Genomic DNA, 72,089 nt, shown 5'->3' with positions numbered 1-72,089 from the left:
AAATTTTGTGTTATGAATCAATGCTAAATATTTGTCTAAATGGATAGTCAGTTGCTCCAGTATCATATGTTTAAAAGACTATACTTGTCTTGCACCTTTGTCAAAAGTCAGTCAAATGTAAATATATGGGTCTATTTCTGGACTGTGTATTCTGTTCTGATTTTCATGTGTATTATGACGCCAATACAATACTGTCTTCGTTACTGTCACTTTGTCTTGAAAACAGTTTACTGTGTAGATTATTACAGCTTAAATCTTGGAAATAGGCAAGTCCTCTTCCATTAAGAAGTGGAGTCTGTTTATCCATCTCTTGAATTTGTGTGGACCTATGGCTGCTTTGACAAATATCATATGGCAGATATCATGTGGAAGTGTTTCTATGTGACTTCTGAGACAAGGTCAGAAGAAGTCTTGTAGCTTTTGTCTTGGTCTCTTAGAATGCTCTGGAATAACTATGGAAAGAGCCAAGATGTCCATCAACAGATGAATGGATAAAGAAGATGTGGTGTATATATATATGCAATGGAATATTATGCAGCCATCAAAAACCTGAAATCTTGCCATTTGCAAGGACGTGGATAGAACTAGAGGGTATTATGCTAAGCAAAATAAGTCAGTCAGAGAAAGACAAGTATCATATGATCTCACTGATCTGAGGAATTCTTAATCTCAGGAAACAAACTGAGGGTTGCTGGATTGGTGGGGGTGGGAGGGATGGGGTAGCTGGTGATAGACATTGGGGAGGGTATGTGCTATGGTGAGCGCTGTGAATTGTGGAAGAGTGATGAATCACAGACCTGCACCTCGGAAACAAATAATAAATTATATGTTAAAAAAAAAAGTAGGAAGGGAAAAATGAAGGGGGGAAATCAGAGGGGGAGATGAACCGTGAGAGACTATGGACTCTGAGAAACAAACTGAGGGTTCTAGAGGGGAGGGGGTTGGGGGGATGGGTTAGCCTGGTGATGGGTATTAAGGAGGGCACATATTGAATGGAGCACTGGGTGTTATATGCAAACAATGAATCATGGAACACTACATCAAAAACTAATGATATAATGTATGGTAACTAACAAAACATAATAAAATAAAAATTAAAAAAAAAAAAAAAAGAATGCTCTGGAATAAGCCAGGCCACATGCAAGCAATTGATTGTCCTGACACCAGTATGCAGTGAGCAAGCCCAAACTAGCCATGCAGAGGTTATGTGCAAGGAGAGGTGCCTGACAAGCCACAGCTACTGCAGCTGTCTCAGCCCAGACCTCACACAGGTGATTGGAGTAATCTTCAGGCAACTTTAGCCCTAGCCACACCTGACTGCAACTTCAAGAAAGATCCTGAGCAAGAACAGCTTAGTGGAGCCCACAGAGCTATGCAAGATACTAAATTGTTATTTGGATGCACCTAGGTTTGGCATAGTTTGTAAAAATAGAAATTGATACCTAGGACAGTAGAGCATTAAAAAAAGTATGGGTTCTAAGGATCAGAAAGACCTGGGGACTCACATTCTGCTTATGACTGTGTAAACACCCATTAAGTTACCAGGCTGAAGGCTAAGCAATTTATATACGATGTATTTCATCATTTAATATTTCCTTAAGCACCTACTGAAGACAGGGAGTATGCTTGGGAGATACAAATATGAATACAATGCAGCTCTTCCTCAAGGAATTTATAGAGCACAGAGGGGGGTGGGTGGGAATAGACATGTTCAATATGAAGGTAGCTGATGAAATCACTTTCTGTCAGTAGCAGTTGCTATATGGTGAATTGTAAGAAAAATAACTTTGCTAATCTGAATTCACACTAGACTGATATGCACAAAACATCAGATAATGAGTATGTCATAGCCCATCTGGCTTCCCTTTTGTACTGGCTGCTGGGAAGGTCAGAACTGAAGGTGAGATTCAATCCCAGGAGTTTCTGTTTCCTCTCTCCTCCTTCAACATGATTTCCAATTTTCTATTTCTAATTTAGAAGTGTCTCATTGTAATGTCTCAAATTCTTTTGGGGAGTGAGTTGGGGTGAAATTATGAATAAAATGAATATCAGAAAGCTAAGTGATCGATTCAAGTTGAAATCATAGCTTGGGATCCATCTGAGTTGTTCCATTTCTTGTTTTTGTTGTTGAGACAGTTCCTGCGGAACATGTTCTTACTAGGACTGTGACCACCACAACTATTGATTCTACTACTGCTAATAGCCCTAGCTGACATTTATGGAGCATGGTGTACTAGGCACTGTGCTAAGTGCTTAAATGAATCATTCCATGTCATTTTTGCAATCATCCTGTGATATAGGTGTTATTACTATCCCAGTTTTAGAGACAAGGAAACGGAGACTAGGAGAGGTCAAGTTGCTTGTCCAGGTAACGCTGATGGCCAAGTCAGAGGCAGCTCCACTCCAGAGCCCATGGGCTGCAGCATTAGGTTTTTGGTGCCCATGGGTCCATGGAAAAGGTGGCTGAATGGACTTTCATGATGACCCAATCTGGCCTAACCCTCTTCTTTATTCAAAGGCTTTACCTGGCAAGGCCCAAGGATTCTTAGAGTCCCACAAGGGATGAGTTAACCAAGATCCTCCTCATATTCACTGTTTCCTGTACATGGAATCCCATCTTCATAAACATTTATATTCCCAGACCCTGAATCCAAGTCAAGTATTCATAAAATAGATGGCATTTGTGTTCATAGTGACTAGTTCATAGGAAACTAGAGAATAGACAAAAGAGAGAAGTTAAATTCTGGCAATTATTTCAAAATGTTTGATGAGTTACAGTAATGTTCAAAGCATACATCTTTGGCATCATTAAAGCCCCCTTCCTTAAAAACTCAAAGCGATATATCTCTAGTGGAAAAAAAAAAAGGATGGTATAGTGGGAAAGAGAGAGAGAGAGAGAGAGGAGGCCCTGGAATCTGATGGCTTCTACCAATCAGTGAGGAACCTTGGCAGGTGTGAATCCTCTGTGGGCTCCGGTTTCCTCATTTGCAGACATACCGCATTTTATTGCACTTCACAGATACTGCTTTTTTTTTTTTTTTTTTTTACACAAATGGAAGGTTTATGACAACCATGCATCAAGCAAGCCTACATGCACCATTTTTCCAACAGCATTTGCTCACTTTGTGTCTCTGTGTCACATTTTGGTAATTCTTACAATATTTCAAACTTTTTCATTATTATTATATTTGTTATGGCGATTTGTGATACATGATCATGGCTAGCTGAAAGCTCAGATGATGGTTAGCCATTTTTTTTAGCAATAGAATATTTTTTAATTAAGGTATATAGGTTTTTTTAGACATAACACTTGTGTAATTAATAGACTATGGTGTAGTGTAAACATAACTTTTATATGTACTGGGAAACCAAAATATTCATTTGACTCCCTTTATTGAGATAGTCACTTTATTGTGGTGGTCTGGAACTGAACCCAAAATATCTCCAAGGTATGCCTGTATGAAATGACAGTAGAACTTGCTGATAGTGTTGCTATGAGAATTAAATAAGATAATACATATGCTGCACTTTGTCTGGATGTGATAAATATTAAGTACTATAATTATGCTGAGTGCTGAGTCTCAGCAGGGAAAACGGGGCGCACCCTTATGCTTGGTGTGGTGGACAGATGAGGGTTGGCAGGAGGGGTGAGGGGCCTGAGGGAGTGAATGCAGCTGACAGTGTTGGGCCCTGGGGGGCTGGCACCTCACAAGCGATGAGTGGGCTATCATATTCCAAATCGAAAGTGATTTTGGTAACATATAATAGTGGTTTTCTCTTTTTAAAAAGTCTATGCTTGTCAAATAAATTATATGTGTGTCAATCCTCTAGCAACTTCATCTAGAATTTGTGCTGATTTTGTCTCTGTGATTAGTTGGAATGCTATTAGTTTGATATTGTGTACCACTTCCAATTTTAGAACTTCTACAAATTTGTTACAAAGCCCCCCCCCCCTTTTTTTTTGCTCCAACTGTCATCCTGAGGCAACTGAGCTAACTCAATATTTAATTATATATCTGGCTACTAGGGTGTTTAATGGTAAAGGGGAAGAGGTATGTGGTATCTAATTTGTTATCTAGTTTTCAGGTTCTAGGACACTCCTGGGCCTCATTTCCTTGGCTCCAAGGGGAAGTAGAGATTGGCTGCCCCACCTGCACCCAGAGGGCCAGCGTGAAGGAATGGATAGTGAGCTTGCCCATGAGTGCATACATGGGTTCTGTCCTGCTTGACTCTCTCTGGCTGAATGACTTTGGGCACATCCCTTCCCTTCTCTGAGCTTCAGTTGGTCTCCCTTTCTGTAAAACAGGAAGGTTAGAATTCCTGATTTAACATATTCCCTAAACCCTACAACTTAGGGTCTTGGTGTTCATTTGTGGATGAGTCTGGCCCAGCTGGGCAAGCTGTCTGCTCCATCAGGGAGATTTGGAAACACTTCTGGAAGGAGAAAATGTGCAGCTTGAATGGTGGTGGAGAAATGTCTTGGAGAATAAGCAGGGCTTGGCATTATAGTCAGATGGCACAGGCTGGGAGTGAGTGGGAGGTGGGCCTGGGAAGGCACTCAGTAGGAAGAGCAGCTGGGGGAGGGGCAGAAGGAAGGAGGAGAATGAAATAGAGAAGATACCATAGCAGAATGCCTATAAGCAAAATGCTCCAGTGTCCTCAGAAGGTATCTTGGATTGACCCACAGCATGAGAGTAGCCCAGATACTGAGGGACATTGAGAGGGAAAGGTGATGTGGCCTTAAATCAAAGGGTGGAGGTGAGGCGGTAGGCAGTCATGAGAGGCAGGACCACAAGTGTGTTTAGCATGGCTTTGAACAAGTGGTTTCTTTCCCCCATTTGGTGTCTATACAATGAAGCAGACAATGCTCTAGGACTCCAGTGTCCACCTTGGGAGAGCTTGGGGCCATTGCCAGGAAAATGAGGTGATGCAGTGAGTGAATGGCACATTACCTGGCTTTGGAGAATTTTTAACAAATGGTCTCTATTTTTGTTATTTGGGCATAAAAAGCCCATAGTAATAAAGGAGAGAGATATTTGGAACTATGTCTGGAGTCTTAAGGACCCTAGGAGTGCAGGTTTACTGGAGTCAGGGAGTGGAACATTTTTCTACAGGTCAGAAGCACAGCCTGTGATAGGTGCTTTGGATCCTGAGGCCCCCAGGCCAGAAGAGGAACAGCGCCAATACCCGGGACTGAATGTCCTGCCTGCCAGTGTTTGGGGAGCCGGAGTAAACGCTAATTTAAAGAGAGTAAAACAGTGTGAATATGTTGCACACCTAAATGGGTGGAGTAGGATTCATACCCTTATGTCAGTTAACCCAATATATGGTGCTTCTGTGTGTAAAGAAGGAAACAGATAAATCCAGAAATGATGAACTTCAGAGAGAAAGAATAAAATTTCGATTTGAGTTTCATACAAAAAGAGATGAAAAAGGCAAATTCCTTACAAATAACTATGTGGCCCACTTAACCCTTTCTTTCATAGGTGATCCATGGGGCCTCGGATTTGGGAAGTCAGGGCCTTGGAGGAGCAGATTTTTTCCTCACTAGAGCAATAAGCTAAGCTCCAAACTGTCCCCTGTGTGTGGAATGGAACTGATGTGTCCCCAGTCTCCAGGTTCACTTGAGGTGATCTCCCTCACCCACTTGTGCTGGGCTCACCCTGCCAGTTCCCACCTTAACTACACTAAGACCTCAGGAGACAAACACACTCTGCCCAGACCCTCCAGCGCCAGGTCTGAACCTATGGATTCAAATAACAATGTATCCAGGCCCACTGGGTGGACAGAGGACAGCTGGGGACGAGGGAGAGAGCTTGAGTATAAAAGAAACTGAACATGGCAAGACTTACTCTGTAAGGAAGGAGGTAACTACAATGCGTAGGGAGAGATGAACAAACTGGGACCAAGGAAAGTTCACTTCTCACTTGGGAGGCACAGGGAGAAGGGCTATAGACAAGCATCAGAACTAACATCGAGGTCTGAGAAGCCAGAGACCACAGTGGATCTTAGTAATGGGCATGCTTCACTGAGCATCCCTTGGCTCCAGGTCCTGGGGACCACGAAGACATAGACCTTTCATCCTAGGAGGTCACCTCTGATGGTTTCGGACTGTGCTTCTTAGGGCCCTGGAGTTCCCTGGAGGTATCCTTGGATCTCTTGTGAAGGTGGGAGAGAAAGGGCAAGGGGTAAGCTTTTGGGGGAAGAGAGGCTGAAATGAAATCCAGACCCGCCTCTACCTGGATTCAGTGGAGCTGCTTCAACCTTATCTTTTTAGTATATTGTGGCTTTAGATATATTTTATTTGGGGGGAAGTTCCCCTTTTTTTCTTTTTCTTTTTTTTAAGAAAAAGATTTTAAAATTAGTCTGGCAATAGGGACATATGATAAAATCCAACAAAAGGCCTTTCACTTCATCTATTTCAAGGCAGCTGGCAAGCTGACACTCAATAGGAAAAATGACCCATCAGCTAAGGCACAGAGCACCCCTGGCTGATGCATTTAGCTAGAGAACACCACTGAGGACCATGATGATGCTGTGTGGTTGGAAGGGACTCTGGGGTCATTGGCTGTTCTCCAAAGCAGGTCTAGGTTTCCTGCCAGTCAGAAGGAAAGGAAGAATGCTAGAGAGGGGGCATGCTTTCCCATTGTTGAACCTTTACTGCAACCTGAGAAATTCCCAACACTCTTACCTGTTCCACATACTTCATCAAGGGCCTTGTGCTAATTTCTCCAGGTTCATTTTCTACTTGACTCCTTGCATTTGACACTCTAACACCACCAAACTGAGTTTCTCACCCACAGTATGCCATTTTTAAATTACTTACTTAATTAACTTACTTGTTGTCTATTCTTAATACCTGGAATTCCCTTTACTACTCTCTGTTCTGGTAATTTATTCCAGCTCAGACATTGCCTCTTCCAAGAAGTTTTCCATTTTCGTTTATATAAAGTTCTTTGGGTTCTACTTCTTTGCCTTGAGTTAATTTGAATTTATTACCCACCTATCAACTGGAATCTCTTTACCCCTTAAAAATTGAAGTGAAATTAATTTGTCCTTACATTCCATGACCTGTAGGAAGTTAAAGCCATTCCCAAGATGTTTGCCAATTCTTGGGAGAGTAGGAGAGAAGTGAGTTGTGATATTACATTACTATTGCTCTAGCTTCTGGCTTATACATTTCCTTAGTTTATGCTGCTTATTTATATTCTAATCATGTGCATGAAATTTCCAGTTTACAGATATTGACCCATACTTGGAACTCCACATCTTTCCCTGATTTCCAAAAGATACAAGATATGAAACCCTAGAAAAGACAAGTCTAATTTATAGTGACAGAAAGCAAATCAGTGCTTGTCTAGGGCTGGGAGTAGTACAAGAGCTATAAGGAGACTTTGGGGATGATGGAAATGATCTTTATCTTGACTGTGGTAATGGTTACACAGACATATAAATTTATCAGATCTAAATTGTCTACTGTATATTGAGTGATGCACCAGCTCTCCTGAATACAGTGTTCAAATGGAAAATAGTTCTTGCCTATCAGAGGCTCATAGAATAGTGGGGGAGACAGCTAAACAGATAATCTTAGCAGTATGATTCATGCTAAGAGACATAGGGACCACTGGAAGTTCTGTAAAGGTGGTGCTTAAATCTATTTGGGAAATCAGGGAAGGCTCCCAGGAAGAGTTGATTGATTGATTGATTGATTTTAATTTTCAGTTAGCCAGCATATAGTACATCATAAGTTTTTGAGTTGATTTTTTAAAAATTTTTATTGTTATGTTAATCGCCATACATTACATCATTAGTTTTTTGATGTAGTGTTCCATGATTCATTGTTTGTGTATAACACCCAGTGCTCCATGCAGAACGTGCCCTCTTTAATACCCATCACCAGGCTAACCCATCCTCCCACCCCCCTCCCCTCTAGAACGCTCAGTTTGTTTCTCAGAGTCCATCATCTCTCATGGTTTGTCTTCCCCTCCGATTTCCCCCCTTCATTCTTCCCCTCCTGCTATCTTCTTCTTCTTCTTTTTTAAACATATATTGTATTTGTTTCAGAGGTACAGATCTGTGATTCAACAGTCTTGCACAATTCACAGCGCTCACCATAGCACATACCCTCCCCAATGTCTATCACCCAGCCACCCCATCCTTCCCACCCCCCACCACTCCAGCAACCCTCAGTTTGTTTCCTGAGACTAAGAATTCCTCATATCAGTGAGGTCATATGATGCATGTCTTTCTCTGATTGACTTATTTCGCTCAGTATAACACCCTCCAGTTCCATCCACGTCGTTGCAAATGGCAAGATCTCATTCCTTTTGATGGCTGCATAATATTCCATGTATATATATACCACATCTTCTTTATCCATTCATCTGTCGATGGACATCTTGGCTCTTTCCACAGTTCGGCTATTGTGGACATTGCTGCTATAAACATCAGGGTGCACGTACCCCTTCGGATCACTACATTTGTATCTTTGGGGTAAATACCCAGTAGTGCAATTGCTGGATCATACGGTAGCTCTATTTTCAACTTTTTGAGGAACCTCTGTACTGTTTCCCAGAGTGGCTGCACCAGCTTGCATTCCCACCAACAGTGTAGGAGGGTTCCCCTTTCTCCGCATCCCCGCCAACATCTGTCATTTCCTGACTTGTTAATATTAGCCATTCTGACTGGTGTGAGGTGGTCTCTCATTGAGGTTTTGATTTGGATTTCCCTGATGCCGAGCGATTTTGAGGACTTTTTCATGTGTCTGTTGGCCATTTGGATGTCGTCTTTGGAAAAATGTCTGTTCATGTCTTCTGCCCATTTCTTGATTGGATCATTTGTTCTTTGAGTGTTGAGTTTAGGAAGTTCTTTATAGATTTTGGATACTAGCCCTTTATCTGATATGTCATTTGCAAATATCTTCTGCCATTCTGTCGGTTGTCTTTTGGTTTTGTTGACTGTTTCTTTTGCTGTGCAAAAGCTTTTTATCTTGATGAAGTCCCAATAGTTCATTTTTGCCCTTTCTTCCCTTGCCTTTGGCGATGTTTCTAGGAAGAAGTTGCTGTGGCTGAGGTCGAAGAGGTTGCTGCCTGTGTTCTCCTTTAGGATTTTGATGGACTCCTGTCTCACATTTAGACCTTTCAACCATTTTGAATCTATCTTTGTGTGTGGTGTAAGGAAAGGGTCCAGTTTCATTCTTCTGCATGTGGCTGTCCAATTTTCCTAACACCATTTCTTGAAGAGACTGTCTTTTTTCCATTGGACATTCTTTTCTGCTTTGTCGAAGATTAGTTGACCATAGAGCTGAGGGTCCATTTCTGGGCTCTCTATTCTGTTCTGTTGATCTATGTGTCTGTTTTTGTGCCAGTACCATACTGTCTTGATGATGACAGCTTTGTAATAGAGCTTGAAGTCAGGAATTGTGATGCCACGAGCTTTGCTTTTCTTTTTCAACATTCCTCTGGCTATTTGGCGTCTTTTCTGGTTCCATACAAATTTTAGGATGATCTGTTCCCTTTCTTTGAAAAAAGTTGATGGTCTTTTGATGGGGATTGCATCTATTGCTTAGAATATGTAGATTGCTCTAGGTAGCATTGACATCTTCACCATATTTGTTCTTCCAATCCATGAGCATGGAACGTTTTTCCATTCCTTTGTGTCTCCCTCAATTTGTTTCATGAGTATTCTATAGTTTTCTGAGTACAGATCCTTTGCCTCTTTGGTTAGATTTATTCCTACGTATCGTATGGTTTTGGATGTAGTTGTAAATGGGATCGACTCCTTAATTTCTCTTTCTTCTGTCTTGTTGTTGGCGTATAGAAATGCCATTGATTTCTGTGCATTGATTTTATATCCTGCCACTTTACTGAATTGCTGTATGAGTTCTAGCAGTTTTGGGGTGGAGTCTTTTGGGTTTTCCACATAAAGTATCATATCATCTGCAAAGAGTTAGAGTTTGACTTCGTCTTTGCCAATTTGGATGCCTTTTATTTCTTTTTGTTGTCTGATTGCTGTGGCTAGGACTTCTAATACTATGTTGAATAGCAGTGGTGATAGTGGACATCCCTGCCGCGTTCCTGACCTTAGGGGGAAAGCTCTCAGTTTTTCCCCATTGAGAATGATATTCGTTGTGGATTTTTCATAGATGGCTTTTATGATATTGAGGTACATACCCTCTGTCCCTATACTCTGAAGAGTTTTGATCAAGAAAGGATGCTATACTTTGTCAAATGCTTTTTCTGCATCTATTGAGAGGATCATATGATTCTTGTTCTTTCTTTTGTTAATGTATTGTATCACGATTGATTTGTGGATGTTGAACCAAACTTGCAGCCCAGGGATAAATCCCACTTGGTCGTGGTGAATAATCCTTTTAATGTACTGTTGGATCCTATTAGCTAGTATTTTGGTGAGAATTTTTGCATCCATGTACATCAAGGATATTGGTCTGTAATTCTCCTTTTTGATGGGGTCTTTGTCTGGTTTTGGGATCAAGGTAATGGTGGCCTCATAAAACGAGTTTGGAAGTTTTCCTTCCATTTCTATTTTTTTGGAACAGTTTCAGAAGAATAGGTATTAATTCTTCTTGAAATGTTTGGTAGAATTCCCCTGGGAAGCCATCTGGCCCTGGGCTTTTGTTTGTTGGGAGATTTTTGATGACTGCTTCAATTTCCTTAGTGGTTATAGGTCTGTTCAGGTTTTCTATTTCTTCCTGGTTCAGTTTTGGTAGTTGATACATCTCTAGGAATGCATCCATTTCTTCCAGGTTATCTAATTTGCTGGCATATAGTTGCTCATAATATGTTCTTATAATTCTTTGTATTCCTTTGGTGTTGGTTGTGATCTCTCCTCTTTCATTCATGATTTTGTTGATTTGGGTCATTTCTCTTTTCTTTTTGATAAGTCTGGCCAGGGGTTTATCAATCTTGTTAATTCTTTCAAAGAACCATCTTCTAGTTTCGTTGATCTGTTCTACTGTTCTTTTGGTTTCTATTTCATTGATTTCTGCTCTGATCTTTATTATTTCTCTTCTCCTGCTGGATTTAGGCTTTATTTGCTCTTCTTTCTCCAGCTCCTTTAGGTGTAGGGTTAGGTTGTGTACTTGAGACCTTTCTTATTTCTTGAAAAAGGCTTGTATTGCTATATACTTTCCTCTTAGGACTGCCTTTGCTGTATCCCAAAGATTTTGAACAGTTGTGTTTTCATTTTCATTGGTTTCCATGAATTTTTTTAATTCTTCTTTAATTTCCTGGTTGACCCATTCATTCTTTAGTAGGATGCTCTTTAGCCTCCATGTATTTGAGTTCTTTCCATCTTTCCTCTTGTGATTGAGTTCTAGTTTCAAAGTTCTACTTTCAAGACGTGTTTCATATGTCTCTGAAAATAGGCAGGGAGTGATCCCAATCTTTTGGTACCAGTTGAGACCTGATTTGTGACCTAGGATGTGATCTATTCTGGAGAATGTTCCATGGGCACTAGAGAAGAATGTGTATTCTGTTGCTTTGGGATGGAAAGTTCTGAATATATCTGTGAAGTCCATTTGGTCCGGTGTGTCATTTAAAGTCTTTATTTCCTTGTTGATATTTTGCTTAGATGATCTGTCCATTTCAGTGAGAGGGGTGTTAAAGTCCCCCACTATTATTGTATTGTTGTCAATGTGTTTCTTTGCTTTTGTTATCAATTGGCTTATATAATTGGCTGCTCCCATGTTAGGGGCATAGATATTTACAATTGTTAGATCTTCTTGTTGGATAGACCCTTTAAGTAGGATATAGGGTCCTTCCTCATCTCTTATTACAGTCTTTGGTTTAAAATCTAATTTGTCTGATATAAGGATTGCCACCCCAGCTTTCTTTTGGTGTCCATTAGCATGGTAAATGGTTTTCCACCCCCTCACTTTCAATCTGGGGGTGTCTTTGGGTCTAAAATGAGTCTCTTGCAGACAGCATATCGATGGGTCTTGTTTTTTAATCCATTCTGATAGCCTGTGTCTTTTGATTGGGGCATTTAGCCCATTTACATTCAGGGTAACTATTGAAAGATAGGAATTTAGTGCCATTGTATTGCCTGTAAGGTGACTGTTACTGTGTATTGTCTGTGTTCCTTTCTGGTCTATGTTGCTTTTAGGCTCTCTCTTTGCTTAGAGGACCCCTTTCAAAATTTCTTGTAGGGCTGGTTTCGTGTTTGCAAATTCCTTTAGTTTTTGTTTGTCCTGGAAGCTTTTTATCTCTCCTTCTATTTTCAATGACAGCCTAGAAGGATATAGTATTCTTGGCTGCATATTTTTCTCATTTAGTGCTCTGAGTATATCATGCCAGTCCTTTCTGGCCTGCCAGGTCTCTGTGGATAGGTCTGTTGCCAATCTAATGTTTCTACCATTGTAGGTTACATATCTCTTCTCCCGAGCTGCTTTCAGGATTTTCTCTTTGTCTCTGAGACTCGTAAGTTTTACTATTAGATGTCGGGGTGTTGACCAATTTTTATTGATTTTGAGAGGGGTTCTCTGTAAGTTTTTGAGTTGATTTTTTTAAATCAACTTTTTTTAGCTATAATTTGCATACAATAAAATGTATCCATTTTAAGTATATGTTTTGATGAGTTTCAATAAATTTATATGTCTGTTACCACAGTCAAGATCATTCCCATATATTTTCCCTCCCTTCTCCCCAATCAAGATCATTCCCATATATTTTCCCTCCCTTCTCCCCTTCCTCCCTACTCCTTTCCAGTTGGTGAGTCACAGAACCTTGGCTTACCCTGACCACAAGGCTAAATTACTTCTATGCTGTCAACACTTCTGATACCCAGTGTGTGTGTTTTCCATACCAAGTAATTCTCCAATCCTCTGTGGACATCAAGTGAATGTTTTATAGTTCAATTCAGTTCTGACACTAAGTCCCTGGAGTTAGTACAGACTATGAGCTGAGGGCTCAGTCCTACAAGACTGCCCCCACCCCCTTCAGACACCAATCATGAGTAGTGGGTCCCCAGCCTACCCATACTTCTGTCTAACTTGGCTACAAATTGGGGGTCCCCATGACCCCCAATAATTTGCCATAATGGCTCACAGAATGCAGGAAAGCACTTTCCTTATGCTTATGGTTTATTATAAAGGGTTTAAATGAACAGTCCGATGAAGAGGTACACTGGGCAAGCCCAGAAAGGTCCCAAGTGCAGGAGCATCTATTCCAGTGGAGTTCGGGGTGCTCCACCTGCCCTGCACATGGATGCATTCGTCAAGCTGGAAGCTCTCTGAACCCCATTGTTTAGGGGCTTTATGGAGATTCCATTATTTAGACATGATTGATTAAATCATTGGTCACTGGTGATTGAACTCAATCTCCAGCCTCTCTCCCATCCCTGGAAGTTAGAGGTGGGGGTCGGGCTGAAAGTTCCAATTCTTTAGTTGCATGGTTGGTGCCTCTGGCAACCAACCCCCAACTTGAAGCTCTCTTAGAAACCCCACCAAAAACCATAAGATACCTTGGAATAAACTTAGCCGAAGAGGTAAAGGATCTATACTCTAGGAACTACAGAACACTCATGAAAGAAATTAAGACACAAAAAGATGGAAAAACATTCCATGCTCGGGGATTGGAAGAATAAACATTGTTAAAATGTCTGTGCTGCCCAGAGCAATCTATACCTTCAATGCCATCCCGATCAAAATACCAATGGCATTTTTCAAAGTGCTGGAACAATCCTAAAATTTGTATGGAATCAGAAAAGACCCTGAATTGCCAAGGAAATGTTGAAAAAGGAAAACAAAGCTGGGGGCATCACGTTGCCTGATTTCAAGCTATATTACGAAGCTGTGATCACCAAGACAGCATGGTACTGGCACAAAAACAGACACATAGAACAATGGAACAGAATAGAGAGCCCAATTTTGGACCCTCAACTCTATGGTCAAATAATCTTCGACAAAGCAGGAAAAAATATGCAGTGGAAAAAAGTCTCTTTAATAAATGGTGCTGGTAAAATTGGACAGCTATATACAGAAAAATGAAACTCGACCATTCTCTTACACCATATACAAAGATAAACTCAAAATGGATGAAAGACCTCAATGTGAGACAGGAATCCATCAAAATCCTAGAGGAGAACATAGGCAGTAACCTCTTCGACATCACAGCAACTTCTTTCAAGACACGTCTCCAAAGGCAAGGGAAACAAAAGCGAAAATGAACTTTTGGGACTTCATCAAGAGAAAAAGCTTCTGCACAGCAAAGGAAACAGTCAACAAAACAAAGAGGCAACCCACGGAATGGGAGAAGATTTTTGCAAATGACACTACAGACAAAGGGCTGATATCCAAGATCTATAAAGAACTTCTCAAACTCAATACCCAAAAACAAATAACCAAGTCAAAAAATGGGCAGAAGACATGAACAGATACTTCTCCAAAGAAGACGTACAAATGGCTAACAGACACATAAAAAAATGTTCAACATCATTAGCCATCAGGGAAATTCAAATCAAAACCACATTGAGATACCACCTTACACCAGTTAGAATGGCAAAAATTGACAAGGCAAGAAACAACAAATGTTGGAGAGGTTGTGGAGAAAGGGGAGCCCTCTTACACTGTTGGTGGGAATGCAAGTTGGTATAGCCACTTTGGAAAACAGTGTGGAGGTTCCTCAAAAAGTTAAAAATAGAGCTACCCTATGACCCAGCAACTGCACTACTAGATATTTACCCCAAAGACACAGATGTAGTGAAAAGAAGGGCCCTATGCACCCCAATGCTCATAGCAGCAATGTCCGCAATAGCCAAACTGTGGAAAGAGCCGAGATGCCCTTCAACAGATGAATGGATAAAAAAGATGTGGTCCATATATACAATGGAATATTACTCAGCCATCAGAAAGGATGAATACCCAACTTTTACATCAACATGGATGGGACTGGAGGAGATTATGCTAAGTGAAATAAGTCAAGCAGAGAAAGTCAATTATCATATGGTTTCACTTATTTGTGGAACATAAGGAATAGCATGGAGGACATTAGGAGAAGGAAGGGAAAAATGAAGGGGGCAGAAATCGGAGGGGGAAATGAACCATGAGAGACTATGGACTCTGAGAAACAAACTGAGGGTTTTAGAGGGGAGGGGGTGGGGGGATGGGTTCGCCCGGTGATGGGTATTAAGGAGGGCATATACTGCATGGAGCACTGGGTATTATATGCAAACAGTGAATCATGGAACACTACATCAAAAACTAATGATGTATGGTGACTAACATAATAATAATAAAAAAAAAGAAACCCCAGCCACCAGTCTGCTCATTAACATACAAAAAGACACTCACCACTCTGAGATTTCAAGGGTCTTAGAAACTCTTATTTAAGGAGCCAGGGACTAAGACCAAATATTGTACTACTTTCACTCCTATCAATCTGGAAATTATAAGGGTTCTAGGGGTCTGTGTCACAAACAGTGGGCACAGACCAAATATGTATTTCTTATTATGCCACAGCTGGGTACATGGCCAAGGTCTGCTCATCGTATTCACCCCCTAACCATAGTGCTTGAGTCAAGGGGTGGGGGCATGAAACCCCAGCAGCACCAAATGATATTCTTCCTAGGAGTTTATAGACAGAGAGGAGCTCTGTCTTTCTTCTAGGGTTCCCAAGCCAGGAAGATGAAAGCCTGGGCCGTGGCGTGCAGACCATGGAGGAAGCCTGTTTATAGTAGAAGGGGGGAAGGCAACATAGAAAATGAGCCAAGCTTCAAGAGGGAAAGAATGATGATGATGTAATTTGAGTTTCTGGATGCAACCATGCCTGCAGCCCATTCCACCCCTTCTTCCTAGTTATGTGAATCAGCCAACTCCCCTTCTTCCTCATCTAGCTTGAGCTGGCAAATCTTGTTCAATTTATGGCAAGGGAATGACATTTAATAACCCTGTCCTTAGATTCTGGGAATGATTCTCATTTGGTGCCCACAGTCCTGTATAGGTGAACACACATCTATTTATGAGAAATCAATGTATATTTGTATGCCAAGGTCAAATTTTGAACTTTCTTTCAACATCAGATACGGATTTTGGCAATGCTAAGCAATGAAACTAAGATGTAATCGCTTATGCTTGCTTTCCCTTATATCCAAAGTTGTTTGAGGGACAGCAACTGAATAAAGCAATCTTTTTGGGCATGTTTTCTCACCATCCTTAGATCTCACAACTGAGTTCCCTGTGGGATGTGCTGGTTGCGCTCACATTTCCTCCAGTCCTGGGGAAATCTGCCAATTACAGTTAATGGGGCACAGAAGTGAGGTGGGGAGAATCTCTCTGTGTATGCCAATCCAGTTAGCTTCCCAGTATTTGGTTCATCCATCCATTTATTTATCAGTTGTTTTTTAAGTACCAACCCAGAGACAGCCTTGGGTGTTGGGATACAAGTCAGACACATACCTGTCCTTACAAAGTTTACAGTCCAGTGGAAAAGGCAGACATTGTGGCATATGCTGGCCTGGAGGAAGTGCTAGGTGCTAAGGAGAACGTGAAGGTAGCACCTAACTCAGCTTTCCAAAGGAAGTCAGACAGGTGAGCTAAAACATGAAGATGAGTGGGAGTTGGCCAGAGAAAGGTGACAGAGCTGGGGGAGGTGGAGGTCATAGAGGAGGAGACAGATAACTATTAACAATAATAGTTCCTAGCAGGTGTAAAGGCTTGGAGCTAAGAAAGATCTTTAAAAAACAGAGGATCTCAGTGTGGCTATGATTTTCAGCACAAGAAGACAGAGATGAGGCTGCAGTGGCTCATTCTTCTCTGTTCAAACAAGCAGCCATGCAGCCTTTCCTAGCACTAAGCCTAGGGAGTCCCCACCTTCTCCAGTCCAGGTGTCCACCAGAGGATTCAGGGAGTCCCTCCTTACTAGCAAAGCACCACGTTCTGAAGTTAAAATAATGTCTTTAATTCAACTTTATCAAGGCTGTACCTTCAATTCTCTCTCCCTGCTGAAATTTCACCAGCTCACCTATTTGAAATGGATGCTGAGGACAGGAGGGTAAAAGAATGTTGCTACGGGAGTTAGAGCAAGCTAGGGAAATTCTGGGACCAGTTCCTGGTAGAAAAAAAATCTACCCCCCAACTTTGGCAGTAAATAAGAAAACTAAATGAGGGGGTCAAAATAGTGAGTTCATGTGCCAAAAGGTCAAGGTCTATTGCTTATTTAAGAACATGGGCTTTGGAATTAGACATTCTTGGGTTCAGATCTAGGCTCTTCCTCTGATTGTCTGTGTGGCTGTGGACGACTTTCTTACTCTTTTTGAGTTTTTAGTTCATGCTGAGGTGGGAATATGTGGGGATGAAAACATCAAATGTGGTACCCGATACACAGTATGTATCTAATAAATGACAAGGTACTATTTTTGTATGATGCTGGTACTGTCGGGTTGCTATGAGAAGTCAAGGATTTCATGCATGTATTTGGCCCATAAATAGCGCAAATGTTAACTATTATAACTACTGTTGTTATCAGAGATAGCTATAAATGGAGAATTCCTGAAGCCTCCAGTGTTACTGTGAAAACAGAGATGAGAAATAGACTGTGGCACATAGATGAAGGCAGGGATGACAAATGGGTTCATCTCGTGCCAGCTGACCAAGTTGGTAGCAGCTGCTGGGAATGTGTACCTACACATCGGAGGCCATGTCTGGCTCAGCAGGGAAGAGCACTGTGATCAATTAATGATGTCTGTTTTGGGTGGCAGAGAGGGTCACACCAGCATGCATGCTATGTATTTTCTTTCTGTAGACTGAAGCATCATTCTAGACCATTGATTTGGGAGCCTGTAACAAAGGGGCCAGGTCTGACCTTGTCCGTGCATGCCAGTCCCCACTTTCTCCATGCTTTACTCCCAGCACATAATTGAGACATGGCCAGAACCCAGCCCCAGCTGCCTTTTCCTTGGGAAACTTTGGCTGGCATAAATTGAGACCTGTAAATTCACCATGTGGATGACACAGGCTGTGTGCCCAGCCCAGGCTCCACGAGCGATAGAAGAGGAGGGAGTTGCTTAGTGACATGACACAAAGGGTGTCTTTGATTCATCACCCAGATCCAGCCCCAAGCCTATGGCCAACAGTGAGTAACAGCTGCAAATGGCCAATATAACCCCTTTAAAAATGTCACTTTACTGTAAAATGTACATTTTTAACATTTAAACACGAACACCGACTCCTAAAATGCCTAGTGCTGGGTGTCTTTTTTTCATTCTTTCAGAAAATCTTCATCCTTCCATGGTGAAAGATTTCAATACAAGATTTACATCCTTGTGCTTGTTAAACTGGTGCCATCTCTTGCCCCAGACAGGGCAGCAAAGGAGCAGAGATTTGCAGGGGACTTTCTACCTTGCCTTTTAATAGAGTATTAAACATACAGTGCAGTTCTGTCCTAGCCACTGCTCAGAGGTGCTATGAACTCTGAACATAGGAGGTTTCACTTTATTTCCAATTATCCTGGACTTCAAAATACAAGATTGTGTCATTTAAGGTCAAAAACAGCAATAAAGAATATTCACTGGGAGTTGCTCATCACCTAATTCTGTCTCATGGGTCTGCAACCAAGAGGCTCCAGGTAAATCAAGGGTGTGGGTGATGGTTCTTGGTACTGATTCCTTTTCTCCTAAAGCAATTCTAATGAGGGTCATCCCAGCAGCAATTCTGGGCCTCCTGCTGATTGGTCTTTGGACAAGGATGGACCACGAATAACGAACAAGTCAAACTTGAGAGATCTGGGCAGGCTCAGATTCAGGTGTGGAATGCAGGCGGGTCACAGGGGTCATGCTGGGCATGGGAATATGGGGTGCTGCTGGCAATATCCTTCCAGTTTCACCCAACTAGAGCATATTGTTGGATTTTTCTTAGGTGTCTTGATCACAGTAGGCATTTATTGCACATTTGTTTAATTAATTAAACACGTAAACCCAGTGTTGGCCCAAGAGGTTAGGTCTAGCGTTCCAGCAAATAAACTTTACAACCTTGTACCAGTCTCTTAACCTCTCTGTACATAGTTTTATGTTATTCTTGTCATACTATTTGGCATATTATAACTAGGGTAAAGGTGGTTATCCTTAATTTACCAGTTAGAAGCAGAGGACCAGACAGTTTGTAGAGTTTTTTTGATATCACAATGAGTTTGTGATGAAGCCAAGGTGAAAATTCTGCTTTTTGGTTCTCAGTCTGTCTTACACTTCACCACACTGAATGTTTATGCCCTGTGTCATGACCCTAGATGAGGCATGTGTGCACATCAAGGCCGGCACTCAGGTACAGCAAGTGGGGAGCCTAGGGCATTTCTGGGGCCCTGAAAGTGGGTGCCCCTTAAATATTTGTGCCCTAGGTGCCTTGCTTGCTTCTCCCTTCTCCCAGCCCCAGTGATCACACATGTGAAAGCATGAAGGAAAGGGTAGTGCTCAAAAGGAGGCTTCTGCAGGTGAGTTCAAAAGAGTTCATTTTCTCTTGGCCTGGTACCTGGATGTTAGGACTCTCCTGGAACAGAAAATTGGGAAGGAATTGCTTTTTCAGGGAAGCCGAAAGAGAAAAAAAAAATACATGCACCAAAACACTGATCCTTAGTGTTCTCTACCTTTCCTAACAGAGTAACTGGTGACACTTGCCAGTAGCTCTTGATCAAATCTTTCCCTCTCAGAAGATGGATGTGGCAGAAGACTGGAGGTTCCTGCATAACTGACTGGTGTGGTTTGCCACCTCCCAGGGTCCTTGTATTAGGACACTTTTGATCACAGTGTTAGAAACCCAACTGAAACCATCTTAGGTACAAATGGGAATTTATTGGATGAATACTAAAATACTGTATACAACTAAAAAGGAAAGGGGCCTTGGAAATCATTGGAATTAGGGACCTAAATGACCTTAGGAGTTTTTCTATCTCTAGCTTCCACTTCTTCCCTCTCTTTTTTGTTAAAGGGATTTCCTGTGCAATGACAGGGGGAAAAAGTCACAGAGTTCTTAAGAGTCACATCCTGGATCCCACCAGCAGCAAAGGAGTGATCTTTGTCCCTTATATCCAATTGAAAAAACCCAGAGAAGGACTCTGATTGGCTTAGCTTGGTCAGGGGCTTATCCTTGGATGGAGTAGTGGGCTCAGAGTCAGGGTCATATAGAACCAATAAAGTCTCTGGTGCTACCCCTGTATATAAAAGTTCTCAAGAGAGTGGAGGTCTTTGTGAACTGGGCAGCCAACCCAACAGTGCTTTTGATAGCCATATCCATGACCAGCAATGGTGTAAAGTTGGGCACTCTACTTTGTGGCAGTCTAGCAGAGCAAGGCTTTCAAAGCTAAAGTAGGTGAAGAGGGTTACCTACAAGAGGCATATATTTTGTGGTCTCTTCTGAGAGCTTCTATATTATTTCCCTGGATGTCTTTAAATCACCTGGACACTTCAATAGGAACTGGTCTGCTGAGTGAAGCACACTCATCAAACAGCCATAATAACCCTTCTCATGAACTCCAAGATCCTTTATTGGAGAAATAATATAAAGCTCTGACCTGTTTCTAGAGATGATGTTGTGAAACTCAGCAATTCTCAAGGGAATTTCTTGGCTCTAAAGCCCAGCATCTGTTGAGGCTATCCCTTAGAGTTTGCCACCTCCCCAGCAAAGTGACAGTACTTGTATTAGGGTCAGTAAAACCCTTCATCCCCTGGGCTGAAGTTCTCTATGCTGTTTTCAAAGAAGTGACAACCTGGACCTACTCAGGAGATTCACAGGGCACTTCCAGCCAGGTGCCCACTACTGGTTATCTTAGATAATTTTTCATTAAAACCAGAAGATCAAAGTGAGTAGGAATATGTTCTTCAAAAATTGGGTTCCTGGCATTCAGTAGATGGGAAGGAAGAAACTCCTCTTTGGAGGAATGTGTTCAATGAATCCAAAGAGGGAATATTTGAGGTAGTAAAATTTGCTGGAAATAACATAGATTTATTTTTTTAAGTTATCTAAATTTTAAAAGCAAAAATAATTGTAGGCAGACTTGGGTAAAAGAGAAATTCACCTATATATTCCTCCATGATAGTACTGTTTTTGTGTTGACTTCTGTAGTCTTTCACATAAATAGTTGTAAATGGCATGCATGTGATCCACCTGACAGTGGGTATGAAGTGATTGTACTGTTACGCCAATGACCTGCTACCAAGGACATGTTTGTGGTATTACACAGAATGCGAATGGAAAGCCATCTCCAGATTGAAACTTGATAAGGAAGTTACAGTTCTTGTTAAAGGAAGTTTAGGTATTTCCTTCCTCTGGGGACACTTATGGAGACAAGGAGAATACAGATGCTTTAACAGTGCCTGGGGTCGTGAAGGAAAGCCATTTTGGGGATTAACAGAAAGAACATACACCCAGCATTTTACAGATCATTTTGTAGAGAAACCAAATCTTCCAAGTAAATCAACTGGTTCTTAAAGACTCTACTTTGAAATGGCTTAAGCAAAGACTAGAATTTTCTCTAATGAGAAATGTGGGTCCCCACAGAGTCAGGCAGTATGGGATACGTGGAAGGGGATCCACGGAGCATGAACTAAGCAGGGCTCAGATAGAGCCAGACAGACCTTGCTCCATTACTCCAGTGTTTTAAAGAGGAACATTTTGTAGCTTTTTGGTATGTATGTATCTATCACAAAGAATTTTGGTATAAAGTTTAAAAATGTTTTTCAGCCTTAATAACATCATTTGTCAAAGACCACTTCTGGCATCATCCTGTGCTTAGTTCAGGTGACTTGTATTAGGGTATCAAAACCAGGTAAACAGTAGCGTGTACTCCACTGATCTGGTTGAGCAAAACTGGTTGAGCAAAACTTCATTCTAATGTGGTGGGTTACATGTTATGTTCTTCTGGGCTGCTCAGAGAGCACATAGAGGCTGGACATACTTTCAGAAATATTTATCTGAAGGCTATAAACTTTAAAAATCTGTTGTACTAAATGTCACAGACACTACAGCTGCTTATGTTTCTTTGCATCATTAATTTCCACCCTTCATCACTGATATGAGAAGAGGACCCAGAAAAGATGAATTTCATAGTAACTATATGTATATATACAGATAAACACATAAATATATGTGTAACTATATGAAAACCACCAACTATAAAGAGAAAAAGAATCAAGAATCACAAACATTTAGTGCCAGATCTGTCTCTAGTTGGAGATAAAGAACATCTGTTAGGGATGGAATATGTAAGATGGCTTCTTCACTTACATGACTGGTAGTGTACACATTTATACATACATAATTTATGTAAATAACAAATACATGTATATATACCAACATATACATTTACATATATGTGTGTGCATATATACATAATATACTTCATAAATATAATTTTAACCATTATGTAATGTTTTATCTGGTAAATTTTTTCAGGGGGGTGCAGAGGAGGGGCAGAGGAAGACAGAGAATCTTAAGCAGGCTCCATGCCCAGTGCAGAGCCTGATGTGGAGCTCGATCTCACAACTCTGAGATCAAGACCTGAGCCGAAATTGAGAGTCAGAAGCTTAATTGACTGAGCCACCAGGCACCATCCTTTTTTTTTTTTTTTTTTAAGAGAGAGTTTAGCTGGTAAATTTAATGTATCTTGACCATTCTCTTCTTAGATGCTTGTGTTGGTCTTTCATTGTGTTACTGTTGTTGAAATTAATATTCAACGTTTAGTTCTTTATCTCCTTTGAATTATTCTCTAAGGACCCATGTCCTAAGGTAGAAATTTGGATTTCAAGGTCTTTGGTCTGCTGCTAAGTTGGCTATGTGATCTTGATCAAGTTATTTCACGTTTTTTGGTCTGTAAGTTGAGGGATTGAGATTTATGGTCCTTTCTAGATCTAAAATGCTTTGATCTCAGGGACATATGAGTAGGGCTGCCATGTTGTGCAATTCCAAGACATCAACAGCATCCGTAGGTTCCTCCTAGAATTATACAGTTCACTGCCAAGCAGACATATGCAATGTCCTTGAATATATGGCTTTTTGCTTCATAAAAGTCCACACCTGTAGTGTCTACCACATTGCTGATGCACACTGGGTTTTACAGCAGATCAACGATATCTCCAACACAACAAACTCCCATTCAGACGAAGTTACTGATCTGTTTCTTCCAGGTCCTGCTTGTCTTCACCACTTTTTTTTTTTCCAGCTAGTTAGTCATCATCTTCCAAAGGTAGATGTCTGGGACCTAACCCATTGCCCTTCCACCTTCTGCACCACTCCCACTCCCTTCAGATGTACCAGTGTTTTAGGAAAACCAACAGAGACAACACAGATCTAAAGCAATGCCTCTTAACCTTGAAAAAAATTCCTGGAGAGCTTATTAAAACATAGATTCATGGGCCTCTAATCCAAAGATGATGATTCAGTAGATCTGGGGTATAGCTTCAGAAATTGCATTTCTACCAAGTTCCCAGTTGATGATTATGATATCAATGATACAACATTTTTAGTAGGAGTAGTCTTAAGCAATATGAATCAGTAAAGTGTGACCTTTTGAATTTAATTTCTGCTTCTTCTATTTCTTACTGGCCCCCTTTCAAGGTTGGCCTCGTCTCTAAGGAGTAGGAGCAGAGTATTTTCCTGTTCCCAAGGTCAGCTTTGCTTAAAGATTTCAATAAGCCCAAATATGTACAATGGTATCTCACAACTGGAGGGTTCCATCCAGCTGGACTCACTCCAGCCATCCAGCTGTCAGTGCTTTAGGCTAATGGCTCCTTGTTGGGGCAGTTTCCTGTGGTTTCTGTTAATCCTGCTATTTGAAAAGAGCCAAAGCCCCCATGACAGCAATTTTAAAGCTAGTTGCTTCTGAGTTTATTAAGTTAGACTTTGCAAGGAATATGGAGGCAGCAGCATCTAATGTTGAAGAAATGGCCCTGACGGAAATGCACCAATACGCAACAGGTAGCCCCATATTGATCTCTATCTCTGTCTCTGCTGGATCACCCACTTTTCTCTCCTGTGGCTGTCTCTGGTCTATTCCAAATACTGCCAGAGCAAATATTAATCTTTTTCTAGTCTGAACCCAGGACAGGAAACCTCCTTATTCAGGAGAAATTAGGTGTAGTAACTCCTATTGATTGCCTAGCTTGTATTCATTTCCCATCTCATCCCCTTCCTCTATCCCAAGAAGAAACTTGATTTTATTCATATTTGCACTCTCTTCCATTCAGTCATATGCCTCAAAGGAGCCTTGCCCACTCCCAGACCCAGTCTTGATTGTCCTAAGCCAGTCATGGTGGTCTTATTTCCCATATTAGTTATTGGTTGAGGCATCAGCATGTGACACAATTCTGGCCAATGGGATTTGAAAGGAAGTCTTCTGGAGACTTCTGGGAAACAATTTCTCTCACAAGAAAGACACATAGGAAGATTTTCTCTCATAGAGAGACGCATTCTTTATACATTGACATGTCGAATGTGGTAACTGAACTGCTATGGCTGTCTTGTGACCATGGGAGAGGCTGGCGTGAGGAGAAAGCTGACATATTGAAGATGAAAAAGTACCAAAATGGCAGAACTTAAGTTCCTGAACCACTGAATCCCCCTACCTTACATTTCCTCTTAGGTAAGAAAAATATTTTATTGCTTGTTACTTTGAATCTGGGATCTCTGCCACTTTTAGCTGAAGGCTATATATATATATTTTTTTTCTTTTAAGAGAAAAATGTTAACATATGAGAAAACAAAACAAGATGGAAAAAAATCATACACCTACAGGCAAGAGCTTCATGGAGTTCAGATTTCTGATTCAAAGTCTAAAGGCAGACTTCGGCACAAATCATAAGACCTCTAACTCTGCTGGCCTTTCCTCAGCCATCCAGACCACAGACCTAGGAGGAGATAGATTAGGGCAGTGTCAGTCTGTGGGGGTTTCAGTTCCTCTTTGATCTGGCTTCCTAGTCCTTTCTCAGGGGCACACTTTCACCCTGGCAGTCGGTTTTGCTCATAAGGGCATCTACTCTAGCTGCCCCTGCAACCTGAAGGAATCAGGCATGTACATCTCTGGCTCCTAAATATTCCTCTCCCTGGGCTTCAGGTCAACTGCACTGACCCTGAAGAGAGCTCTTTTGTTCTTCTGAAAGTCTCTGTAAACATTTGACGCCTTGCTATAACCTGTTTCTTCCATATTCAGATTGACTGAAGCATATGTAAGAAAAGCAACTGCTCCCCTTTCCTAACAAAAGTGAAATCCAGATCATCCAAGGTAGAACCTGGCCATAGAGTCATATCTGTGTGTGAGGAGAGATCACCATGTCTTGTGACTCTGACTTGGGCACCACAGAATCTGCTTTCTCACTAATCTGGCTGCCACCACCACACCCAGGGCTGAACAGGAAGGTATGGCTCTCCCTCTAAATGAAGACAGGAACCATTTCTAATTACCAATAGCATCTGTGAAATCAGGCTAGCACATAAAGCTCAAAGAGAACAGAAAGGAAGCAGAAAATAATATTACATTAGAAAACCAGTTTGTGAGGCATAGTTTATTCATCTTCAGTTTGGGTTCCTGCCCTTAAACACTTGGCAGATCAGTAGAAAACATACATGTACACTCAGTTACAGCACTGGGAATCTCAGTCATAGACTTCTAGTATCCATTGAATTGAACCAAGGGAATCTTTCCCCCCACCCCCAATAGTTTGAATAACAGTAGTCACAATATCATTCCCTTTGCAACAAAACAAAAAAACACAAAAATTGTCCCCAGAAGCCTTTCCCACCACATTCCCCAAAGTGGAAATATATGTCTGAATCACCAACAGTAAGGAGGAGGAGATTTGATTTGGGTTGCAACCCCCCAAATATCTCTAAATCAAGGCTGCAATAGGATTATGTACAAAATATAGGAGCAGAAAGGAGTGTAAATTTATTAGAGGTAAAGGTTATATCAGTTTATATAAGACAATTAAGGCTTAGAAACAAAGACAATTTTTGTGTTTTTTTGTTTTGTTGCAAAGGGAATGATATTTGGACTATAGTCTTAAAGGATAACAGTTTATAGAAGAACAATTTATATCAACTAGTTTCTGAGCTCCTTGAATAAAGGACTTTAACCATTTTGCCCCATGGTGAGTAAATTAATGAATGGCAGAAGATTTATAGAAACTGGAGAGAAACCAAGGGATAAATTAGTATATTTATAATCATATTTTACCGCAAAGGTCAGTGAGATGCCAGGGTCAAATTGGAGGGGTAGTTTTGGGTAGTTAAAGACAGATAATCATGAGTTAAATTCTTATTTATAAATCCAGAGAATAGGAGGAAAGAGAGCTTAACTAGCTTTAGAAACCAGTATAATCTTGATACCTAAACTGACAAACATTGAACAAGACAAGAAAATTATAGATCAATTTTATTGACAGCATACATGCAAAATTTCTAAGTATAACATTAACAACTTGAATTCAGTAGTTTATTTTTTAAATAAAAGCTACTAATTAAATACAGCTTATCCCAGAAATTCAAAATTGCCAGCGTTAGAAAATCTATCAATAAAATTTGCATTAATAGATTAAAAGAGTGAAAACATATAATCATCTAAGTGCAGAAAAAGAAACATTACTAAAAGTTCAAATAAATAATTTTTAAAAACTTTCAGCAAACTAGAAATAAAATGGAATTTCTATTTGCAAGCTCTTAACCTAATATAACTTAAATTTTAATGTAACCAATTTGTAAATATTCACTAATCTTTTACTTATCATCTAGGAATATGTAATTAATAGCTGAGTATTTGTCTTTTGAAAACACGTAAATCAGCATTCTACTTTTCAAACGTTCCACTTAAATTGTCAACCAAGCGTGTACTTTCTGTAGCCCACTATTATTTCTAGCCACGGCTGTATTAAAGAATATGGAACATGTTTCCACACATGTAATAAATCATTTAAAATTACAAAAAGAGGGGTGCCTGGGTGGCTCAGTCATTAAGCATCTGCCTTCAGCTCAGGTCATGATCCCAGGGTCCTGGGATCGAGCCCCGCATCGGGCTCCCTGCTCAGCGGGAAGCCTGCTTCTCCCTCTCCCACTCCCCCTGTTTGTGTTCCGTCTCTCGCTGTGTCTCTCTCTGTCAAATAAATAAATAAAATCTTTAAAAAAAATTGCGAAAAGAGTTCAAGTTTGCTGGATAAAACATCAAAATACAGAGATCAATACAATTTGTACACAGTAGTAACCATTCAGTTAATGAAAGGTAATGGGCCCCTGAGTGGCTCAGTCAGTTGAACCACCGACTCTTGATTTCAGCTCAGGTCATGATCTCAGGATCATGGGATCAAGCCCCACATAGGGCTCTGTGCTTAGCAGGGAATCTGCTTCCCCTCTCCTTCCCCCTCTGCCCCTCCCCCTACTCATGTGTTTTCTCTCTCAAATAAATAAATCTTTTCTAAAAAAAAGGTAACAGAATAATCTCATTGTTAATAGCAAAACAACTATAAAGTTACCTAGAAATAAATATGACAAAAGAGGGATAAGATCTATGGAGAAATATTTATAATTGTTATTGATGGACAAAAAAGGAGGCTTGAAAAAAAAAAAAAAAAAAAGGCTTGAGTAAAAGAAGAGACATAATACTTCTGTTATGGGTCAAATTGTTATCTCTCAAAAAAAATATGTTGAAATCCTTATCCCAAGTACCTTAGGATGTGAATGTATAGGACCATTACAGGTGTAATTAAAATGAAGGCATACTGGGGGAAAAAAAAAAAAAGATGAGGGCATACTGGAGTAGGGTGGGCCCTTAATCCAATATGATTGGTTTACTTAGGAAAGAGGAACTTGACATATGATAGATGTGGAATTATTAATATGAATGAAATACGTGAATTACTTAGTAAATGAGGTTGAGACAATTTATGATACCTGGTAAAGGACATATGCATACAACCTAAACTATATCATTCATAGCCATTAGGAGAAAATATGGTAGATTATTTTTAAAAACCTTTGCATGAGGAGGGATTTTATTAGCCCACACATACAATTTTTTTTAAAAAAAGAGATAAAATTGAAATTTAAAACTTCTCTCTGACAAAAGATGCTACAAAATTTTAAAATATGAGCAGACAGGGAGGAAATATTTATGACACATAAAATAAGTAGAAGAATAGTATCCAACATATAAAGAATTTTTACTAATCAATAAGATAGCCAAATCTTCAGAAGTCATTAAATGACTGGAATATACAATTTATAGAAGAAATATATGCATTGAGACTAAACTCAATAGTAATCAGGGAAATTTGAATTTAAAAAAAGATAACAATTTCACCCATAAGAGTATAAAAATTTTAAAGTATGAGGCTATAAAACTTTGGGGTGTGATATTATTAGTTTTCTGTTACTCCCATAACAAATCACCACAAATTTAGTGGCTTAAAGTAACACCAAATTATTATCTTACAGTTCTGGAGGTCACAAGTCTAATATAGTTCTCACTGAACTAAATCAAGGTGTTGGCAGGTCTGCATTTTCAGGTTGTAAGGGAGATAATTTCCTTTTAGGGGAGATGGTTGCTTTTTCAGGTCCAGAAGCCTCTCTCTGATCTTTGCATAGCTTCTCCATTTTAGTACTAGCAACAGAGTGTCAAATTCTTCTCATGCTGACATTACTCTCTCAACACAGCCAGGAAAGATTCTCCTCTTTTAAGGACTCATGTAATTAGATTTGGTCCACCTGGATAATCCAGGCTCTCTCCCCATCCTAAAGATAGCTGATTAGCAACCTTAATTGCATCTGCAACCTTATTTTGGTTTTATTGCAGAGAGAGAGTGTGTGTGTGTCAAAATCAAGATAATGAACATAACCACCACCTCCAAAAGGTTTCTTGTGCTCTTTTGTAATGCTTTTCTCCTACCCCTCCCACTCCTGCCCCTCCCCTCTTTGAACAACCACTGATCTGCTTTTAGTCACTGTAGTGTAGTTTGCATTTTCTAGAATTTTATATAGATGGAATCATGCAGTATGTAATCTTTTTTGTCTGACTTCTTTCACATAAAACTATTTTGTGATTCATCATGTGTGAATCAATAGTTCATTCCTTTTTAATGTTGAGTAGTTTTCCATGGAAGACCAGAATTTGTTTATGCATTCTTATGTTGATGGACATTTGGGTTGTTTCCATTTTTTGACCACTGTAAATAAAGCTTCTGTGATTATCTGTGTACAAGCCTTTGTATGGACATAAACTTTCATCTCTAGGAGCAAAATGACTGGATCATATGGTAGGTACATTATTAACTTTTTTTAAGTGTTTATTTTAACTCCAGTTAGCAGACAGTGTTATAGTAGTTTCAGGTGTACAATATAGTGATTCTGCAAATTCCACACAACACCTGGTGCTCGTCATGACGAGTGCCCTCCTTAATCCCTATCACCTATTAAACCCATCCTCCCACCCACCTCTGCTCTGGTAACCATCCAGTTCTCTATGGTTAAAAGTCTGTTTCTTGGTTTGTCTCTTTTCTTTTTGCTCCTGTGTTGTTTCTTAAGTTCCACATATGAGGGAAATCAAATGGTATTTGTCTTTCTCTGACTGACTTATTTCACTTAGCATAATACTCTTTAGATCCATCCATGTCATTGCAAATGGCAAGATTTCATTCTTTTTATGGATAAATAATATATATATACCACATCTTTATCTGTTCATCAATCAATGAACACTTGGGCTGCTTCCATATCTCGGCTATTGTAAATAATGCTGCTATATACATGGGGGTGCATGTATCCCTTTGAATTAGTGTTTTTGTATTTTGGTGGTAAATACCCAATAGTATGATTACTGGATCGTAGGGTAGTTTTAACTCTTTGAGGAAACTCCATACCATTTTCCACAGTGGCTGCAGCAGTTTGCATTCCCTCCAACAGTGCATGAGGGTTTCTTTTTCTCCATATCCTCACCAACACTTGTTCTTTCTTGTGGTTTTGATTTTAGCCATTCTGACAGGTGTGAGGTGATATCACATTGCAGTTTTGCTTTGCATTTCCCTGATAAGTTATGATGAGTGTCTGTCTTTTCATGTGTCTGTTGGCCATCTGGAAGTCTTTGGAGAAATCTCTGTTCATGTCTCCTGCCCATTTTTAATTGGATTATTTGTTTATGGGGTGTTGAGTTTTATAAGTTCTTTAGATATTTTGGATACTAAACCTTTATCAGATATGTCATTTGCAAATACCTTCTCAAGTTCAGTAGGTTGTCTTTTAGTTTTGTTGATTGTTTCCTTTGCTGTGCAGAAGCTTTTTATGTTGATGTAGTCACAATAGTTTATTTTTGCTTTTGTTTCCCTTGCCTCAGGAGACATATCTAGAAAGAAGTTACTATGGCTGACGTCAGAGAAGTTACTGCCTATGCTCCCTTCTAGGATTTTTATGGTTTCAGGTCTCAAATTTAGGTCTTTAATCCATTTTGAAATTATTTTTGTGCAGGGTATAGGAAAGTGGTCCAGTTTGTTTCTTTTGCATGTTGCTGTCCATTTTTCCCAACACCATTTGTTGAAGAGACCATCTTTTTCTCATTGGGTATTCTTTTATATGGTTAACTTTTTTTTCTGAATCATATCATTGTTTTACTTTGGAAGGACTGGAACAGTGTATTATCTCATTTTGGATGTTTTGCAGATAGGATATGAAGTATATAACTTTCCAATAACTTCAATTAAAACATCTCAAAAGAATTGGTATATTAAGTCAATAAAATTGGAAGATTTACTTTATACTGTGAAAATAGTAGAGCATAATTCTTTGATATTTTAGTATGCTATTAATTGGACTCCAGTTGACTTTTTTTTTAAGATTTTATTTATTTATTTGACAAAGAAATAGCAAGAGCAGGAGCACAAGCAGGGGGAGTGGGAGAGGGAGAAGCAGGCTTCCCACTGAGAACAGGAAGCCCGATGCGGAGCTCGATCCCAGGACCCTGGGATCATGACCTGAGCCGAAGGCAGACTCTTAACGACTGAGCCACCGAGGCGCCCCTCCAGTTGACTTTTTAAGGAGTTTCCAAACAGTCTTCCAAAATGATTGTATAATTTTACATTCACAACAGATGTAAATGAGAAGTCTAGTTCCTCCACATCCTTAGAAACACTTGGTATACATGGTGTGGTCAGTCTTTTTAATTTTAACCACTCAAATAGTTGTGAACCTCATTGTAGTTTTAATTTGTATTTCCCTAATGACCAATATGTTGACTTGAATCTTTTGAAATCTATTCAAATTTGTTTTATGGTCCAGAATACACTCTGTCTTTGTAAATGTTCCATGTGCACTTGAATGTGTATTCTATTTTTGTTGGCTGGAGTGTTCTATAAATGTTAGTTAGGTTGAGGTGCTTGATAATACTAACTTTCTTACATTCTATCAACTATTGGGAGGGGTATGAGATTTCCCATTACATTTGCAGATTTGCCTGTAATTCTTTCAATTTTGGATTCATATATTTTAAAATTCTGCTATTAGACACATACATGTTAAATACTATGTAAATTGACCCATTTATAATGATAAAATGACCTATTTTGTTTTTTTTACCCCTGTTAATACTCTTTGCAGTGAAGTCTACTTTATCTACTAATATAGCTATTCGATTTCTCTTTTGATTAGTGTTCACATGATAATTCTTTTCTGTAAAATAATAATAAATAATAGGTTATTTTAAACCTATTTTTCTCATTATATTTAAAGTCACTTTCTAGTTAGCAGCATATTATTTGGTCTTTTTATCTGATCTAACACTTTCTGCCTTTTTTTTTTGAAGTATAATTGACACACAATGTTACATTAGTTGCAGGTGTACACCATAGTGATTGCCTGTCTCTATGTTATGCTGTGCTCACCATAAGTGTAGCTACCATCTGTCACTAAGCAATGCTATTACAATATCATTGACTATATTCTCTATTCTGTACTCTCTCAGCCTTTCAGTTGGAGTTTTTAGGCCTCACTTAATGTGATTATTGATATAGTTAAGTTTAAATCTACCATCCTGGTATTTGTTTTCTATTTATCCCATCTGTTGCATTTTTTTTCTTTTTCTTCTTTTATTTTTATTTTTTAAAGATTTTATTTATTTATTTGAGACAGAGAGAATGAGAGAGAGAGAGAGAGCACATGAGATGGGGGAGGGTCAGAGGGAGAAGCAGGCTCCCTGCCGAGCAGGGAGCCCGATGCAGGACTCGATCTAGGGACTCCGGGATCATGACCTGAGCCGAAGGCAGTCGCTTAACCAACTGAGCCACCCAGGCGCCCCTCTTTTTCTTCTTTTAAAGACTTCTTTTGATTTAATTGAGTATTTTTTATTACTCTATTTTATATCTTTTATTGGCTTTTTAACTATAACTATTTTGTTATTATAGTGGTTGCTTTAGGGTTAATAATACACACTTCTAATTTAGCTTAGTATACCTGCAAGTGATAGTGTACCACTTCCCTAGCATAAGAACCTTCCAATGCTATACTTCCATTTCTCCCCTCCTAAATATTGTGCTCTTTTGTCATATGTTTTACCTCTGTATATGTTAGAAACTGCTCACTATATTATCATTGCTATTGTTGTTTATTTTTTATTTTTATTTTATCCAGTTTATTTTGTTATTTAAATTCAATTAGCCAACATATAGTACATTATTAGTTTCAGATGTAGTGTTCAATGATTTATCAGTTGCATATAACACCAATCCTCTGCACTGTTTCTTATATTCCACATATGAGTGAAACCATATAATTGTCTTGCTCTGATTGACTTATTTCGCTCAGCATAATACCCTCCAGCTCCATCCACATTGATGTAAATGGTAAGATTTCATCCTTTCTGATGGCTGAGTAATATTCCCTTGTATATATGGACCACATCTTCTTTATTCATTCATCTGTTGATGGACATCTCAGCTCTTTCCATAGTTTGCTATTGTGGACATTGCTGCTATGAACATTGGGGTGCAGGTGCCCCTTCGGATCACTGCATTTGTATCTTTGGGGTAAATGCCTATAGTAGTGCAATTGCTGGGTCATAGTTGTTGTTTAAACAGTTATCTTTTTAAATTTTATTTATTTTTTAAAATTCTGGTATAATTAACATACAGTGTTATATTAGTTTGAGATATACAGTATAGTGATTCAGTAATTCTATGCATTATTCAGTTAATTATCTTTTAAAAAGATTTTCATAATAAGGAAAAAATCCTCTGTGTTTACCCATGAGGTTATTATTTCTTTGTTCTTCATTCCTTTGTGTAAATACAGATTTCCATCTGGTACCATTTTCCTTCTTCCTGAAAGATGACCTTTAACATTTCATGTAGTACATATCAGCTGTTGGTGAATTCTTTCAGCTTTTGAATGATTGGAAATGTTTTTATTTTGCCTTCATGTTGGAAAGATATTTTCACCCAGTGCTTTAAAGTTGTTGCTCCAATGTCTTCTCGCTTGCATTGTTTTCTTCAAAACACTTGACATATTTTTATCTGTTTCTTTGTACACAGGTATCTTTTTCCTCTGACTGCTTTTATGATTCTCCTTTTATCGATAGCACAATTGGCTATCGATGTGCCTTGGTGCTATTGTCTCCATGTTTCCTGTGCTTGAGTCTCACTGAGTTTCTTGGATCTATAGTTCATAGTTTTTATCAAATTTGGAAAAAATCTGACCATTATTTCTTCAGATATTTTTTATCTCACACCTCTCCTTTGGAGACTCCAGTTCTTTCAATTACATGTATGTTAGGCTACTCGGAGTTGTCCTACATTTCACTAATGCCTTGTTCACATTATTATAGTCTTTTTTCTGTTTGTGTTCCATTTTGATAGTTTTATTGCTAGTCTTTAAGTACACTAATATTTTGTTCTGCAATTTCTAATTTGCCATTAACCTCATCTGGTGTATTTTTTATCTAATAGATTTATACAGGTTTGATTTGAGTCTTAGATAAGTGTTCATTTACACAGGTTTGATTTGGGTCTTCACTCATGTGGAATTTAAGAAACAAAACAGATGAACCTAGGGGAAGGGAAGGAAAAATAAAAGAAGACGAAAACAGAGACAGAGGTAAATCATATGAGACTCTTAACTATAGGAAACAAACTGAGGGGGTGGGCCTGGGTGGCTCAATTGGTTAAGTGTCTGCCTTCAGCTCAGGTCATGATCCCGGAGTCTTGGGATTGAGCCCCACATCAGGCTCCCTGCTCAGTGGGGAGTCTGCTTCTCCCTTGTACCCCACTTGTTCTCTCTCTCTCTCTCCTAAGTAAAATCTTAAGAAAAATAAAGGAAACAAACTGAAGGTTGCTGGAGGGGAGGTGGGTGAGGGGATGAAGTAACTGGGTGATGGACATTAAGGAGGGCATATGATGTAATGAGCACTAGGTGTTATATGCAAATGATGACTCACTAAATTCTACCTCTGAAACTAATAATAAGGTATATGTTAATTAAATTGAATTAAATAAAAATTTTTTTAAAAAGCTGCTATAAATATCCAAGTGCTAGGTTTTTGTGTGGACATAAGTTTTCAAGTCCTTTGAGTAAATACCAACTTGCATAATTGCTGGATCATATGGTAAGAACATGTTTAATTTTGTAAGACACCACCAAAGTGTCTTCCAAAGTGGCTGCACCACTTTGCATTTCTACCAGCAATGTTTGAGAGTTCCTGTTGCTCCACATTCTTGCCAATATTTGATGTTGTCAGTGTTCTGGATTTTGGTCATTCTAATAGTTGTATAGTGGTATCTCCTTGTGTTTTAATTTGCATTTCCCTGATGACACAAGATATGGGTGCCTGATAACTTTTTATTGAAAGCCAGACATTGTGAATTTTACCTTGTTGGATGCCAAATATTTCCAGATCTCTATAAATGTTCTTGATTTTTTCCCCCTAGTTTGCAGTTAAGCTACTTGGACACAGATTAATGCTTTCTGATCTTGCTTTTAAGATTTGTTAGATGGGACTGGAGCAGCATTTAATTTAAAGATAGTCCCCGGTACTGAAGCAAGACTCTTCCTGAATATTCAACCCAGTGGCCCATGAATTATAAGACTTTTCAGTGTGGTTAGGGGGAGCTGATACTATTGTAAGCCCTGTATGATCACTAGGCACTGTTCCTCCTAATCCTTTTGGGGGTGCTTTCCCTGGCCTGTGATAGTTTCCTCATATGCATATACTGATCACCTCTATGCTGAGGACTCAGGTGGGGCCTCTGCAGATCTCCAGAGTTCTCTCTCTGTGCAGCTTGTTCCTCTCCTTGGCTCTGCCCGGTGAACTCTGGCTGTTTTTGTACCCAAGACACTCTGCTTCATCTCAAATCAGAGAGTTCTCTGCTTGAGTCATCATGCTGTAGCTTGGAATGCTTTCAAGGCAGTAAGCTGGGGCAGTCTTTGGGCTCAACTCATTTGTTTACTGTCTCTCAGGGATGACTCCCTTCATTGTCTGATGTTTAGTGTCTTAAAAATTACCATTTCAGGGACGCCTGGGTGGCTCAGTCAGTTATGTGGCTGCCTTCAGCTCAGGTCCTGATCCCAGGGTCCTGGGATGGAGTCCCGCATTGGGCTCCTTGCTCAGCGGGGAGCCTGCTTCTCCCTCTGCCTGCCGCTCCCCCTGCTTGTGCTTTCTCTCTCTCTCTCTCTGACAAATAAATAAATAAAATCTTTAAAAAAATAAAAATAAAATAAATTACCACTTCCTACAATTTTTCTCATATTTAGTTGTTTCAGGAGGGAAGGTAAATCTAGTCCATGGCACTTTATCGTGGCTGGAAGCACAAGTCTCTCTGTTCTACTTTTAATAGGAAAAAAAATGTAGTCAGTTTAAATGAACCAACAATATGCAGCTGGGTAGGTGAAATGTAGCATGTTGAGATCATACTATATCAGTTAAATGGGATGAAAGACATCCATTTTTATCAATATAAAAGTATAATAATGAGAGAAAAAGTCAAGCTGTGGCATGATATTTACATTATGATCCTATATAGGTAAATTTAAAACCACATAAAACAATATTTTTATTATTATGGATATAAATATATGTTTGGCAAATAGGACAAGTGAACTGAAAGGATATATGTCAAATGAATTGTGGGGGATGCCATTGGAATGGTCAACAAAGGGTATTTCTTTTCTTCAACCATAACAACAACAATGAAAAGATTTCAAGAAAATATGACATAATATTCCCACCTCCCTTGGGAAATAGACTATGCACACTAAGAGTCCAGCTACATAAAGGAGTGAAGTGTTATGCCAGAGCAGAAGTATGTTTGTTAAGTAGGATGGGAGATTCGCCCAAGAGTTGAGAATCAGATTAGAAAAGGGTCAAGGGTCTTGTTTTGAAGGAGCATTTGTGTGGAACCCTGCTTTGTTTTGTTTTACAAAACAAAGACAGAGGGAGAAGTAGGCTCCCCGCTGAGTATATGTTGCAGACCAGTAAGAGGAGTAACATTTAGTAAAGATGCTATTTATCTCTCATTGATAAAATACCGATTGTCATTGTCCAATAATAGTCTCTTTAAAATCTGAGGTGTTGAGGGGGGGAGCTCCTGGATAGCTCAGTCAGTTAAGCATCTGCCTTCAGCTTGGGTCATGATCTCGGAGTCCTGGGATGGAGCCCTGAGTTGGGCTCCTGCTCAGTGGGGAGTCTGCTTCTCCCTTTCCCTCTGCCCCGCCCCCTGCTTGTGCACACACTCTCTCTCTCAAATAAATAAAATCTTAAAAATAAAATAAAATCTGAGGTGGGTTTGGAGAGGTTGATGGAGATGGGGCTTAAGGCTGCCCAAGCTATCTTTTGGCATTGCCACTGACTACAGGTGAATCAAGTGTCTGGGAGCACCAAAAACAGGAGAAGAGGCACCAGAGAGTCCTATATGACTAGAGTTTTGATTGGAAATGGAAAGGCAGAAAGAATAAGAGCTATTTGAAGATTCGCAGGTAGCAACAGTAGAATACTTCATTCTTTTGGTGCTTGGTTCCCTTCCCTTCAGCTCACAGGGAGACAGACTTGAGTGAGACACCCAACACAGAGTGGGCAAGAAATGCCCCCAGACAGGGGGAGAGAACCCAGAGGAAACAAGGTTATATTGACCTCATCACAGATAATTTGAGTTGTGGGCATTCCAAAGGGTAAGAGGTGGGAAGGCCTCTAACTGAGGCTAAATATTCTTTTTATTCCTTGTTTTCTAACCACAGTGCAAAGTTTTATGCTGAGGTTGGTGGTGTCTAATTAGACAATGTGAGCCTGAGGCTAAACATGAAATGGATCCCTAACAACCAGCATCATCTTGGTGAAATGTAGAAACCACCAGCTAGTGAGAAGAGTTTTATTTTTATAAGCTACCCCACAATTTCAGGAACTGAGATCATTGAGACTGTAATGAGTTAACTAATTCCATCTATATTGATTGAGTGCCCATTCCCACCACTCTGCGTCTGGGAAGCATTATGACTTTATGGTAAAGAAAACATTTGAACATTTGGTACCATGAGCTGACTTTTCTTGGTGTTTTGCCAAGGAGGTGTCAGTATGGATCAGGAAGCTGGTGAATGTCATGCCAAGTTTTTGGGTAAGGGGAAAACATGCCCTGTTTTTTACCTTAAAGGCTTTGCCTACGGTTTCCCAACAACTTTCTTAGAAAAATTATCTTTGTGTAAAGACAGAGCTATGAGCAGAAGCAGCTACAAGATTCCGTAAGGCCCACTCTCCCTTTGAAAATCAGTTACCTACCTTGCCACACCACGCCACGCCAGTGTGGCGGGCAGAAATAGGGCTGTCAGGATTTCTGTCACCCATCAGGATTTCTCTGCCCTTGCACCCTCTCATTCTTTGGTAATTCCAAACTCCTTCTTATACCTCCTAAATGGTCTGGGAGTCCACAGAGGATGTCTCACCAGTCTCACAAGGCTTCCACAGGCTGGACCTCTTGATCCCTCTGAGGTGGGTCAGACATTTTCTTCATGGCCTTCATCTAGAACTGCTGCTAGAGTCCACTTCCATCCAGGCGGGATGAAGGCCTCTACAGCTTCCACTGGTCCAAGATGGCAGTAGCCCCATGTCCCATCCTACCGTGCTACCAATACCTCTCTAAGCCCAGGGCAGATATTAGTGAACTGTGTTTCATGATCATTATCATCATCACCATCTTCCTGACTTCCTCTCTTACATCTGGCTCTGTACCCCAGAGCTCAGGTGTGAATTCCAGGGAACAGATGCAGGCCTGGGCTCAGAATCACTCTGCTCTTTGACTCCATAAGAGTCATCTCCTCATATTCCCTGAGCCTCCTTGTTTTAGGATGAAGTCTCCCCCCAAGAGGCTCTTGGTTTCTCATAAGCAGACCCCTGATGGCCTTGAGGACCCTTCAAGATGCCTAGATAGGCCCAAATCCTGAGTGGAACATAATTGAACATGATGCTCAATTTTTCAATTGTTAAAATCCTTTAACAAGAAAGGTACTTACTGGGGAGGGGGTGAGGTGGGTTTTGAGACTGAGGAAAAGAATGATGCTTGGACTTGACAAGAAATAGTTGAAGCTAGAGGAAATGCCAGGGCCAGGCCAGTCTGAGGTGGGAAGGGAAAGGGCCACTGGGTGAGGAAGCTGACAGGGCTGATTCCAGAAGCCAATCATAGGGTGTGAAGATTTCAGTAGGCTTATACCCCCATCTCTTCCCCTTCCTTGTCCTCTGTCTACCAGAGATGTCCTCACTGTGCCTATCAAATCTGACCCTTTCCCCTTACTACCACGTTCTCCAGACTCCTCCTTCCAATCCAAATTTCCATTGCTTCTGCACCTCCCAGAAGCTTGCCATCATGGAAGAAAGCTAGTTGATTAATACTCTCTACAGTGTTAATGACTAAAGAAGCACTAAAATATTTCCCCGCTGGTGGGAGGCATAGGGGGGAGTGGCTCTAGGGGGAGCCAGTTTGGGCCAGTGGTACTCCTGAGCAGATGCTTGGAAGCTCAGATCTGCCCACCCGTGAGCCCCATCCTCCAGCAGGACCCACCCTCAGACTCTGAGAGTCCTGCTCCCCATTGTGGGCATCCACGCTGAGAATAGTTTTAGGGGATTATACAAAGCTGATCGCACTCTCCAGGAAAGCCTATAAATGTTGTTATTTATTTCCTTAAATAACACCTCTCATACATCCTAAATGCTTTGGAAATATGCAGAAACAACACAGCAGGTTCTGGGGGCCCAAGTGATTCTTTATTTTTAAAAAAAGTTTTTTATTCCTATTAGCTGCTTATAATAACCCATTGGAAGCCAAAAATGCAATCAGCTTCCTTGATGAATTAGCTGCATCACCTGCTATACCATGTGGACTGCCATGTTCAGTACTAGGCCTGCTTAAGTTTTTTGGGTTGACCACAGTGTTGTGTAGAGCTTAGGGATCTGGGGAAAACAATGTTAAATCCACCTCTTATTGGCCATGATATCTCTGCCCAAATAAAGAGCCTCTTTCCCTTCTGGGGGTCCCCGCCCCCAGGTTTTGCTTTGGGTGATTGGAATATGAAACCCTTCATTCTCTTGGAGAGTATCTGGTGGTGATGATTTTTTAGAACTTTTCTAAAAGTATGAGAAAACAAGAAGGAAGTGACTATTTCTAGAAAGCCTTTCTTACCCACTCACTGGAGCTAAAATGGGGATGATGTGGTCTACCTCACACAATGGGCTTGTAAGGATGACGACATATGTAAATAAATAGTCAAGCACAGGACTTGGCACAGAGCAGGTGCTCACTCCCCCCTATGCCTCCCACCAGAGGGGAAATATTTTAGTGCTATACTCTGTATCCTTTCATTCCACAGCTCTCGCCATCAGTTCACACTTGAGCCTCTGCCCATGGACATCCTTCTCTCTTTCCTTCTGTGGTGGCCATGAGAATGTGCCTCGGTCACTGGCCAAGGGTCTTCGCTGCTGCACGTTGGAATCCATAGCCACCTTTGCATCCAGGCCATGCTTCCATGGGCTGCTGCTGACTGCTGATGGTGTGTGGCTGGGATACTCAGGCAGACCTCCGCCTGGAAGATGGGATAACCTTCTGTCAGCCAGCTGTGGCTCAAGGGCCCTCACTGGCTTGGCTGTACCTTCCCTGGACAGCAAAGCGAGCTAGACTAGGCTACTTGCCATCTTCTTTCTCCTTCACTGGGGCCAGACCTGAATACAATCTGACAGATCTCCTTGGCTCATCCAGCTGCTTCCCTATTTCCTCCCCCATAGACATTCCTTTGATGAAGTCCACTCACAATAATGCCACCTTGGCGTTTGCTTCTCAGAGGACCTGGACTAACCTCCTGTCCCCTCTTCATTTATCCTGTAGACTAACCCAGCCTCTGGGGCTGAGTCCTCCCTGGGGCTTCCTCAGCAACCAGCATGACCAAGGTGCAGGAACTAGCAGAGGTGCAGGGAGACACCTCTGGGAGGAGAAGGAGTGGGAAACTGAGGAAAGGGGGTGCCCTTTGCTGAGGGAAGAGTTTACTGGGAATATCTACTTATCGATGAAGTTTTATTCCAGAGCTGATAACATCAAAGAGCATTTTTAGTCTTTCTGTGTGCCAGGCACTGGGCTGAGAACTTGACTTGGCATTATCTTACTTCATCCTTACCACAACCCTGTGGACAGTTACTACCCACATTTTCAGATGAGGAAAGCAAGGCAGATTCATTATTGCCTAAGGTGCCACAGCCAACATAGAAGTTGTGGAGCCAGCTTGGAAGTTGGGCCTGTCTGAGCTCTGCGCCTGTGATCCTGGAGAGTGTGTGATGACCTGGAGCAGAGGCCCTGGCAGGCTCCGGGGCTGTGGGACTAAGAGCAAATGGAAGGGTAGGCAGCCAGACCACAGCCTGGGCATGGCCCACCACACCTTGTGGGGCCAGCTTCTTCCCAGTGATGGGGAAGAACCTGGGCTTGGCAAGGGCCTTGCACCCACAAGGAAAGCATCAGCTTTAGGGTAAGGGGTACAAAGAAGGGGGAAGGCACTGGGAAAGGGGCAGTGGGATGTGTTGAGGAACACTGAATGTCATCCTGAATTAGATCATAAGAAGCAAGTACTTTTTAAAAGCAATTGTGATCTGTAGGTCAAGCTGCCCAGTGATTCGGAGGCTGTCTGCCTCACCACCCCTGCGTGGGGAATGGGGACTGCCGTGAGGGACAATGGTCTGGCCTCTGTTGTCTACGAGAGGGCGCAGCTACCCAGCCATTGGCTGGGACCAGCCTGGCTATCTTTAGCCCCTCAGCCTGGGTGTGCCCAGCAACTGAGGAAAGAGTGGGCCCAAATCCCAGCAGAACACTCGCAAGTTGTGTGACGTCAGAGGAGTCACTAACCCTCTTAGCCTTAGTCCTTGCCTGTAACATAGAAATAATGCCAATACCTTGGCACTCACTTATTGTGAGGTCTAAATGAAGTCATCTCTGTGCAGGGTCTGGCACACAGTGAGTCCTCAAGCATGCTAACTTGTTATCATTTATTGTTTGTTTTCACTATTAACATCTGCCTGAGAGAGTAATAGCAGGAACTTCAAAGTGAAAGGAAAGAAAGTCTGGCCTCCTTCCAGAGAGCTGCGGAGATTGCCCCCCAATGTTGAGTGTCCCCTCTTCCTTTGGGGCCTCCCGGGCAGTTCAGTACAGCTATGGGATGAGTTCAGGCCAACATGGTGTGGGCAGGAGCGGGGCACGCCGTCAGAACCTCCCCCATGTGACCCTCTGCCTCCTCCTTCCATCTTGGGGTGACCCTGCTGGAGACGGTAAGGAGCTGGGCCCCGCACGAATGTGTGGCACACATTCCCACCCACCGGCACCGACCCCTGCGGACCGCTGGGTGAGGGAGAGGTACCCTATTACGTTAAGCCGCTGAGAGCGTGAGGTTGTTTGCCAGAGCCACAGCACACGCTGACTCTCACACTCAGCCAGACCTCGGTGAGGTTAGAACTGTCTGTGGCTTGGGACCATCTAGCAGTTTAGTGAAATATGGAGTGACAGGAAACAGTCACTCAAGTCCTCAGCTCAGACATTCACAGGTGGCTCACTGCTCCCTAGTACTGGGTTAAGAAAATGCCCCCACACCTTCCTGGGGACCTATGAGCCAGCAGTCCTAGAAAAGCCCTCAGAGGGGCCTGGAAATACCACTCGGTCTCCGTCTCCTGGGCCTCAAGCCTCAGGCCAGTCAGACCTGCAGTGACTCTCGAGTCTCTGCTGGCTCAGCATTTTGGGGAGAGAGTGTCACTGAGCCTCCAGGTCACATGAGTGCACCCGAGTGTCTGAGTGTGTCTGTGCCAATAAGTGGGGGCTGCATCTAAGCTGCTTTACAAATATTTATTTATAGATTTTTTTTTTTCCTAAACAGCTATAGTGCAGGGGGTGTAATCGGGAGAGCCACAGCTGATCTCCATATTTCCGGGAGTCCACGGCCAGGGTGCAGGTCTGAAGCCCCTTCAGCGATGGCTGGGTTCTCTGTTCTCTCTCTCTCTCTCTCTTCCTTCAGCCTGGGGCATCTTCACAAGTGCTGACCCGGGGAATGCTCTTGCCACCACCCACTGGGCAGTGTCAGAGATGAAAGGTACCTCCCTGGGTGGTGGGCTCCCTGGAAGTGCAGACAGGGAGAAGGGAAGGAGGGAAGAAGTGAAGTGGGGGAGGAGAGGAGAGGAGAGTGCTTACCCTATATCCATATCCCCTTCTGGGGCCACATTCAAGGTATTAGGACCCTAGACCAAACAGACCTCAACTACTTTTCAAAGCTTACACTGGCCTCTTCCCTCGGTCCATTCTTCCAAGGATAGACTTCACACCAGAGTGCACACCCCTAGGCCTAAGGATTGATCAAAGGGTGGCTGTTGAGGGGGTGGAAGTGCTCATGGATCGAATTTGAACTTGTGGTCTGGGGAATCCACCCCTATGTGCATGAAACCCCTGGTGGTCTGGGTTGGAGTCAGGGTGTAAAGAGAAAGCGGCTGGCAGGAGGATTCTTTTTTGTTGTTAAGATTTTATATATTTGAGCGAGAGAGCATGAGCAAGGGGAGAGGCAGAGGGAGAGCAAGAAGCAGACTCCCCACTGAGCAGGGAGCCCGATGCAGGGCTCAATCCCAGGACCCTGGGATCCTGACCTAAGCCGAAGGCAGACACTTAAACCGACTGAGCCACCCAGATACCCCTGGCAGGGGGATTCTGTACTTCTGCTTCAGGCTTTGCAAATTTTAGGGAAGGGAGTGCATACAGATCTAGGGTTGAGCATCTGTCTGCATGCTACCCACCCTCTACCAACTTTCTTGTCTGTCTGTGGTCCTGATGTCAAGTCAGGGCAAAGGCACTGGCCTGAGGCTGCCAGTTAACTAGCACAGATGGACAAGGGCAGACCCACACACCAGCCAGCTTGCATGCATTCATCAGCAGTTCTGGCTGGTGAGGACTCCCAATTGGGTTCCAGGATCAGGAGCTTCAAGGCATTCAAGGCTAGCTCTTCCAGACTGCAGGGCTGGACTCAGCTCCCCCAGCCTTGCTAGACAGACACCGTAGGGACCTTCCAGTGACCCTGGGCTTGGAAACTCAAGCTCCCAGATCCCAAAAGGCAGCCCATTAATTTAGTTATTTGGATTGCAAGAAGCAGAGACTCAATTAGGGTTCCTCAAGTAATACAGGGTTTGTCTTAAGGATGCCCATGGGAATAAAAAAAATGAGAACCTTAGCCACAAAGCCAGGCCTCCCATGTGCTCTTGAGAACCTTCTGTCTGGAGAAGCTAAACAAACAAGCTGTGGACAAAGCCGACTCCAAGGTGAGCCAGGCCTGTGGGAGGCTGAGGCTAGAAGGCCCTTCAGAGCCCACTGGTTCTGGGACTCATCAGCGGCACCAGGGCATAGTTGCCAGGGTGTCCCGGCACTTCTGTATGCATTTCCCTCTTTTCATGTCCATCCACTTCTCTTCCTGCTGCCACCGGGCTTTCCTGCTCTTTGCTCTGTTTTCCTTCTATCTCATGGCTGTTGCTTGCTCAGAACTTTGGCCCACCTATGGCTTATCATGCTCTTCCTCCCAGCCTCTTAACCTTATGACCCTCAGCCTCAGTGTTCACTGCTAACTGCCCAATTCTTCCCATATTGCTCCAAGTCATTTATCTTGGGGGAGAATTTATCATGAGTTGGCCATTGGCCAGTCTATAGATTGGCTACCTTTGGGTCAGATGCCTATCACTCAGCTGTAGTCAGTTGAGGGGATGTTGCATTATAGAAACCATGGCTCCTTAGGGGTTGTGGGAGCACAGGTTCCTGAGGCAGAGAAGACACCATAATTGATCTGTCCAGAACAGTGAGGAAGAGTATGGGGGCCAAGGGCCCTTCTCAGGGCTCTCTGGCTTGCTCCCTTGTTCTGTTCTCTCCCACACAGCCCCCCACCTCCTTCTGTCTGTGAGGGCTCCGAGTCATCTGCATGGAAGGAGGGTACCAGTGAGGAGACTCCTGAGGAGCACTGGTGGTCCACATCAAATCCAAACCTCTGACCCTGTCGCCAGTCTTTCCATTCTCCTCCTGGTCTTTCTATTCTCTGAATATAAGCCACTCAGTTCACTTAATTTCTTTTTTAAACAACAAAATCAACAATACTCCAGTAAATATTTAATGAGTAGCTTCTATAGTAAAGTCTGTCTACTCAGCACTGGAATTTAATCTGAAGCTGGAAGAAAATCAGAGCATGTGCATATTTATAGCAATTAAGTTTGACTCTTTACTTTCATATACATCATCTTATTTGATCTTATTAGCATCATAGTAGAGTCACTAGGGAAGATACTACCATTATACTCATTTTGTGGATGAAGAGACTAAAGTTCAGGGAGGCCCAATGACCTGCCTGAGGCCCCATGGGGAGTAATAGGAGACTCAGTACAAGGACGTGGGTTGCAGCGCCTCCCTCTTGAAGCCTTATAGCATCCCTTGTTCTATGGGATGAAAGCCACTTTATGGCTAGGTTCCTTTCCTGTGCTGTTCACGTCTTCACATACATGGTTTGCCATAACATTTCTGCTTTTGATCCCAGATCTCCAAGGGGTATCATCTCTTCTTGGTGGATGGAAATGGTGCCTGATGTGTCTTGTCCTAGTGCTGATTTCCCAGGAGGGACCGTGACTTCTTCCCAGTACCCAGGGAGTGATCTTCCTTTCTGTCCATGTGCTCCTCAGGCCAGCTCTTTCCTGACCATTGTCCTGGACTCAGGCTCTACCAGCTTCAGTCCCTGGGGAATCGCCACTGTTCCTCTACTCAGAAGGCGTTCCTCACTCCCAGGCCCCTACTTTCTGGGAGCTCTATTCCTAAACTCCAGGGCTACTGAGCTGGCCCATTCTCACACTTCCAAGCAGCAGGCAGGGCAAGACTCCACATGCTTTTATACTGGGGATCCAGGTTGTGGACCCAGCCCACAACTGGTCATTTGCATCATGGGATTCCCTTTCCTCCTAAAGTTGAAGGAGAAACTTGGCAAATCAAGAACCACAGAGAATCTGAGCCAGGTTCTAGGACAGAAGATAGGAAAAGCAGAGCCTATGGGAAATTTTCTTTAATTGCTTTATGGGATAGGGGGAGAATGTAAAGGAGGAAGCTGGAGCTCAGCCTGCCTTAGAGTGGGGGAAAGCAGGTGGAGAAGTGTCCCATAATCATTCCAGTGGGAAGTGGGGAAAGCTGTGGTTCTAGCTGATTGCTGCCCTAATAGACCAGGGTAGAGAGAGCCATGCAGAAAAGAATGAGCGCTGTGTGTATGTGTACAAGCAAGGGATTGCTGATGCCTTTGAATTTCCTGAGCATTGGCTGATATTCCAGGCATCCACGTGCTATCAGGGTTTCCTTTTAACTCCGTAGGAGTCTGTTTCCTGGTCTTTGGTGAGGGTAAGATAGAGGTTGATGTCTCTCTTATGTAACTGTTCAAGGTGAATGTTCCCGTTGGTGGGAGGTTCTGCTCTATGCAGTCATCCAGGGACTCAAGTTCCTTCCATCTTGTTTGGCCAGTATCTTCTAAAGCAGTGGTTCCTAAACTTGGTTGCACATCAAGTCCAGTGACATGCAAGTTTGAGGACGGTTGTTGTAGGGCATTGCTCTAGTCTACTTGGTTGGAAATGGATCACAGGTATTCACAGGCCTGAAAATCGCATGTGTAGCTTTCTCTGACATTGTGTTAGTGAGAATTTGGTCACGGTGTATAAACCTTCAATTATAATACTGTGTGAAAAGTGCTATGATCCTACTAGAACCCAGAGGAGGAGCCTCTAAGTCAGCTGTGGGAAATCAGAGAGGCCTTCTTGGAGGCCATGACCCTTTGTAGCTGCATATGACTTTGGGTTAGCTTGGTTTGTTTAACTTCTAGCCTTGGCCTCTTCATCCAAAAAATGGAGCTAATAACTGAAATTGCCATAGAGAGTTGTGAGGATTGTGCACAATGAGTCTTGCAAAGTACTTAGCACAGTGCCTGCCCTTAGCACCAAATAAATATAAACTGTTCTGTTACGTTATTTTCTGGGGTAGGCAAGGACTGTGGACATTGGAAGCCTTTATGGGGCTGAGTTACAACCAGGTCTAGGGCTGGATTTTAGCATCTTTTCTTTGGTCAGTTAGTGAATATGATGTAGGCTGCCTGATATAGATGCCTGGCAAAAGCTGGTGGTGGTGGTAGGTGTGTGTGTGTGTGTGTGTGTGTGTCCGTCCGTCCGTCCGTCCCTCTGGCCCAGAATCTGATAGAGATTGTCTAGCTTGGCTGGGGCCCTTCTCCCTGCCTGACTCCAAGGACTGCATAAATGCTGCCAAAGAGGGGTGGAGAGCAAAGGGGGTGCCTGCACAGGGCATTTTGAACCCATGCTGCCCCCATGTCTGGGCAGGCCCAGCAGAAGCTAGCTGGCATTTTCTAGCTCTGGCTTCATTTTCAATGAGACTCATTGCTGAACTTCTCCTAAATCTTTGTTCTCTGTCTCTCTCTCTATGTCTCTCTCTGTGTCTCTCTGTCTCTTTCTTTCATTTGCTGCCCCAGACAAATGTGCCTCTATGTTTTCTGTGGTATCTGTGCTGTTCTCTCCTTGCAGAGCTGCTGGGTCTAATAGTACCTTTTAATTCTCAGCTTTCTCTCAGTTCTAAGATCTCTCTCCCTTTCTTCACTGAAATGAAAGTTAAAAAAAAAAATCAAGATTGCATATGATGTAAAGAAGAGGAAGGCTCAGGCGAATAGGGGGCAGAGTTCAGGGATCACTATGCATTCCCTGAGCTTTAAAGGTAGAAACAGGAACCCTGGGAGTCCCCAGGACCTGGGGCGGAGGTATGGAACTGACCCACCCTGCTGAGCAGCTAGAAATTTCTGTCGGGAGATCTGCAGGTGTCAGTTCCAGGGGGAGCAACCAAAGGAATGTGGGGCACTTTGGGTCATACTGTCCAGCCCAGTTTGCTGCTCCCTACGTTCACACAGACCTGGTTTTAGAGGGTTTTTTGGTCCTTAAGGATTTTCAGAGGCGCTGAGAGGCCTCAGCCCCTGCTGCTGCCTCTGACAGATAAGAAGACGGTTTCCCTTCTGCCTCCACTCTTCTTCCTCCCCAATCAAAGTGCCTCCCTAACTGCAATTGCCATGGTGCTAGTAATAGCCACAGATGCATTAGTGGCCCTCCTCTGGGTCACAGCCCCCTCTCCACAGCTCTGTCCCTCTCCCCAACACCTGCCTGTCAGCCCCTCACAGATAGTAGGCTTCAAACATTCACAAACCAGGGGAAGAGAAATTGGGGGGGGGTGAGGAGCGAGATCATCTATGTCTGTCTGTCACAGCCCTCTCTAAACCAAATACAGAAATACAAATTGTGTTTCCTCTCACCATCTGTGGTCACAGCAGCCAGCTCCGTGAGGAGGGAAAGCAAGGGAGGAGAAAGGCAGACAGGCACAGCCGGCCAGCCCGGGGACGGGGCCCCTGCATGCCTGCTGTGGGCTCCCCATTCACTCTGCATTGGGGCAGTCTCCCAGATTTTCCAGCAGAGGGATCACCTCCCCTTGTAAAATCACCCTTGTTCGAAATTTCTGTTGGGTAGGCAGCGAGTTGTGTATAAAGACATGAGCCTTCATGGAGCTTAGAGTCTGATCGGGGAGGTGAGCACACAACAGAAACATGTGCCCAAGGGAGGTGCATGGTGTTACGGCATCTTGGGGTGGAGGGGTCAGAACCAGGGAAGGGGTCAGAGGAATTTGCCCAAAGGAAGTGACAACCATTCTGAGGCTGGAGGGGCCAGGACAAGATAGCTAGACAGAAGTACATGGTTCAAAAGCCTCTGAACACAGGGTGTGGTTGCTTGGCTTGGGGGGTGGGAGAACAGTTAGGGGGTGTTACAGCAGTCTGGCAAGAGAGGGTGGTGGTCTGGAGCAGGTGGATGGTCTGGGAACCAAAAGAGGAGAGGAAGGTGAGAAGCCCTTGGGGAGCCGAACAGTAAGACTTGATGAATGACCAGTGTAAGGGGTAAGACAGGGAGACCCAAGGGGATGGTGGGCATGACTGTGTAGATGAAAGTCATTCTTTGAGAACCACAGTGTGGGGTAGGTTTGGGTGTGGGGACAGTCATGGGTCAGAGATGATGCTTTCGGTTTTGGCCACATTAAGACTGAGTTGCCTGTGGAAAGCCTGGTGGAGTTAGTGCATAGTTAGATGAATACAAGCCAAGAGCACTTGGTTGTTTGAGAAGGCAGACATGGGGTCAGTTCATGTGTACCTTTGGATTTGTAATTTCGGTGTATGTCTCTCTTGACAGTCCCTGACATACCAGGTCAGGGTCCGGTGCCTCTTCTGGGCTTCCCACACCTCCCTCCTTCCCCTGCCTTAGCACACCCTTCCATGTGGCTAGAAGGCTGGAAGTTTGGGTTTAGTGGTCTGTTCCCTTACGAGACTGTAAGGTGCACAGACACAAGGGTCTTGCTGTATCCCCATCACCTATTACATAAAGTTCTTTCTAGTGAGTTTCTGAATGAACAAATTTGTGAATGAATGAATGAATGAATGATCTTGTCAATGCGGTATATATCTCTGAGGGACAGAAATTATGTCAAAGCTACCAACATCCTATCTCTACCTGTACTTCTACAAAGTTTCCTGACTAGTCTGTATCTCCTCCCCTGACCGTCTGCAATCTGTTCTCCCCTCAACACTCAGAACTTTTAAAGATATAAGAGGAGTCCCATGACTCCCCTCAGAACTCTGTGAGGTTTTCCATAGCCCTGAGGATAAAAACAAAACTCTTCAACAAAGACATCAGGCTCTGTGTGCCCCAGCCCCAACTGCCTCTCCAGTCTTGGGCCATGCCATGCCCCCCCCACTCATCTCTCTCACCCTGCACCTACCATGCGGGACATCCTTCCTGCCTCCAACCATTTGCACATACTGTTCTCTCTGCCTGCAAAAAGGCTCCCTCTCTCCTGGCTAGGTTCACCTTTCAGGTCTTTGCTGGTCCCACATTCTAAATTCCACATCATCCCCCTTTTTCTGTCTCCTAGTACCCTGTTCTTTTCCTTCATAAGCCATCAGAGAGGTGAATAATAGCATGCATCTGTTTACTTGTTTCAAGTCTGTCCTTCTCCTGCACTGTAAGCTCCCTATCTACCTGACATCTATGACAGGCACATACCAGGATTCACTACCCAATGAATGAATGAATGAATGAATGAATGAGTGAATGAATACCTCAGTGAAAAGAGGCCAGGTCAGCCATGTTGTACTAGGGAGACAGCGGCCTGACCAGTGCAGGTACTTGGAAGAGGTGGAGACCTGTCACCCATTCAGTCTGCAGTACTCCATTTATGTACTTAAACATTTATTGAGTGCCAACTACATGCCTGGGGCTGCACGAGACAGTGGTCACTCAACCAGGGATGGAACACACAAGGTCTCTGGCCCTTTGAAGCTTACATTCTAATATCTAGAGGATAGATACTAGAGGGATATCTATCACAGAGGAAGGATACAGATAATAAACAAGTAAACAAAATTGTTAAGGGTTTGGGTTAACATGCCGAAGGGAAAAACAGGATGCTGGGCTGAAGAACATTGTTTCCAGAGTGGGGGGTTGGAGCCTTGCTGGCTGGGGAATTTGGGGGCCACATTGAAGCTACCATAGGGAGCAGCTGATCTCCCTCCTCTTCTTGCCGCCCACCTCAGCTGGCTCTGACAGGCCCCGTTTGTAGGACGGATTGGGGACAGAAGGCGTAGCAGCCCCTGGCCTCAGCCAATGGTTTCGAGTCCATGGGCTTGATCCCTTTCTGATTTGTGAGGAGCAGAGGCTGGGGCTGGGGGTAAACTGTGAGAGAAAACAGCACCTCTTTACACCTCAATCTCTTCTCTGTGCCCCCCTTTTACCTCTTTGATGACATATGAAGAACTGATATATTTAGGTGGGCCATAAGGGCAAAAAAGTTCTCCAAATCAGAGGCAGGTATTTTGTGAGTTTGACTACAGAACCAGAACTGACAGACGGGCAGACAGATCTGCTGGGCAGCCTGAAGAGAATCATGCACCTGTCCTCCATTCTCCCTTCCCTGCTGCGTCCACCTGTCCCCACTGCCCTGTGCAGCCTTCTGTGCCATCTCCCTCAGTGGAGACGGGAGAGCGGAAGTGGACCTAAGGGAAGCAGGAAGGTGTGAGTAGTAAGAGTAGCCCACTGGCCAGCAAGAACAGGCAGCCACCTCACGGCCATCCCTGTCGGGTCTGGGAAGGGAGGCAGCACAGTGTGGTAGGGGTCATTGGGGCACAGCTCAAGCTACCTAGTCCCTCTGGGCCTCAGTTCCCTCCCTGGAAAACCTCAGTGATGATACAAATAGCGAGGGTTCATTGAGTCCTTTCCAGGACTGGTGCCACTTTAGGACATTATATGAGTGATCACACTGGGTTCTCACAGCAGTCCTGGGACATGGGGCCAGTCCTCCCTATAACTCTATGAGGGACCGGGTCTCATAGAGTTTAAGGCATCTGTCTAGCATCACCTAGTTGGCAGGCAGAAGGGGTCAAGATACTGATCTAGGCAGTCTGGCTCCAGAGGCTGTACCCTTAACACAGAAGGCCTCCCTCGTTGGGGTATGTGAGGGAGAATTGAACTGAGCCACTGCAAGTCAAAGGCCTGATGAACAAATAAAGGCCCCTCCTTGCATTGACCGTGGTCAGAAGTATTTCCCCCTCTGCCCTCCAACACTGTCCAAATTTTCTTCCTTATAGATTCATTCCTTGGGTTTGGCCATAACTGGCTTAGGAATAGGGATCCTGAAACATTTTTACTCATGGACTCCCTAAAAGAAATTAGAAAAACCATGTATTGCCTTGCATATTTTAAAGTTGACATTTAAAATTTTATTATAAGTTTATATAGTTTTATAAGGTGATATTTCCAGGTTATTATAAATATTACCATTTTATAATAAAATGGCTAATTCACTCTGTCACATGTGTCAGAAGGAAACTAAACACTAAAGCACTTTGATATATACTCTCATTTACTTAAAAATAACAACAACAATAGGAAAACTTAGCCCTTCTTTAACAGCCAGGAATTTTACTTTTTTCTCCTTAAATTCCTTTTTGCTTCCTCATAGAATATTACTATAATATTATATTCTTATGCCTTAAGGACTTTCATTCATTATCCTATCATATATACATTAAAACTAATTTTTAAAAATTTCTTTGACCATAAGGCTCTAGATCATATATTTTTCTTTGCATTGAAATATTATTATAATAATTAGTATTGTAGAATCAATCAAAATAAAATACATATATAAAAATTTTAGAGAAAATATTAAATATACAAAGCAAAATGTTTTAGAAAATTATCTCTTAATGAGAGACACAGGACTTCTTTTTACAATTAATTTGTGTGTCCATGTATGAATATTAATGATACAACAGTAATAACAGAAGGAGAGGTGTTGAGTCACCAGTAAGTGGGAGACTTACCATTACATACTTATTAATGATTGTTGTAACAGCATTATTTACAATAAGGTCCACAATATATTTTTATTAAATTAATCTAAATCTCATAAGCTTTTGGTAGGAAGGAATAAATGAGCAGAAAAGAGGCTGATAACAGGAAGGAGATTCTGCTCAAGTGAAAAATGAATATGGATACACCTCTAATATATGCTCCTATGACTTGAAGGTGTAGTATTGAGCAGTTGGAAGGAAGCATGGGACTTTTCACCCTCACCTCCTTGCAATCATGCAAAATATGTAACTGAGACATGGATGAACCATGGATGAATAGGCATCACTCACCCCTGTCTCTCACGCTACTGAGAATTGTGAAAATGCAGACTGTATGCCACTTCCCAGCCAGCTTTTTATCAGTCCTAAACATTCACATTTTAAGCTCTCTACTGCCTTGCCATGAATTTGTTACCTGGATGAAATAAAGCTGCCTTAATATTTCTTACTGATGCTCTCACTGCTCTTAGCTGGTGGGCTCATCCCTCAGGAGCTGGAGGATGGAAGAGGTAAGAATTTTAAACTAAAACTCATCATTCCCATCAGCCCATGAATTCAGAACATCCCAAAATGCCTTACCTTATCCTTTGTCTCTACTGAGACCAAAAAAGAATGTTACCTTATCCTTCAGGATGGAGCTCCCGTCCCAGATAAGCATTGTTCCAGGGTCAGCTCAGAGAAGTTCCCTGAGGAAAAGTTCCCTACTGCTCTAGAAATCATTCCAAGGGACCTAGTCTAGAATCTGCACTTGGCAGCCTTTCTATTGATTTTTGTAAGTCTCCTTGCTCCTTGCTCTAAGTCCCTTCTTATTTAAAATACTTTTCTAGGTTCTGTTTCCTGCACTAAACCCTGACTGGTATATTGATATTTTGAATTATGTCTTTTCTTGATGCTCTGGAGTTTTTTTTTTTTAATTTTATTTTATTATGTTATATTTATTATGTTAATTTTATTTTATTATTTGTTATGTTATATATTTTATTATGTTATAAAATAAAATAAATTTATTTTATTTTATTTTATTTTATTATTTTATTATGTTATGTTATTTTATTATGTATAGTCACCATACAATACATCATTAGTTTTTGATGTGGTGATCCTCGATTCATTGTTTTCGTATAACACCCAGTGCTCCATGCAGTATGTGCCCTCCTTAATACCCATCACCAGGCTAACCCATCCCCCCCCCCAGAACCCTCAGTTTGTTTCTCAGAGTCCATAGTCTCATATGGTTCATCTCTCCCTCCAACTTCCCCCCTTCATTTTTCCCTTCCTTCTCCTAATGTCCTCCATGCTATTCCTTATGTTCCACAAATAAGTGAAACCATATGATAATTGATTTTTCTCTGCTTGACTTATTTCACTTAGCATAATCTCCTCCAGTCCCATCCATGTTGATGCAAAAGTTGGGTATTCATCCTTTCTGATGGCTGAGTAATATTCCATTGTATATATGGACCACATCTTCTTTATCCATTCATCTGTTGAAGGGCATCTCGGCTCTTTCCACAGTTTGGCTATTGTGGACATTGCTGCTATGAACATTGGGGTGTATAGGGCCCTTCTTTTCACTACATCAGTGTCTTTGGGGTAAATACCCAGGTGTGCAATTGCTGGGTCATAGGGTAGCTCTATATTTAATTTTTTGAGGCACCTCCACACTGTTTTCCAAAGTGGCTGTACCAACTTGCATTCCCACCAACAGTGTAAGAGGGTTCCTCTTTCTCCACAACCTCTCCAACATTTGTTGTTTCTTGCCCTGTCAATTTTTGCCATTCTAACTGGTGTAAGGTGGTATCTCAATGTGGTTTTGATTTGAATTTCCCTGATGGCTAATGATGATGAACATTTTTTCATGTGTCTGTTAGCCATTTGTATGTCTTCTTCAGAGAAGTGTCTGTTCATCTCTTCTGCCCATTTTTTGACTTGATTACTTGTTTTTTGGGTGTTGAGTTTTCTGGAGTTTTTTAGTTTTGCACAAATCATGCATTATAGTAGGACTTAGAACAACAGAGAGGAATGCTTTTCTTTTGTAAAATGGGGGAAAGGCGATTATGAAATGGAAGGTGGGAAGGTTGAAACAACATGATGTCTTAACAGGAGACATGTTCCTGTTCCAGGTTGTTCGAGGAAAGAGGGTGTTGGAGGTTGTGGAAATGGAAATTTGTTCCCTTCAATGTACCCATGTTCACAATCCCTTTGGAAGATCTCCATATACTTCTAGATGTACCCTAGTTTGGAGACTTGGTGCTCTCTAAATAACTCTCTAGAAATTTTTACAGGGCCCTCAGCTGTCAGTCATGAACCCTCCAGTGTACATTGGTGGGCCCATGTGGTTTCTGAGGGACAAATGGCTGTGGTTTGGGTTAGGGGTTTGGAGGAGGCAGGGAGCGATGGTAGAGTTGGACTATACAGATATGATTATGGAGAAATCAGAGGGTGACTAGTGGCAGATAGAGAGGCTCTAATGCAACTTTGATCCGAATTGTATTTGGCGAGTTAATTAGTTTATGGCCATGTTTAACATCCATCCAGTGCTCAGGACATAGTAGTGCTCCGTGAGAGTGTGTTCAGTGAATGAAGGAACAGTTCCAAAGATTGGGGGATGCACTTAATGGTGTAAGGCCAATGCTACCCATTTAAAAACAACTTTTAGAAGACATTTAATGAGAGACAGCCTAGTGTACTGGAAATGCTGGCTTTGGACCCCGAGATCCAATCCCAGGCTGGCTTATAAATTGTGTGGCACTGGGGAGTTGCTTAACTTCACGGAACTTTTCCTTCCGTAGAGAAAAAGGAGATTACAAAGATATGAGAATCATGGGGTGGTTGTGAGAGTAAATGAAACAATGTAGGTGGAAGAAACACTTAGTAATTGGAAGGCACAATATAAATAATATAATCTTGTTCAAAAATGTATATCTTATCATGTACCTTCTGTTTTTAAATTATATGTGCTATTTGAAGTTAGTAAAAGATGTTGATATATAATTGTTTAAGCAGAGTCTTATTTTTATAGAAAGCAAGATTCAACAAAAAAGCAATTCTTTGTCTCTACTGAGACCAAAAAAAAAAAAAAAAGCACAAGTTGGCTGAAGTTAGAGTAAGGAGGAATGAGGATTGATCAAAAAAAAAAAAAAAAAATCTTGACATGAATGTTATAGAGCTTGGGGCAGGTGACAAATCTTCCCTGACAGCCAGGAGTCCTGCCAGGGTGCAGGAGAATGAAGCAGAGGACCCCTCAGCAGCCCTTTTACCCCCAGGCTCCTTGCACAAAAGGTCAAGGCTGTTTCCCCTGCTGGTGGTCAGAGCTAGTTCCTTAGTTCTAGCTTCCCTCCTTCATCATTCAGCATTTTAATGCATGGCACTCCCTCCTCTCCAGTGACCAGTGTAATGAAACGATTCAGTGTTTGACACAGGTAGACATCAGAGCTGTTGGCTCTCTGTGGAGAAATATATGCTCATGGTTGATGGCTTTAAAAGTTTATAAAAGTCAGTGGCCGAGGCTCCGTCTGGCCAGGTTTTGGGCAACAGAGGCAAAGTGGTAGCCCCTAAAGTACACACTCATCTCCTGGCTCACCCAGTGGAAGACAGAAAGATGGACAGACAGGGATGTGGGCACGCCAGCACCTGTCATTTCAACTTATTTGCATCTTCAAAAAACAACTGAGAGTAATGTTAAAATTAGAGCGCACTAAAGGCAGTTGGAGTTGAGGAAATTAGTTGAATGCTTCCTCAGTAATTGTCGGTGAGGATGTGAAGGGTTTGCTGTACCTGAGAGAAGCTGATAATAAACAACTCAGGGATCCAGAAATAAACACCCAGCTCTTCTCTTTCTTCTGTCTCTCAGAGGCACCTTTGCATGTCTGTGTCTTTTTTTTCCCTGCTCTTTCATTTTTTCCTAAAGACAGAAGCAAAGGTGACCACTGACGCCCACTGACCTCTGACATAAGGGAGACCTGGGCTGGCAACAGATCTTGTGGCATTTACTGATCGTCTGAGCCAGGGAGGCCCTGTCCTGGGCTGGAGGAGCAGATGTGGGCCCTGCCCCTTTGGGTGGTAAGGTATGCACATAAATAACTATAAGTCAAGATAGAAAGTGATCAGAGAGGCAAGAACAAAACCAAAGAGACTTTGTACTGGCAGTATCCTCTGAACTGAGCCTGGATGGGTGAGGATAGTTTGGGCATCACAGTCTTGAGCATAACACAGAGTGAGCCAATGAGTGGCTTCATTTGGGTGGATCCTAGGTTGCATAAAATAGAAATAAGGCTATAATAAAAGAGGAAAATTGAGGCATGGGGGCCTTGAATGCCTGGCTAAGTCATGATTAAGGATTTATTGCTGGGCCTTGGGGGGGGCGTTGAAGGATTCTGAGCACAAGTGGCCGATATAGAACTGGCCTTCAGGAGGGATTCCGTGGCAGCAGGTCTAGGAGGGCTTGAAGAGAAGAGAGTCAGGGAGAAAAGGAGTGATGACAGCCTGGCATGGGGTGTGGGGTTGGACACAGAGTAATCTATCCAAGGACGAGGCAGGCAGTCTCAGCTGCTACCAGAATGTTAGGCCACCTCTAGCAACTGGAGGATCCCAGCTGCCCACAGCATGAAGTGTCTACCTCCTAGCCAGTTCTCCAAGCTCCCCCCCATCATCTCCAACCGACCTTCCACTTCTTCCCTCGTGTCTGTGTTTTAGCAATATAGTTCCCTCAACGTGCATCACTTCAGGTCTGGCATGGACTCTCTCACCTCCATGCTCTGAGCTAACTGCATTTCCAGCCTTCTGTCCCACCCCAGTCTCTGGGTCCATGACGATCCCACCTCCAAACGTTAAGACAGATGAGTAGAGATACCCGACAACCCCAAGGGATGAGGCCTTAAATTCTGGTTCTGGAATCCTCTGGGGAAAGGAATATAGAATATATGCATGTGTGTAGCATGGGAAGGGCAGTCTAGAAAGCTGAGCTCATCCCCATGGGGACAGAGCCTGAAGAGTAAAGCTTGTTTGCTTTGCCTTCTCCCTTCCCCTCCACCCATCCCAAATAGATTGTTCATAATGTTGTGCTGACAGGAACTGCAGCTCATCACTGTTGGGTTTCAGCAGATGATAAAGTGACAGGAAGATTGTACCACGTTCTCCAAAAAGGCCCCCTGGGGACGATGTTGAGTGAGGGTGATTGATTTGGTTAGATTGTGATGTGTTATTTAGGGAGAAGACAGAGGAGTGAGGAGAATAGAGGAAAAGAAGGGGAGGAGAGAAAGGTAGTAGAGAGGGAGGAGCCTCCTCTCCTCACATGGATGCAGGCTCTGTTGGGGTTGGGGTTCACTCACCCACAACTGATCAAGAGGGCGAGGGTGTGGTCAGCCAGCAGTTCCCAAGAGACCTTGGAGAAAGAGGGAGTACATGTCTCCCTTTGGAGTGGTAGTAATTGTTCTAGGAGGTTCGAATGGAGGGAGCTATCTCTATGGAACCTGCTGCCCTGAAAGGCTAATGCATGGAGTGGGGATCAGGTGAGCTCCAGCTTCAAATGAGAAATCAAGTGCACTGAGAGGAAGCTGGCCTAGAGGGGCAAAGGTCTGGGAAATACCCATTCTTCGTGGGCCAGGAAAGCACGTGCCTGGCACAGGGAAGCATCTGCAGAGTAGAACGCCATGGTGGGAGTAGGGAATCAAGTCTTCTTGGAAGCCCTGGCCTCCTCTGGCCGTCATAGAGGGTGTTGAGAACTGCTCCAATTAGGATTCAGCCAGGAGGGTGGTGGTGGTGGGGAGAGTAAATATCCTTGGGAAGGGGTACGTGGGTATCAATGCCCACTGAGTAGCCCCAGATCGGGGGTTTTATTAGGTGCATTTCTTTCCCTCCCAACACATACTTCAGAAGCTGTTGTCTGAAGAGAGGTGGCTGATGCAAAAGTCTTGCTCAGAGGACAGTTTCATCCCACTGTGCGTCTTAAACAGAGGCTGTATTTTAAGTCACCTGGGGAGAGACTCAGTTTCGTGAGAAAGGAAGAAAATCACTGCACAAGATGACGTGAGATCCTGGAAGGGATGGGGGATGGTGCTGGGAGCACTTCCCTGGGATCCTTTTAGAATCACCAAGCATCCTGGCTGTAAGGACTGGGTCAGAGGGATGGCAGAGGGTGGGACAAAATGGTCCCCTCTTGCAGGAGTGGAGCTTCTTCTTGTGTCTCCTTTAGATTCTTAAATATTATTCTTGAGAACAACATCAGCCCCCGGGTCTTTCTGGTGAGGGAGAGAGAACAATGTCATTTTGTAAGCGGGAAACTTCGTTTCCACAGACCTGCTCCCAGGTAATAGTGATGACAGAGGATAGTCAGGACCTAGAAGGGACTGAGGTTAAACTCATGACCCAGGGAGGGTGTGGACCACACTTCCAAAGAGAAGGTCCAGAGGGTGAGAGGATTTACTGAGGGAGAGAAATAAGGAAGTGAAGCAGGAAGGCCAGCACAGGTTGGAGATTTTGGGGGAAAGAGTTGGAAAAGAGGGATACAGAAAAATGGAAAAAGTCATCCTTCCTTCAAGACACTTTAGTACTATCTGCAAAAAATTACTATAATAAATATGTATCTGTTATGGCTGCACATGTGAATGGTGCCCCCTAGAGTTGTGCAGTGTACGACCTGCATCGCTGTATATTGCAGCTTTGCTGCTGGTGAGTATTGTAGGACCTTGTAGAGACACACTAGCAAACAGGGATTTGTAGAATGTTTTTCTCTGTGTGATGTGATACATGTTCCCCTTTACCATCTCCTCAAGAACCTTTAGGGAAAAAAAATTACACTGCTATTTCACAGCTTTTGGAGTTAGATTTGTTTTTCTTTTTAATGTGGCACTGTATGAAACCAGGCCTTAAGGCTGCAGCAGTATGGCTGAGATATATTTGGATGACACTCATTTGCGCACACAGCTAACAGGATGTGCACTCCCAGACTGATGATGGCTTGGCTCAAGGTCACAGTAATCAGTCTCTAAAGTATAAGGTCTTTCTTCTGCTAGGGAGGCAACGGGGCAAGGGGGTGCTTCTGGTCCTACAGGATCTCTTACCCACCATTTCAATGTCTGAAGCTAAATCACAGGGAACAGAAATCACAATGAGGTTCTCTGCCCACTGGGGAAGTTGGTCGAAGACTGGGTTGTTAATACAAAGATAGAGGATCTGAATTACAGAGCGAAAGTGAGTGCTGGGGGTCTTAAAACCAGAAAAGCTGCAAACTGGGTGGGCAGGAGGTGCTTGAAGGATTCTGGAGCCATTAGCTGATGCCTGTGGTGATCTTCTGAACAATCCCCAGCATGGACATGTGTGGGTTAGGCTCATTTAAAGAGGCTTTTCAGGGACAGACATGCAGAGGAGAGCAGCAGGGCTGTGCCTGGCCCCCTCACTCCCACTGGGCCTGCTTTGCTGCCGCAGAACTCCTTGGAGGTTTGCTGGGGGGCAGGCTGACTGGAAGTACTCTGGGAGTAGATGTAATGAGGAAAGGCAGCAGTGCTCAGGGTGGGTTGAGAGCATCAGCCTGCTGGAGGCTGGCCCAAGTTGTAGTCCCTGAGGCTCTGCGACCTTTCACCCTTGGCCTCCCGTTCTCCTACATGAGGCAAGGAAGAGGGGGGCACTGGGGAAGGGGTCAGAACTATGAATCTCACCAGCTGGCTAAGCGGGATTATTGTCACATAATAAATCCAGGGCTAGGCATGTTTATGAGGCTCTCAGAAGCTGCAGGAACAATATCATTTAGAAAACATTTATGCTCACAAGGCGAAGGCAATCCCTCCCTCCCCCCACCCTTTATTTATGAAGCATGCCGGGTAATTAAGTGAGAGCTGGGAAGGGAGGAGATTGGGAGAAGATCACCCCTAAATAATCCTGCCTGGTGAAGCCACCATCTGGGCTGTTGTGCCAGAGAGATGGTCCCCATATGGCCAGATAGTTTATGAGCAGTGCATGGATCTGAGGGCTGAGTAAGAAATAGCCAAGAAATGTAAATGGACCCACACAGGCATGATCTGAGCTCCTGGAAGGAACCATGTCTTATTCATTAATAGATCCCTGGCACCCAGCACAGTGCCTGGCATATGATAGCTGTTGAATGCATGTTGTTGAATAAATTCATTCACCCATTTATTCCAAACAATTTAATGAGTGCTACCATGTGCCAGATAATGTGCTCATTTGCACTGCTCTGTAACAATGAGAAATAGCAGACAAAGCTGCTGCCTCCACGGAGCTTCCAGTCCAACAGACAAATCAGGCTGAAGAAGTAATGATTCCAGTGATCATTTCACTGTGCTTGACTTATCTTTCCCCACCAACTACAGTTAAGGAAAAAGGCGGGGGGGCTAGGGAGAAGAATGAAAAATTAGAGGTAATTAGGTGTAGTGCCTTGCAAAGCCAAGTTATTACCAGGGAGCTTGAGAACTAAAGGTCAGAACAAAGGATCATTCTTCTAGCATAAAAAGGTTCAAAAGTTTTGTTGGCAGAAGGGCTGTGAATTGTGTGTAGACCCAGAGAAGGTTTTAGCTGGGTAACCCTCACAGGACTTGATCTCTGACATGTCTGCATGTTTGCTTGCTTTTATTATCTCAGAGTGACCAAGAAAAGGGTAACCCGAGGTCAGAGCCTGTTGCCACCCAGAGTCATCAACCAGCTGGATGTTCTTGTTCCCATCCCCCACCTTACGACTCAAACTGTCCTCCTCCTCATCCCCCACCTCACTTGCAACAGAAACTGGTGAGCCAGTCCTCACCTGGGACCTGAAGATTCTTGGGCATCAGGAAGGGTGTTTCCACCTGAGGGGCTGGAGCCACATCGCTGGGTGATGTAGTCTTTTGGTTTTTAGGATGGCACTCCAGTCTTGGACCATTGAGCTGACACAAAAGTACTCTAGTAGATTTCAAAATATGTCTCCATATGTAAAGAACATTTAACTGTAAGAACACCCATTAAACCTGTGAAGTATACACCCACAGGAAACAGTTTGCCCACTCTCACAATGTGTACTTGGGAGTGCAGGTCTGCGTCTTCACACACGTGTGGATGTGTTGGTTACCATGAGCAAGAACCAGTGAGGAGAACTCAGAGCCTTGGTTCTATATGAGTGACTTAGAGACTGGGGAAGTTTCCTGCAAGATGCCCTTCCCTCCCCATGTGCACATCCGGAGGTAAAATGTATCTCCTCCTCCCTTGGACCTGGCTGGACTCACTGACTTCCTTGATCAATAGAAGGAAGCACATGTGATCTCAGGCACTTCAGCTAAGTCATAGAAGCCTTGCAGCTTTCCTCTGTGCCTCTTTGAACGCTCGCTTTTGAACCTCCCCTCAGGAGGACCAGTCTTGAAAGCCATGCTGTGAAAAGCATGCAGAGGTCTTGGAGGATGAAACATGCTGTGCAGAGATAGGGGCCACTTTGTCAGGAGGCACCAACCATGGGAGTAAGGAAGCCATCTGAAAAGTGGATCCTGCCCCATATGGTACCTACAAGGTTTGGAAATCTAGAATTCCTAAAGAATACAATTGCCAGCTAGGTAAAATTGTTGTTTCAAGTCAGTGTGTTTTAGGGCAGTTTGTTGTGCAGCAATAGAAAACCGGAAAGAGACCCACTAAATAGGAGGTCTTTTTGCTAGAGTCCTGACTCATATTAGAACCTAGTAAGCTTTGAGCAGACTCAGTTCAGCCTGAGGCTTCTCTGTGGAGAAGGGATTTCACCAGAGCCATTCCCAGTGCTAGAAGAACAGAGGCCAACTCCTCTAGCTCATACCCTGCTGGCCCTGGCCGTTAATGCTCCTCCAGGCTCACCCAGAGCCTCCACTCCCTTGTCTCTGCAACCAGCATGCTCAAAGCGCCAGGCTATCCTGGCACTTAGGTGCCTCCAGCCACTGCTGAGTGAGCCCTGGAGGAGGGTATGGGGTCCTGTGAGTACGGGATGCCAGGCTCAGTGTCACATGGAAGGAGACATCTGGAGAGGCAAACAGGAGCAAGAGGATGATAGGCCATCTCAGCAGGCAGGGGCTGGGGAAGGTAGGGGGCACCAAAATTCACTCAGTAGGTAAGGCCTCAGAGGAAAGTATTTTATGCTATTAAGTAGTACCAAATTGAGCTTTATGAGTGAAGTAGAGTCTATCTTTAAGACTTAAAAAAGACATCTACTGCCAATTTCTGCTTAGTGCTTTACTTATGCTATTAAGCTTCCATTTCATGCACAGATGAATTATGCAGAAAGCGCTATAGCTTAGTTTCAGCAGGCAAACAGTGGCCAGGCTAGCGCCTCCCTATTACTGTGGTGTTAGTGAACAAAAGGATGTTGGATGCAGTTCTGGCAGATTAACAAATTAGCTCTGCTGCGATTACCTATGTGTAGCCATACTGTCAGGGAGATTCTCAAACTCCAGGATTGAGAGGTAGAGGGAGGAAGCTGGCAGCTCTCTGGGCCACCCCAACTTTACTGGCTCCTCAGTAAGTTCCCAGGGAGTGTGTTGTTTTTAAGGCACAGAAGAAGTAGACATGAGGGGTTTCTCTCTCAGAAGCATCCCCCATCCTCAGTTTCACAGTATCTGAGTAGCAGCCCATTGATTACAAGCAAGAGGGCAGATCCCACCAGAACCTCTGATTCCTTAAGGAACCACTTCAAGCCATTCGCAGAAGCTTGGGGCACGTGTCTACCCTTCTCTGCTATTGGGGATACTTTCAGAATTACAAAGATAGACCTTTTACGTCTATTGCAACTAAGCAGCTTGTCCTCAGCTTTCAAGTAACGTTGTAGGATGGAGAACCTGCTCGACCTTTCACCCATCTTACTCAACAGTTCCCCTAGATCCTTCTTTATCTTACTATCTCTGACTTGAGGAAAGGTAGCTTTCTGATTCAGTTTTAGTGGCTCCAAATCTCTTTCCCTGGGGGCTTGCCGCACCATCGGAGATTCTATTATTTGAGAATTTGTGCTCTAAGTGAAGGTGTTGCCTCTCCAGGAATCCTCTGTGAAATTGTAAATAACCCCAACTGTGGAACCATGTGAAGCCTTATTACCCATTAATGTTCCTGTCCTTCTCATCAGTTGGGGCTCCCACTTGCCCATAGCCCCATAGAAACACATAACTCATGTATTTCCCTGATTTACAGCATCCAAGCTGCTCTCTCAACCTCCACCAGCTTTGTCCTCTGCTTCCCAAATGGTACCGAATACTTCTGGCTTCTGACCTCATGATGCTCTTTCCCTATTCTTGGCTCTACCTCACATCTCTGATTTACCATTTGCCTTCTTTCTCAACCACAGTTCAGAGATTTCCCCCCAGGTGCTCTGCTCTAGGCCGTCCTGGGGTAAACAGCCAGCTGGTTCCCTGGGAAGGTGCACCCCGAATACTTCCCACATTTGCCAGGCCCTTCACAGAGCAGGAGAGCCAACGCCTAAGGATTGCTTAGTAGGGCTCTAAGGAAAGAGTGGAGCACTGTGGAAAAGGCCTTGCTGAGCAGCTACCAGACAGAGCTTTGGGGGCTGTTTCAGGGGTTTGAGTGCTCATCACTAGGTGGGCTAGGCTGGGAGAGAAAGTGAAGATAGAACTCGAAAGCAACCTCCCCCTCTGCACAACCAGTCCATTTTATTATCATCCTGGCTCATAGCCCATGGTTCCTATTTATTTGTAAATCCCAGGACCCTGAAGAGAGGGTCACAGTTGGAAGGGATATTTTTCTTGCAAGGCCAGAGAGGTAAAGGCCTTTGACCAAGATCACAGAGCCATTGAGTGGCAAAAGCTGGATTCTGCCATCCGTGCCCTCCTCCCTGTTTGTTTAGGACAGCATCATTTCCAGAGAGCCATTCATGCAGAATTCAAAGTCCACAGTGCCTCTGAGATACAACAGTGACTGCACGGGAGAGTAGCCTGGGCTGCCTACCCAGACCACGCCCAGAAGGCAGAAGGAACTGGATTCTGCCAATGGCTATGAACCAGTTTACCTAACAGTAGGGATGGGGACAGTTCCTTTATTCTCTGTGTGATTTCTGTCTTGCTCAAAACAGTCCATGAAGCATTTCCAGCTAGGCAACCCCTGGGGAATCTGAGTTGGATTATGAGCATTTATCCATCTACCTAATAAACATTTTTGGGTATCAACAGTGTGGCTGGCTCTGTACTGGATAGTGAAGATCAAACAGTGAACAAGGCAGAAAAGGTATCTGCCCTCAAAGACCTTGCAGTTTAATGAAGGATTTAGAGGAATCAGATATTACGCAGATCAACTTAGTGCTGTGATGTGGAGAAGTTCAGAATGTTATATAGGAGATGGTGACCCGTATAATTTATTGTCCAAGATACTTAGGAGAATGTGCTATATTAATGATTATGTGAGTACAGCATATGCTAACCAGGACCATTCTGGACAAACTGGGACATCTGGTCACTCTAGTCATGGAAATAAAGAAGAGGATTTTTTTTTTTAATTTAATTTTATTATGTTATGTTAATCACCATACATTACATCATTAGTTTTTGATGTAGTGTTCCATGATTCATTATTTGCATATAACACCCAGTGCTCCATTCAATACATGCCCTCTTTAATACCCATCACCAGGCTAACCCATCCCCCCACCCCTCTCCCCTCTAGAACCCTCAGTTTTTTTCTCAGAGTCCATAGTCTCTCATGGTTCGTCTCCCCCTCCGATTTCCCCCCCTTCATTTTTCCCTTCCTACTATCTTCTTCTTCTTCTTTTTTAACATATAATGTATTATTTGTTTCAGAGTTACAGGTCTGTGATTCATCAGTCTTACACAATTCACAGTGCTCACCATAGCACATACCCTCCCCAACGTCTATCACTCAACCATCCCATCCCTCCCACCCCCCACCACTCCAACAACCCTGTTTGTTTCCTGAGATTAAGAATTCCTCATATCAGTGAGATCATATGATACTTGTCTTTCTCTGATTGACTTATTTCGCTTAGCATAATACCCTCTAGTTCCATCCACGTCATTGCAAATGGCAAAATTTCGTGGTTTTTTTGATGGCTGCATAATATTCCAGTGTGTGTGTGTGTGTGTGTGTGTGTGTGTGTGTGTGTACCACATCTTCTTTATCCATTCATCTGTTGATGGACATCTTGGCTCTTTCCATAGTTTGGCTATTGTAGACATTGCTGCTATAAACATTGGGGTGCACGTATCCCTTCGGATCACTACATTTGTATCTCTGGGGTAAATACCCAGTAGAGCAATTGCTGGGTCGTACGGTAGCTCTATTTTCAACTTTTTGAGGAACCTCCATACTGTTTTCCAGAGTGGCTGCACCAGCTTGCATTCCCACCAACAGTGTAGGAGGGTTCCCCTTTCTCTGCATCCTTGCCAACATCTGTCATTTCCTGACTTGTTCATTTTAGCCATTCTGACTGGTGTGAGGTGGTATCTCATTGAGGTTTTAATTTGGATTTCCCTGATCCCGAGTGATGTTGAGCACTTTTTCATGTGTCTGTTGGCCATTTGGATGTCATTTTTGGAAAAATGTCTGTTCATGTCTTCTGCCCATTTCTTGATGGGATTATTTGTTCTTTGGGGATCGAGTTTGATAAGTTCTTTATAAATTTTGGATACTAGCCCTTTATCTGATATGTCATTTGCAAATATCTTCTGCCATTCTGTCGGTTGTCTTTTGGTTTTGTTGACTGTTTCTTTTGCTGTGCAAAAGCTTTTTATCTTGGTGAAGTCCCAATAGTTCATTTTTGCCCTTTCTTCCCTTGCCTTTGGCGATGTTTCTAGGAAGAAGTTGCTGTGGCTGAGGTCGAAGAGGTTGCTGCCTGTGTTCTCCTTTAGGATTTTGATGGACTCCTGTCTCACATTTAGGTCCTTCATCCATTTTGAGTCTATTTTTTGTGTGTGGTGTAAGGAAATGGTTCAGTTTCATTCTTCTGCATGTGGCTGTCCAATTTTCCCAACACCATTTATTGAAGAGATTGTCTTATTTCCATTGGACGTTCTTTCCTGCTTTGTCGAAGATTAGTTGACCATAGAGTTGAGGGTCCATTTCTGAGCTCTCTATTCTGTTCCATTGATCTATGTGTCTGTTTTTTGTGCCAGTACCGTACTGTCTTGATGATTACAGCTTTGTAATAGAGCTGGAAGTCCAGAATTGTGATGCCACCAGCTTTGCTTTTCTTTTTCAACATTCCTCTGGCTGTTTGGGGTCTTTTCTGGTTCCATACAAATTTTAGGAGTATTTGTTCCATTTCTTTGAAAAATGTTGATGGTATTTGGTAGAGATTGCACTAAATGTGTAGATTGCTCTAGGTAGCATTGACATCTTCACAATATTTGTTCTTCCAGTCCGTGAGCATGGAACGTTTTTCCATTTCTTTGTGTCTTCCTCAGTTTCTTTCATGAGTACTTAATAGTTTTCTGAGTACAGATTCTTTGCCTCTTTGGTTAGATTTATTCCTAGGTATTTTATGGTTTTGGATGCAATTGTAAGTGGGATCGACTCCTTAATTTCTCTTTCTTCTGTCTTGTTTTTGGTGTATATAAATGCCACTGATTTCTATGCATTGATTTTATATCCTGTCACTTTACTGAATTGCTGTATGAGTTCTAGCAGTTTTGGGGTGGAGTCTTTTGGGTTTTCTACATAAAGTATCATATTAAAAGAGGAGGATTTTAAAAACAGTAAGATGAGGGGAAGAAATGAGGGAAGGCTTCCTGGAAGAGGGGACCTACAAGCTGACTTGAAGTAACTTTACTACAATGAGGATTCCCATAATATATATTGATAAGGAAATTGTAAGTATGTATCAGAGATTCAGAATCTAGCTTTATTCATCTTATCCACTGGACATGCAACTGCTTTTAATCCATCCGGCATCATCCCCTCCCCCAAGACATCCTGGGCCCACCGTCAGGTAATCTCTCAATAAGAATTCCCCACATTCATCCTCAGGAAGCAAAGTTATTTCCAGAAAGTACCAGACACAAGCCCCAGTTGCAGATTCTTCAGGGTGACTAGAATCTCCTTTTATCCAAGACCAGGAGTGGTCAGAACAAAACCTCTTTCTAAGTACCAGACACTGTCAGTTGCTCAATGTTTTTTATTCTTGGCTGAATCAATACTTTTCTGTAATTTTTTTTTCTAATGTGACTTCTCACCTCTCTTTCTCTCCTTTCTTGTCTGACTTTTATGTTTCTTGTCCCCAAGAAATTTCCCAGATGTTTTTCCCACTGTTGTATCCCCTGCATTCATATTCTCACCCATTGCCATGTTAGCATTCTCCAAACCCACACCAGCATCCTTCATCCATGAGACATCCTCATCCATAGCAAAACAAGAAGAAAATTGAAATAACAATGGGGAAAAAGGGTCCATTTGCTGAAGTGACCTGCTAGGTTTCAAACAGAATTATTATCAGTTAAGCTCCTGGAAGAGGCATAACTGGCCAGGGAGCTGCTGGTCACAGCTACAATGTAATGAAGCTCTGAAACCCGAGTCCCTTCAGATGCCACAGCACGTCAGTGTCTGGTGGAGAAAGCCGGGGGCCAGTGGAGGTGGGTGATGAGGGGATAATTATAGCAACAGCCAAGAGCTCTCCTTGCCTTGTGTAAGCTTAGCCGGAGCCACGATACCTCATCCCTCCAGACTTCTTTGATCTGGGAGGTCTAGGATGTTGGGAAGGGTCAGAAATAAGCAATTGTAACCCATGTAACTGTCTCACCAAACCTAAGACAATTTTAAATTTGCTGTTTATAATTAGTCTTGCCCTAACAGTTAGCTTTACAAATAAGTGAGGTAGGGCCCCACAGCATTTCACAGTAAGTTCCTTCCCACAGTTGAAATGAAGAACAAATTAACAAAGTGTTGGTGAAGTGGAATTTGCTATAAGGGGAAACATTTTAATTCAACCACTGCAGCTGGGTTTGGGGGCCGATGCAGATGGGATTGGGGGGGCGGAGATGGTGGAACTGTTTTAAGGGGATAAAGAAAACATAGAGGAAGGGGCTTTGAGAGACCATGGGATGTCTTTCATGTACATCATTAAAGTCAGAAGGTAGGCAGAACCCAAACCACCCCTTAGCAAGACACTAAAAGCCCTCCTACCACCAAAGAGGACATTCTAAGCAAAAAAAAAAAAAAAAAAAAAATTTTTTTTTCAGAGGCCTTTACACTTAGTTCTCTGTTCTAGGAACCTGTGGTATGGAGGTCTGTGTACTAACAATTAGGAATGGAATTTGAAGGTGAAAGAGGAAAGTGGTATGATTGATAGTTTCTATTTGGCCAGAGCAGTTATCTTACATGTATTCAATATTGAGCAGCTGTAGACAGACACTGAGAAATCCCCACACTCTGCCATGATCCCAATGCCCAAAAGAGGCCTTCCTGATGGATGCCAGACTGAGGTACAGAAAATATGATAGGGCACCAGACTCAGAATCCCAGGAAGGGGAGGAGGCTGTAGGTCAGGCCAGGTTGGGGACCATCCCTGCCTCTTCTTCTCCTTGCCCCCCATCCTTAGAAAGAGAAATTAGTCATTAACACCAGCCCTAAAGAGCCATTCTATCTGAATATTCTCTGTAATTGGCTGTATTGAAGCTCATATCCGTGTACAGTTTATATTCAGATATAATGTTCAATTCTTCTCAACTAATCCCTTTGAGTATCCTAATAAATTATCTTTGACAAATTATAAAGAAAAGGTATCCCCCAATGAAATAAACCAGATTTTTATTCCCCTTGCGGGCTGGTGCCCGAACAGAAGCTACTCCCATGAGAAGGGGCCACCCCTTACAAATATGCCTCGCACATTATGGCAAATGCAATTTACCTTTGGTTCTGTGTCAGAAGCTCTGACACTTTTTAAATTTCCAGCCCGAAGTAGGATTCCGATGAGGAGTGGCTGGCAGTGTCATAACAATACCAGGGGAGGGGCCACCACGGGCAGCATGCGCCCCCAGCCAGCATGGAGACTCAGCAGGGACTGGCTGCTGGGTCCCTAAGCCATCATCTATGTCGAACACTGGGGTCAAATGGGGTGATTGTGGCCTGAAACATGAAGGATTTAAACAATTCAGACCATCATTTCTGGTTTATTACCCTGACTTGTGTTTTCTGTGGAAGGGTTGATGGCTTTGGTTTATGAGAGCCAGTGAAAGCATGACAGATTCCTGGAGGCCCTGAAAACTCATTCTCATGTCTTCCTCCCACCATCCATCCATCCTCTGGCACTCTCTCTCTCCCCCCCCCCCACTCCCCACCCTCCACACATACAAAATACAAATACTCTCTCTTTTGCCATAACAACTGGACCATCATGGGCTAGAAAACCGGTGTGTTCAAAGCAAACATACAGAAGCAGTGGGGGAAGGGTTTCTAAAGGATGGGGGTCCGTGGGCTACTTGGGTCATCTGTAGCACGTCAGAGCTGAGAGAATCTTTGGAAACCATCGAGCTGGGCAGTTTCCTTTTACAGCTGAGGAAGCTGAGATCCAAAGATGAACATTAGTAACACAGGCAGTTTGACTTCCTAGTTCTCCTTGTCAAAAAAATTGATCTCACCCACAGCCTCCCTAAACCCCTCCATCTCTAGCCTCAGCCATACTCAGGATGTCATTGTTCATACCTGTGCTCTGCACATGCCTGGAGAAGACAACTGTGCCCACCTGCTTCACTCCTTCCAGGCCAAACCATGCTTTTCCTTGAAGAACAAGGAGAAAGGGCACAAGGAGTCATAGATCAAAGGGTTGACTTCCCCAGGTGCCTCACTAAAGATCATCTGGCCCTGCACATCACTGAGGAGGGACACTGAAATCTCAAGTGGTGACATGATCTGAATAGAATCTCACAGCCTGCTAGAAAAAGCCAGCTGGAAACCAGGCTGCCTCATTCCTGAACCTGTTGTCTTTCTACCCCAGGGTCCCTGCTCCACTGTCTGCTGGAACCTCAGCTCCAGCCCTGCCTCCATTTTAGCCTCATTGCAATGAAACCAGAATTCCTGGCTCCTGTCCACAGTGGTCCATGAAGGATAGAAAGGGGAACTGAGGGTCTGTGGACAGGCAGCACTAAGCCCCAACCTGAATCTCTCTCCCTTCTGCTTAACACAAACCCAAGCCAGCAGAGGAAAGCCATAGTGAGGTCACTGCATTCCTGGTGGATAAAGAGCATCTTTGTCCACTCCTGCCAGGCCTCTTGCTCTGGGCTGACTCAGGCTAGCAGGCTTCAGCTGAACATTCTCTCCCCATTGAAAAATGAGCATTCTCAGAATCTCAGGACACACACAGCCATGGAAAAAGTAAGTACACGCAGACCCACAGAGACACACATGCACACACACTCAAGTACACCTCACCAATAGGAGCAAATACTGAAGAATGAACATACCTGACATAAAATCCAGCTGTATCTCCAGAAAAAGAAGATTCCAAAAGTGCTTGAATTTACCAGGATCAGTGTTCCAGGGCTTGCTAATCTCAAATCTCCTCCATTTCCTTCTCTGAAAAATGGGAATAACAATACCTACCCTGAGTGATCATTATGAGAATTCGAGAAAAATATAAAACCCCTAACCTAGTGTCTGCATCAGTAAAATGTAGTTTTTGCTATGCTAATCCATCACTGTTCACAGTCACCTCTCCTTTCTTGGATTATTTTATTCCTATCCTGAGACATGGGCATATCGCACTCCAGAGCATCACTGACCAACATGATAGGGGAAGGATGTCATCAAGAGGCATGTGACCTAATATGGGCTAGTTGCAGGCTCTTCTTTACAAAGAGAAATGGGACCAAGAGAAAAATGAAGCTTCCCAGGTGGCCAGGACCATAGCATGCAAACTCAAAGATTGTGGGCAGCCACATTATACAGTATTTATGGGGAGTGCAAAAAGCAGGTCTGCAGATCCAAGAGGAGACTTGGGGAGACAAGCATAGAAACACGGAGGTGGAAGGGAGTGCCTTCCTGGGCCCCAGCTACGTTTCTTTCTGTGGCTGCCACAAGGCAACTCTGCAGCCTAGCATTTCCCTTATTTTCCTTAAGCTAGCTTGAGTTGGTTTCTGTTGCTTGCAACCAATTAGTCCTCATTAAAAATGATTGATGATGAATATATGCACATAAAGATAGATTTTATCTTTGACTTCTGTTTCCCCAAAGCTATTTAAGAATGTGGCATTAAAAGCGTAGTGATGCACACAACCCTGGGGCAATGGGCAAACCGTTGCCTAAGCCACTGTCATCAAATATGAGGAAGAAGGTTGGTTGGGAGTAAAGACAGAGATGCCTGTCTGACTCTCTTCTTTCTAACTGAAGTCTTTTTGGAACATACCTGGCTTACTGGAAAGTGCATAGCCCTTTAGATCTCTGCCATTTACCTTGGGCAAATAGCCTGGGGTTCAGAAATATTTAAATAATAATCTTATTGTGAACGGTTATATATAAAGCACCAGACACAAAGTTGAGTACTCAGTGAGTGGTAGCTATTACTATTAAACACCCCCCCCATTTGTAACTAGCATCCACAGACCTTCCCAGGACACATCCCTAGAGTTCCTTTAATCCTTACTACTCTCAGATATAAGCAAAGGGACCCTTGTTAAACAGAAGAGTATGGCACCTCTCTTTTCCTTCCTAGACTGAGAGTTCTGGAAGAGAAACCTCCAGCCTTTGGAGGCTCCCACTGGCTTGCCTAAACCACCCTTGGCTAGCTTTCTCCTCCATCTTTGGGCAACCACATTTACTGGTCATCAGCATTTTACAAGGTACCCTAGGATGATATGAAAATAAACTAAAAATAGAACACATGGTCCCTCCAACCGTCAAAAAGCTTATAATAAATTATATTTTTGTAAAGCAACATAAGCACAGTTAATGCTGCACAAGTGAAATGTCTGCACATCACAGAAGTGCTGAGGAGAGGGGTGAGCGAATTAAGGTTGGAAGACAATGGATGCAAGAGCTCAGAATGATGGCAAGGAAGAAACAAAAGTTCAGAACTTGTAAATCAGTTTTGCAAGAGAGGATGCATTGAAACAATGAGAAGCTTGGGACAGAGGGTGAGTATGTAGGCTGATGATACAGGTTTTCATGTCATCTGAGTACTAGAATCATGTGAAGAAATGAACTCACAGTATAGTGGTTTTCAAACTTCGCTGCATATTAGAACCAC

The sequence above is a fragment of the Halichoerus grypus genome, chromosome 11 (assembly GCF_964656455.1).
Source record: "Halichoerus grypus chromosome 11, mHalGry1.hap1.1, whole genome shotgun sequence".
Taxonomy (NCBI): Eukaryota; Metazoa; Chordata; class Mammalia; order Carnivora; family Phocidae; genus Halichoerus; species Halichoerus grypus.
The sequence above is the reverse complement of the archived record's forward strand: the minus strand, read 5'-3'. Positions refer to the sequence as shown.